This window comes from Manis pentadactyla, chromosome 1 (assembly GCF_030020395.1).
Source record: "Manis pentadactyla isolate mManPen7 chromosome 1, mManPen7.hap1, whole genome shotgun sequence".
NCBI classification, from domain to species: Eukaryota; Metazoa; Chordata; class Mammalia; order Pholidota; family Manidae; genus Manis; species Manis pentadactyla.
Window position 1 is genome coordinate 168,572,573 of NC_080019.1, and position 72,089 is coordinate 168,644,661.

The following is a 72,089-nucleotide window of genomic DNA, read 5'->3' on the forward strand; positions in this document are numbered from 1 at the left end:
TGTGCAGAAGTTAAAGCACTTTTTTTTTTCAGGGCCTGGGGACCAAAATTGCTCCCAGTTCCTCAGAATGCATGCCAGAGGCATGTCTGGCTTTAACCTTGATGAGGATGCTCCCATCTGATAGAGAAAGACAGGTGTCCAGCACCTGGTCAGCCTCTCTCTCTGTGAGGGCGTCCCCTCACCTTGGAGCTTAGATGATAGTGGTCAATCACCCCCTGTGCCAGGCCTACTGGATTTAACCACTCCTTACCAGTGTGGCCTGCACCTTGCCTTGATTCCCCTCTTGCCTTCCCACTAAGCAAGAGTCGCCTCGGAGCTCTGGATTTAGTGGGACCTTACCAGTGTGCTCCTACTTACGCCTTTTGGGAGTTTCCCTAGTTTTCTCTGCACGAGCTTTCTTTGAGAGCCCCTGCCTGTCTGATAAGTGCAGGGCCTGTGTGACTTCTGGCTGCCAGAGCCCTGATCTAAGTCACAAGCCTGTCTTGCTTTCCTGGGGTTGCAGAAAAGGAAATGCCTAGCCCCAGGACGACTGCCTCTAAGGAAAGGAGATCAACAGAATAGAGCCATTTACATGTTGGTCTGCGATTTCAGCTTACTTACTTTACAGACATCATTTACATTACACAGGAGAAAGTGGCACAGGTCTAAGAGGACTGCTTTGAATGGGGAGCAAGGGAGCTTTTTGCTAAGGCTAGAAATAAAATTCAGGGGCTACCATGGACATTTATGGTGGGGGGGAGGCCCTATACTCTCAAACACCAGTTTCTGCCACTGCCTGGAAATTATCCCGCTAGTCACCCACTGTAAGAAATCTGATCACTGAGACAAGAGGTCAGGTGTCATCTGCGACTCTCGCATAGGCAGCAGCCTAGCTGGAGGTTCACTCAGCGCCGTCGGATCTATCAGCCAGAGCCGAGATCCAAGGACCACTGTCTTCTAGTCCGGTCTGCCCTCAGAGTCCGCAGATTAGGATAGGAAAGTAGGAAATCGGCTCAGCCACTCCCCGACATTCCCGTCCATCTGGAGGCCAGAGATCAAGGAGCAGCAGACACCGAGAAACCTTTCACCTGAGACTCAAGACTGGTAGCCGACGCTAATCATCTTTTAAGTGGCTAACGGGTGCCCAGAACACATTTTTATGAGATAAAAAGTATAGCATTTAGTTAGGAATAAGAGCGGAGCATGGATCTCCTACCTTGCGGTGGTGAGCATTAGGTTCCATGAGATTGATGAAGTTAGAAGGGAGTTAGGGACACCCCCTGCCTCACTGAGGCCAGGGCGGCCTGAAGAAGCAGGCTGGAAGTCAGAGGTAGAGACAGAGAGGAGCTCCTCACGGATACCCAGTTGGGCTGTCAGGGTCTGATTCCCGACACGCGGGCCTTTGAGAAGCCGCTGAAGTGTAACCTCAGCCTAAACTCTCGCAGTTGCCCGTGGCTTTCCTCAGTCCCTCGCATCCAAGGAGATGCCTCTGAAAGGGAATCCTGGCCTTCACTCAGGTGACATTCCCGGCTCCCAAGGGAGACAGGGGATCCACTGAGGGAGATGCAGGGGAACCTGTCGCTTGAGACTTTGAGATAGGCAGCCAGGCTAGTCCCATTTAAGTGGCTGACAAGCGCCCAATTTTGTGTGCCACAGACGGCTTCCTTCTATAAGGACAGTGAAAGAAAAGGCAGGCTTGGATGCCGATACTCACCTCAGAAGTTATCCCAGACGAGCCCCCAAAGATGATGCCGGGGTTCTTGTTTGCGGAGCCAAAGAATGAGCTTCACAAACAGACAAGGTAGGAGAGCCAGGTACAGGCTTTTATTTAGAGATAAAGTGAAAGGACAGAGCTCCCAGCTCACACCAGGAGGGGTCAAGAGAGTCCATAGTGGTGCGTTGTCTAGGGGGTTTTATAGGCAGTTGAGGATTTTTCGAGAACATGAAAAAACTTAGGCGTGTGGACTTGTTAAGTGGTCCCTGAATATTAAAAATTAACTTAACATAAGGAATTTCTTGCCTTGCTTTCTCTCCGGGACATGGGCGCCTGGGTCCGGGAGCACATCAAAAGGCTGCCTGCCCAGCGCCCAAGGTGGGCCGAGATATCGTCTATTTGCTAAAGAATCCTGCCTCTTGAACTTCCTGAGTGTTAAAATGCAATCTTATCTTTAAGATGGAATTCTTCCTGCCTTTTACCATGCCGTCTAAAGCTGGGTCTGCATGCTAAGTTAGTTGCTCAGTTTGCAAAATCACCTTGTCAGATCTGAAGGAGGAAAGACCGCACAGAGGCCTGGGCCTTTTAGCATGCTAAAGTGAATCTTACACATGGTTACAAATGATTAGCATAATAAAACATGTGCTACTCTTCTTTATCTGGGGAACAGTAACTGATTTCACTGAAGAATGATTCTAGAGCTCAATGTTTAACATAGAGTTTTAGCAGGGGGGATTTCCTTGCATGTAGTTACTTTGCTCTGACTACAGATATTCTGCCCTGCCCCCTCCGGAGCCCCTCACCCTACTCTGACTACATCCACAGTCCCTGTCTCAGAAGGACAAGAAGAAGGGAAGGAAGAAGAAAAAAGGGCATGTGTTCAGCTTTATCAACTGAAAATCCACATTAAATTAATTCTATGAAGTTGGTGCTGTCAAAGATAAACAATGCCAGATAATAATTAAAGTGGTAAAGATAAATTTTATTCAATAACTATTAGAATATCGAAAAGGGTCTAATGTGAACTGAACTCAGTCTCAAAGAAACAAAAGATTGAATACTTTTTAAAGGCTGAGATACACTAAGTAAAAGAGTCTGAAGGATATTAAGGAAGGTTGGTCCCTGTGACTAGGTGCTTATTAGGAGGAGAAAGAAACTTCTATCTTCATGGCATAAGGAAGAGCTGCAATTCCAGCAAGGTCCCCACCAAAGTTTGGCCCTTACTTTTCCACAGGGACTAGGAGTGAGATCAGTGATCTCCCTGAATGTTGCATTTCAAAGAGATGGCCCTCAGATTATTGAGGAAACAATTTTAGGTAGTAAATTTGCATTTCTAAGTGCAGAGGAGGGATTTATAATTGCAAGTTTTCTAAAGTTACTGCTCTCAGAGGAGGTTCCAGGGCCTATCTGCTTATCACCAGGTTTTGCCTGGAACACACAATAAATTCTCCTGGCAATGCTGAATTTTCTCAGGCAGGCATTTTAAGAGGAGGTGGTGTCATGCCCAGCATTCTGCAGTTCTCAGTGCAGACAAAAGGAATGGTTTAAAGTATGTATGTAGTTAGAGTAGCTTCTCAGAAAGATACTTCACCCTTTTAATGTTCTTTTAATGTTATTTCTATTACTGTGATTAGTGAAGTTACTCTTGTTTTTCATTCTGCATATATGCATGATTCAAAGTATAAAACCATCCAACAGTTCATTGTGGACAAACAGGTAAAATACAGTGACATCTTGTGAGTGTAATCAATCAGGGCCCTGTGACTAGGTGCAAATAAAATTGGGGCTACTGATGATGCTCCTAGCCCTCAGCTTTATTGAGGCATAATTAACAAATAAAATTTTATATATTTAAGGTGTACAATGTGTTGATTTGATATATGCATAATTTATGAAACAGTTACCACAATTGAGTAAATTAAAACAACCATCCCCTCTTATGCAGTTACCTCTGTGTGCATGTGTGTTAGTGTGTGTGGTGAAAATAGTTAAGATTCATTCGCTTAGCAAATTTCAAGTACACAATACAGTATTATAAATTCTAGTGACCATGCTGTACATCAGATTCCCAGAACTTACTCACCTTATAACTGAAAATTTGTACCCTTTGACCAACATCTTTCCAGTTCCCATAACCCTTAGTCCCCAGCAACCACCATTCCATTCACTTTTTCTATGAGTTCTACTTTTTTAGATTTCACATCCAAGTGAGATCATACAGTATTTATCTTTCTTTGTCTGGCTGCTTTCATTTAGCACAATGCCTTCTAGTTTCATCCATGTTGTTGCAAAGGGAAGGGTTTCCTTCCTTTTATGGCTAAGTAATATTTCATATATATATTTGTCTATCCATGGACACTTAGATTATATCTTTGCTGTTATGAATAATATTGCTGTGAACATGGGAGTGAAGATATCTCTTCAAGACAGTGATTTTATCAGACAAGGTCACCAGCAGGGATGTGGCACTATTGCCAAGCCCCATCTCCCTTCTTTATTCCTGGCTGACCAGGTTGTCTATGCCTGCCAATTTCCCCAGTGCTGCCCATGAGGCAAGACAGAGGTGGATCTCCTAGAGAGTTCTGCGGGACCCAGGGGAGGTGGCCACATCTGCCTCAGGCTCCCTTCTTCACAGGCCCAGGGGATCCCACTGGGTGTGGCACTGTGCCGGCCTGGGGAAGGGGCTGCGGGGTCAGACTGAAACTGTTCCTCTTCCCTGCTTTTCTGGGGTTTTGTGCTCCAGGTAGGGGCTTAGCCTCACCTCCTGGGAGGCTGGGATATTCACAAAAGCATTCTTGTCAGTGAAGATTTGCTAATTGGTATTTCTGTGAAGGAAAAGAGAGCCAAAGACCTCCTCTTCTGCTGTCTTGCTGATGTCACTCTGAGGATTCTTTTTTGTTTCTGTAAGAACATGTAGCTGGCCAGAATCCTGTAAGATTTATTATAATAAGTCTCCTCCTGGCAGACTGTGTCATTGGACTAACATTTTACACAGGGCACGGGAGTCAGTGAGGGAGCAGTCAATGATTCAGAAATAGGGACAACTTCTTAAGATTTAGTCACTATTAGCAACAGAGTTACTATTTTTGTCATGATTAATTTTTGAAGAACAACCATAGTTTTTCATATTAGCTACTGTTAAATTCCAGGAACTATCTCATGTTTTTATTTATTGTTCTTGGTATTAGTTTTTCCCTTCAAAGCCCTGCATATGAATTTTATGTGTATATATATATATATATATATATATACACACACACATATATTTTTTAAATTATAATTTAATTATCCTTAATTATTTAAGGGTATGTTAGAAATGTAGTTCCTATTATATATAAACCAAAAAATCCTATCTCAAAAAATGTTGAGCTATACATACCATTAGAAATGGTAGAATGGTGGAATGGAGTATTCATAGAATTCTAGCAATATTAAACACACTTCTGCAGAAGCAATGGCAATAATTAATGTTGCTTCCTTATTCATATATTGTAGAGATATTGGTTGATATTCTTCCTATTAGTAGATCTGATTGATTTATTAAAAATTAGCATACATTTCTGGTGGTTGGCCTGACACCAATAACGCCACGTAATCCTTATGTGGTATAACTTGGTCAAATTTTCATCTATTTCCTAATTTCTATCCTGTAGTACCCCATGGGGATGTGGTTGAGCAAGATGTGGTGAACCACTTCAAAGAGGGTATGAGGCCAGCTCTGTTTGGTTTTTTGTAAACCCAAGAGTAATTATAAAGGTGACAGACACTGACAAGTTGTAACATTATTAATAAAAGGGCCAAGACCAGGCTATATTTATGGGCATAGAACAGCATTGCAGCACCTAGATTCAGGTGAAGCTATATTAACTCATTTTTATTAAATTATGCAAAATCCCTCTGATGAGAGAGATCTGTCTCTTATGAGGGATTTTAAGACTTTAGGTGATATGGCAACATTGACAGAATAAGAATAAAATAAGTTTATATACATTCAAAAGTGTTATTGAAAGTAAAACCCAACCTATTGAATTAGAAAAAAATTTTAATGTTGAAATTTGAATACTTGTCATAGAAAAGAAGTATTAGATTAAATACTTATATAACTTCCTAAGATTCTAAAGTACTAGTAAGTAGCTGTCATATTTGGGATGTATATTTTAATATTAACGTGTCAGAAAAATATGTCTTACCTTTATTCAATTTGTAAATACTACCTTAAAGATCTGGCAAGATGAAAAAACCCAGGTAAAGGTAATTAAATTTTAAATGTTAATCATATTTAAAACACACTGATATTTCAAATTGCAATCATCTACTTGTTCTTTATTATCTGAGTATGTATATAAGTGTGTCACATGTATATTTGAGGATATATGTGCATTACATGTGTACCTGTAAGCATGCCTTTCAGTAAAATAGTACCTACTTATAAGGTCTACCTCTTTAAAGATCTTCCTCAACTTACAATGGGTTACATTCTGATAAGCCCATCAGAAGTTGAAAATATCGGAAGTAAAAATGTCTTTATACAACTAACCTACTGAACACCATAGCTTAGCCTACCTTAAACGTGCTCAGAACACGTACAATATTAGCCTACAATAGGGCAAAATCATCTAATACAAACCTGATTTTATAATAAAGTGTTGAATAATTCATGTAATTTATTAATTACTGTAGTGGAAGTGGAAAACAGAATGGTCGTGTGGGTTCAGAATGGTTGTAAGTGTGTAGGTTGTTCACCCTCATGATCCCGGGGCTGACTGGGAGCTACAGCTCGCTACCCACCATCAAGAGGGAGGATTATACACACACTGCTAGTTTGGGAAAAGATCCAGATTCAAAATTCAATGTATGGTTTTACTGAATATATATCGCTTTCACACCATCATGCAACTGAAAAATTTAAGTTAGAGACCATCTGTACTCCATGTGCCCTACCACCATGCCAAGATACAGAATATTCCCATTTATCCAGAAAATTCCCTTGTGACCCTTCCAAGTCATTTTCTCCGTACACCAACCACAAGGCAAATGACTTTTTTCAAAAACTCATTTTCTAGCACTGTTTATTAAAAACATTCTTTTCTGTGTTGCACAGATTTAGCATCTTTTAAAAAAGTATTTTTCATAAATGCTTAGGTCTATGTCTGGGCTTTTCTTCTGTTCCATTGATCTCTGGTCTGTTCCAGGAGTGCTCAACTGCAGTTTCAATTGTGGGTTTGTTTATTGCTCCCCTTACATTTCTGTTTTTAGAAATAAACAGGCATTTCATGCCCTGTATTCTGAAGCTCTATCATTTAAGCCACACACATTTAGAATAGTCATTTTTCTGGAGAAATTGACTCTTATACTGCTATGGAATGTCCTTTATCTCTGACAAATTCCTTGTCTTGACTTCTATGTTTAAAGGTATTAATATAGCCTTTTCAGCTTTCTTATGATTGATTTTTTGTGTCATGTATCTTTTCCTACCCTTTTGCTGTTAACCTGTGTATTTATATTTAAAGGGTATCTCTTATAAACTGTATATAGTAGTCTTGCTTTTTTTCAGTCTGACAATTTCAGACTATTGATTGGAATCTATAGCTCATTTATGCTTAAAGAAATTATTTTTGTTGTTGGATTTACTATCTTAGTAATTTTTTTATTCACCCCATATGTTTTCTGTCCATTTTCCCTTCTTTCCTGAATTCTATTGAGTATTTAATATTCAATTTTTGTCTCCTTTATTGGCTCTTTAGCTATAATTCTTTAAAAACAGCATTTAGTGAATACTATAAGGATTTAATTTGCATCCTTAACTTACCCGTCTACTATGATGCATTAAAATACTTCCATACCACCCTCCATTCTTTGGCCTATTATTGTCATTTATTTTGCTTCAACACAGTCTATAAAATCCGCATTACATTATTATTTTTCTTTAAACAGTCAATTATATTACAAAGGAATTAAAAAATAGGATTTCAATGTATTTTATATTTATCCACATATCTCCCATTTCCGACACTTTTTATTCTATTGTAGGGAATTAAGTTTCCATCTGGTATCATTTTCCTTTAGCCCAAGAAATGTTCTTAAACATTTTGATGGTTCCTTTCCTTCGATGACAAATCTTTCAGCTTTTGTATATCTGTATCTTTATTTTATTTTTATTTTTGAAAAATGTTTTCTCTGGACATAGAATTCTGAGTCAACTTTTTATTTTCTTCTAGCATTTCAAATACTGCATTCCATTATTTTTGACAAATGCTCAGTAACCATTTTTTTGGATGCCCTGCATATAATATGACTTTTTTTTTCACTGCTTTCAAGATTTTCTCTTCATATTTGGTTTTCAGCAATTTGACTATGATATGCCTAAATGTAGTTTTCTTTTTGTTTGTCCCTCTTGAGATTTGAGAAATTAGTAGACATATGGCTAATATTTTTCAATGAAGTTAGAGAAAGCTGATGATCTTTTTTTTAATATATCTTTTCTGCCCCAGTCTCACAGTCTCACTCTCTTCTTCTTCTGAGCCTCCCACTACACCTATGTTAGACCACTTGATATCGTCCCAGAGATCAGAGACTCTCATCTTTATTTTCAACCTTTCTGCCTGTATACATTTGTTTGAATAGTTTCTACTATCCTGTTTTTAAGTACACCTCTCCTCTCCCACAGTGTTCAAACAGCTGTTAACCCTGTCCAGTAAATTTCTCATTTCTGAATCATTGTTTTTAAGGTTTAGAATTTCAGGTTGGTTCTTTCTTATCAGTTTTTATTTCTCTACTGATATCTCCATTTATTCACTATTGTGCCATCTTTTCCCTTAAATCCTTAAGCATATTTATAACATATTGATAAATACACACACACACAGTTTTAAAGACCATGGCTGCTAAATTCAGTGACTTTGGATCTATATTGTGATTTATTTTCCCCTCCTGTTGTTGTTCACATTTTCTTGCTTCTTTACATGTTTAGTAATTTTTTATTGTATGTCAAATATTGTCAATGTTACACTTTGAGTCATTAATTTGTTTTGCTTCAGTTGGAAGAATATTTATTTTTGTTCTGTCAGGCAGCTAACTTACTGGCAGATCAGCTTGTTACTTTTGAAGCTGGTTTTAAAGTTTTGTTGGGATAGAACTAGAATAGTCCTTCCTTAGCACTAGTGTAGTCCTATCCCTAATGTCTGGCCTTCCTGGGATCTCAGTTGAATATCTGGGATATTCCAAAAGCTATTCCTATTCTGGCTAGTCAGAATTACTGTGCCCCAGAAGTGCATGCTTTCTAGAATCTCCATTCAGCTCATAGCTCCCCATGACATGTCTTTGGCTTCACCTCATGGAGTCTCATGCTGCATGTGTTCACCTTAATATTCAACCATAAAGCTAAGGTAAACCTTTTTTGGATTTCTGGAGCTCCTTTTCTACACAACTTCTACTTCCTCCATACCTTGCCTAACAAATCCCAGACTTAAGATGCCACAAACTCCAATACCTACCACCATAGCTCAGTGACACAGCCATGCTCTGAACAGGCTCCATCTCCTTATATTGTAGACTGAAGACCGTCTTCAGACAGAAAGCCTGGGAAATGATGGGCTCACTTGTTTTTCCCTCCTTTTAGGAATCCTAGACCTATAATTCTATTGGCTAACATCTGGAAAGAGTTACTTCGTATCTTGTATCCAATTTGAATTTTTTACTGTGTAAGGCTATTACAGTAGTACTTCATCATGCCTCAAGGCAGAGCTAAGATTTTATATAAACTAAGATTATGTGTGTATATGCATACCTATATGTCTCAGAGTTTTTAGCTTGTTTGTAATGGTTCTTCCTACACACTTCTTTATATACCTAGTCATTTTACTTATATATTCACTACTAAAAGGTGTATATATTTTACATATTATTTTCTAACAGTTTTATTTGTTCATAAGAGAGATAGAAACTGGCCAACTATAGAGCAAATCTCTTCTGCTGAAGTGGTCTCATTGGCTTGCACAACTCAAAAAATAACTTATTTTTTGTCTTTAGACACTAGGTGATTCCATATGGAAACTGGGTTCATTTCCTATCTTGAGGACTTGGAAAAAGAGACAATAAGCAATACCTATCAATACATGGCAATAATCACCTAGAGGTACGAGGTGTCTGACTGAGGCAAAGCCAGGGCAAGCCAGTCTGCAGCGGTGTCGACCTGGTCTGCACCACTAATGTTTGTGATCCACTAGGCCCTTTTGGAATTTGGAAGCTACTATTTAATCTTCATGGTTCCTATAATGCACAAATGAAGTTATTTTTTTGTGTATTTTATAACCAACCACTTTCATTTTTTGAATAAATTTTCAGGTGATTTCTATGGTTTATCAGGCTTATAATTATATATGAATAATTATAATTTTGATTTTTTTAATTTGTTTTGCTTCAGTAGTCAGACTTAGAGTTTTGAATAGAAAAAATCATGAATTGATGCTTATACTTCCAACTCAAAACTTGGGATTTCAGGATTCTTGACATCTTTAATTGTGTACTTGTGTTAAGTTTTGTTATTCCAGAAATCTTTATTTTTAAATATGTTAACTTCATTTTTTATTTGCTTTATCCTATATAATTCACATTTATATTTAAAATAACAATAACAACATTAATAACCATGAAACATACCAAATGCAGATTAAAATAGCTTTGTCGTTCTTTTTGTTCTTATACTATATCTCTGCAGGGATGTATAGTTAAAGTATGGATTAAAGTCCCTTAATTATTCTATCTGCTTGGTTATCAACCTGATGTATAGTAAAGCTTGTTTCAGAGCACTTTCAGCTTCAGGGAATTACATTTTTTACGATTTATTACTATTTAATTTATGCAGATAATTTTCAGGATTCCAAAGTTAACACTCTGTGCCAAGAGACAGTCACTGAAGGCTTATTTCCAGCCTTGCCTGTTCCACACTGTTCTTTCCTCCCAGCAAGGGGTAGCCATTTTGGTTAAATTAATAAATAATAAAATTTGGCAGGTTAACTTTAGCTCTCATTTTTAAACTAAGATTATATGTGTAATGTATACTTATATGTCTGTGTGTATATATATGTGTGTCTGTGTGTGAGAATATATATCCATGTATACATATATATATTAGTATATATATATAGATGTGGTTTATCTACTACTAATATCATATTTGAGGCTTTTGAAATGCTCTAAGACACTGAAGATACTTACAATGCAGAATAGAGCAGTATATTTTATTAAAAAAACAACAGATTGTTTGAAATTGGAAATTGCTCTGGCCACCTGTAGAATCATATGTCATGAGGTCAGCATATATTAAAGAGTTGTCAGCTAAAAGAAGTTAAAACTATGACATTTTGTCTAGTTAAAACTACATTTTGTCTAATACATGGGTTTTAGCAAGTGGTATATTTCCATGGCCACTACTGTGCTTTTTTAACTCACATGTGATGGAACTTACCCTTACCTAAAACTTTGGTCCAGTGATTTTACTTCTTAGTCTCTGGGCCTCTCTTTTTTTTGGCTTTATCACTATTTGTCTTACTGGCTTTTCCAACACACTGATGCTTCTCAAGGGGAAGGGAGATGGAGCTGGGATGAGAAATGTTTGGTTTGCATGAGCCCCATATCTCCTCCCATCAGTGTCACTAGCAACCTCTAGATTCTCTAATACCTCAATTCCCTTCCCCAGGCAAGTCTGTGTATCTGTTTTTATCTTCAGTTTTAAGCCCACCCCACTCTGGGGCCAGGCCTGGGTAAGACTTTTGGTAGAGATGCCTGCATCCAAATGCAATTGGCTCAAAACCCAGTTCTACCCTTGCTGCTGGGCCCTGTGCCAGTCTCCTGCCTCAGGCTGAATCTCTGGTCACTGTTCTGTGGCTTACTGACCTCCTAATTATAGCCTTCCCATTTTTGCATCCTCCTATACATACTTACCCTGACGACCATTTTATGCTCTGTCCTTGACATCAGCACGTGCACTACCTTCTCCAGTGTAGTTTCAGACCTTTGCCTAGTACCAATCCTTTTCCTGCTGATGGCCCAGAACTGAAAACTGAGAACTGAAAGCATTTGACCACTATTACTCAGGGACTAATCTAATATTGCTGAGTCAGCTCCAGCTGACAGATCCAGGGCATCATAGAGCCTTCTTGTAAGACCAGCACAGCCCAAATCCTTCTCCATTGCTCCTCAAGTTGATGTTGTAGTTATAACATGGGTTCTGGAATCAGACTGCTAAGCTTAAACTCAGATTCTACCACTTACTAGCCATGTGAATTTGCACAAAAGTTACTTGACCACTGTTTTGGCCTGTTTTCTGATCTCTAGAAGGAGCACAACAGCTGCCTACTTCATAAGGTGATTGTGAGACTTAAACAAGTCATACATTTAAAGCTTAAAATAATGCTTGACACACGAACAAGCACTCAATAAATGGTAGCTGTCTATCATTGCAAACATAATTATTGTTAAGAGGTTATCAAGAGTCATAAGAGGTAAAATATTATGGAGTGATTATTAATGATTGGTTATGAACCATAGAAAGCCCTAGACCATAGGAACCAAATTAATAAAGCAGTCAGCTTATGGGCCATCTCCATGGTTACTTAGACTACTTTCTTGGAAGAGATCCACTATAATATTTAATTAGTACTTCTTAACTTGAGAGACATACTAAACATTAATATCACTCAAATAAGCTTTGACATCCTCTGTCATCTATTGACATATTGACATCCTTTGCCAGTCTTTTCATTGAGTACCATTCAAAGAAAACACAAATTACCAAAAGTTTGAAAAACAATGCAATGTGTGGTGGTTCAGTTTGGAGCTATGATTTTAACTATTTTAAGGTAGCTTAAGAAAATTGAAGGTTTTAATCTGGTGAAATTCTAGCCAATCCTGAATACAATTACTTATCAACTGTTTAAACCTTTACTAAGAATTGGATAAGTTTATAATGACATCGTCTAAAATAAAAACAAAACATATGGTTATATCAGCATGTTAATTATGTACATCTTAGACAGCCAAGAAGCTTAAAGGGAAAATAGTTGCAATAGATCTCTCACAAAGTATCAAATATTTTGCATAATCTTCACAAAAGCACTTTGTAACAACCCACATGCTATTTCAATGACAATTACAATTAATACTGGACTCATATTCTGTCACTCCTTCTGTGAAAATTATGCTACAGCTGCCGAATTTCCAGCCATTCTCTGAAGGCGCCATGCTCTCTCAAAATGGCTCTCCTCTCCACTTAGATTCTCTCTTACCCTTTGCCCAGCTCTAAGAGAAAATGCACATGACATTTCATTGGAATCCCTGAAAGAAGTAACTGCTCCCTCTTTGTAACTTGTTTAATTCTGTAATTTAACATTCATGAATACTTACCAAATTAGGAAGAAATTATTCTTTTGCTTTCCTCACATTCTTTAGCCTCTGAAGTAGGGTCTTCTAGCCTCCTGAAGGCTTCTCCTTACAGAAGGAGATTCCCTTCACTGACTGGTGCGATAGGCAGAGCCTCTCACCCTTTCAACCACAGTAGCCTCGGGAAGGAGCCCTTGCATACAGACACAGAAGATGTCATCACGCGGGTGGCTCTAATTCATTTGCAGTTAAGAAGGTTTGAGGCAGACTGACATCTCCCATATGGCTGGCTGTGTATATCTAGAAATAACTCTTCCTATAAAGAGGTCTCAAAATCCAGCTGCATTTAGGTGGAGGAATGGTTGGAAACTTATTTTGTCTTTGGACCCAGGCCATACTTGTGAGTTCAGCTCTCCTATTAATATTCCCTCCAATCTGACTTCTTTATTTTTCAAATGGTTAAGGACCTATAGAGACAGAGGACTGTGATTAATTAGGTTTCTTCAAAAACACCAGTGTCTCAGGATCACGGATTCTACTAAAGTGAATAAGACATGGTCCTTAACACAAGAAATTTAACAGTTATGGTGCTTCCAGAGCACTTTGCCCATATCTCCACAATACAATTCAACTGTCAAATTGTAATTTTTTGCTTACTTTCTACCTCTTCATCTGTACTTAAGCTGTGACAGGCAGGAATGGAATTTTTCTCAATGAGCCACGTCAACTCAGAACCTAGCAAACTAGTCGGCGCCTAGTATGTAGTCACAGATTGTTTGCAAATAAAGGTATTCACATGGAATGTTCACCCTGACTAACTGCACAAGAGAGGCTGATTTTGAAAATCAATCCTCAGAAACTTGCTTTTGAACCTGAAACTTGATTTCTAGCACAGGGTTTTCAATTCCTGTGTTCTCAAGTTCAGCACAAACATTCTATAAAAAACGATGTTTTCTTTCTCACTCACCATTTTTACTTTCTGAGCTGGGTGGTAAGGCCCTTCCTGTTCCTGCCTAAAATAGAAATTTTCAAATGAGTATCTTATGAATGTGAATTTGCTTCCTGCCACACCTAACTCCTGGTCAGGAGATGTGGGTTCTTAAAGGCTACGTGGACCACAAACTTCACAAATCACCTGAGCCATTTTGTGAAAATGCAGATTCTTATTTCGTAGGTGAAGGCTGAGATTCCACATTTCTAACAATTACCAGGGGGTGCCCATGGGTTTGAGGGCCATCCTTTGAGTGCAAGGGGTTAGATAACTGACTTAACAAACACAGTCATTCCTTAAACATTATTTTCTTATACTGTGTATCAAGTACTGCACTAAAAAACTAAAGAGGAATGTGACATGATCCTCACCCATAAGTAACCCACAGTCTAGTGTGGCAGCAAGCATAATAACAAATAAGTGCTCTAAATGATATGACTATTAACAGAATGAGAGGACAAGCCACAGATTGGGAGAAAATATTTTCAAAGGCCTATTTGATAAAAGACTGTTATCCAAACTATACAAAGAACTCTTAAAACAATAAAAAAAAGACAATCCAATTGAAACAAGGGTAAAAGGTCTGAACATACACCTCGTTAAGAAGATACACAGGTGGCAAATAAGCATATGGAAAGATGATCAACATATGTCATTTAGGAAGCTGCAAATACAGACAATGAGATAACACTACACACCTGTTAGAATTAGGACAAAATCTAGAAAACTGACAACACCTAATGCTGGTGATGATGTGGAGCAACTCTCATTCATTGTAGATGGGAATGAAAAATGGCATATTTACTTGCAAGACACTTCAGCAGATTCTTACAAAGCTAAATGTACCCTTATCATGTGATTCAGCAGTCACTTTCTTCAGTATTTACTCAAATGAGTTGAAAACTGATATCTACACAAAAACCTGCACACCTATGATTGTAACAGCTCTATTCATACTTGCCAATATTTGGAAACAAACAAGATGCCTTTCAGTAGGTGAATGGATAAATGAACTGTGTTCTATACAGACAATGAAATATTATTCAGTGCTAAAAAAGAACCTGTGAGTTAGCAAGCCACAGAAAGACAGGGAAGAACCTTAAATGCATATTAAGTGAAAGAAGCCAATCTGGAAAGGCTACATACTGTGCTGTTTCAATTAAATAACATTCTGAAAAGGCAAAACTATGGAGAAAGAAAAGAATCAATGGTTGCCAGGAGTCGGGGGACAGAAGGGTGAATAGCTGGACTATAGGAAATGTTTAGGGCACTGAAGCTATTCTGTACATTACTATAATAAAGGTACACATTGCTATATACTTGTCAAAACCCATAGAATTATACCACCAAAAGTACACCTTACATGAACTATGGACTTTGTTTGATAATGATGTGTCAGTAGGTACCTTAGTTGTAATAAAAATGTGTGTACCACCCTAGTGCAGGATGCTGATACAGGAGAGGCTGTGTGTTTGGGGAGTAGGGTGTATGTAAAAATTCTCTGTATTTTCTGTTCAACTTTGTTGAAACTAAAACTGCTCTTTAAAAAAGTATATATAGATTGATACAGAAATAGAGAAAAAGAGAGAGAGGGAGAGATGATATACAGATATGATCAGGCTATAGAATCAATTCTGGAGCCTAGAAAATCTTGTTTGGTAGGCAAAACTGATCAAATAAATCACATATACCAATCTGGCCTCTACACCGGGAAACCTGTATCAAAATTACCTGGGGTGTCTTTTAACAGTGGAGAGTATATAGAGCTATATCCTGTATCTACTGAATTAGAATTTCCTATCACTGGGAGTTGGTAATTCTTAGTTCAGTTAAGTTTTTCAGGCTATTTTTAAGTGCCATACAATTTGAAAATCACTCTTCTGTTTCATGTCCGTGCATTTTTCTGGTACAAAAGCCAGGACCAGGTTGATTGCAAATAAAGTTTAATAACTTTACCTTCTTATTAGGCATAATCAACAAGCTTAAAATTCATGGAAATCATACTTTTTCTCATTTGTCATTAATGAAATAAGTCATTTAAACACTACTGAAATAAATTTATGTGGGAAATACACATAAAACTCTGACACCTTTTTTTAAGAAGGAATAAAATATACATGATTTGTGGTTTTGGCAGCATGGCACAAATATAAGTAGAAATCATTTATAAGAGTGAAATTATTATCAATATTATCTTTACTATAAAGTATGTTGAGAATATGCTAAACAATAGACAAAAATACTTGTTTTTTAAATTCAAAAGAGTTATGAAGAAACTGTTCAGCTTTGTGTGTTTATCCAATAAGAATAGCTAAATATACCTTCCCCATACTTCCTGTTTCTATTTTTAAGAAGACCACAAGCAGCTATCTAATATATCTTTTGCGCATACATACAGCTTGGTTGAAAGTGCCTACCTAGAACGGGTTGCTCAAAATTCTAGGTGTCATGATATTATACCGGCTAGATAATGGTGAATCTAAAACCATACCCACAACCTCAATCCAAGGGTTGAAATCTTAATGCTAGTGTTACATAAGGAAAGCTCTCCCACAAATCTCAGTTTTGTCTTTTGGGGCCAAAAAATTTGATGGGGGTGTCATACTCCCATCCTCATTGTCATACACTGTTTTCACACATTTCCTTTAATGACTCATTTATTCTAGTATTTTGAACTTCCTTAGCAAACTGAAATGGAATGAATGTTGTCAGTTTCTCTATCATTTTAAGTCACCTACGTTTCCTTCTATACACTGATGATACAGATGCACACCACTCCTCCACATTCATATGAGCAGCTCACATATTTGCTTAAATGGATTCTAGCCTTTGTTATTCATTTTTATGAGGTATACTGCATTTAGTAGCAGCACCTGAGACTTCTAATCCTCAAGCTGTTGAATAAGTTGTAGACTATTTTTCAATAATTAGACTCAAGTACTATGGAAATTCAGAAATCTAAAACCATCTCTTCTTGCTATACTCTTAACTGGCTGCAACCTCAATATTTTAACACAAATTGTGAAACTGCACGACTTCACTACATATGATTTGCCCTGATTCCTTAGTAAGAAGAACAGCAAGATACAGATATGGTGAAGGAAAGTATGTTGATCTGTACTGCCCAACTAAATATTATGGACTTTTCTTCATTCCATTAATTATGCTTTTAATTTGCTATCAGGTCAATCTGTTTAAGCAAAGCAGTTTAAGCCGTCAATCTGCACTTGCCTGATGATACTTATTCTCACTGATTTTGACATTTATTCAGACACTCACAAGTATATTAATTTAGCAGCATTATGGCATATTCATATATACACTGGTCTCTGTGACCTGAACACAGAGTCATCACTTTATTTATAAATGCACTATGCATCTATCACTCGATTACCACTTACATTTGCCTAGCAGTCTAACAGAAAAGATAGAAGCATCTGTTCTTCAGGCATGGGGAGCATCTACCCCACATTCAGGCGGTGTATTCCTTGTCTTTATTGCACCATTTACTTTCCATTATTTTCTTATATCATCAAGTCTAAAGTGATTTCTCCTTTACATTTAAGAAACCCTGGTATTAGATTGACAGGGGAAAATGCCCTATTATGGAAGATTGATCAGAAGTAAACATACTATCATTACTGTATTCGTGGTTAGAGAGGTGAACTGAGACATTCTTCTTCAAGACACTGTAGTGAAACTGATCCAGATGAGACAAACTTCTCTTCCCTACAAGAGTCTAGTACCCAAAGTAAATAATGAATTTGTATATTGGGTAAAATGTAGCTAGGTTTAAATGTTCTACTACTCTTCAACTCATGATAGCACTCAGTTTAGGAGAGTTTTTGTTGTTGTTGTTCAAGTCTATAATATAAAAGACTCTCATAGAAGTTTCGGGGAGAAATATTAGTCATTTGACCTATAGGTCCTTAAGACCCAAGCAACAACATGAGCCTTTTTAAAGTGAAATTTCTCAGGTCGAGGAATATTATTTGACATCTTGCTGGACCTTAGATGATGGTGTGGACACACTGACCATTCGATGGCCACTGGTTGGAGATCAGGACCAGATTTAACTCCGCACACATATGGCTGCATATTCCGTAGGAGCTTCCTTCACATTTCTTGCCTGTCTTGGGTTCATTTCAATGATGGAATGGTTCAGGGAAGCATAAACAATGCCCTGTTTGTTTTCCTCCAGAAGTAGGTTAGAATAAACCCCAGACTCTTCCTGGACCCTGAACCAGGGGTCATTATCATAAATTCCAGTTTCTGATGGCAGTGTTTGGGAATTTTGCATGATGCCCACTTCACTTTGTTCATGCCTAAAGGGCTGGGGAAAATCAACCTATAAAGGAAAAATGATTGTTTTAAGTATCACGTAAGAATGTGACAATGCATATCCATTAGCAGAATGTATGACTGTATGCTTAATTGAGTCATTACATATCAAAAGAAATAATCAGCTCTTCCTCACATATGCTCCTGACATCTACTATTTTTTTTAGCATATTATAGTTGTTAGAAGATGAAAGGTTTAGGACCACCATGTTGCTTCCAAGTGTGGTTATTTTGTGCTTTTTTATTGGTTACTTCTGAGGTCCCAGAACACATTTCAACCCCTCTTCAAGATGAAAGCACACTCCAAATTAGTACGAAAAGCATAAATACCCACAAGAATTTCAGGCTGCTTACAATAAAAAGGATAGTATTAACAAAGTTTAGAATAAAACAATTATAGATAAAGCAGAACAGATACCCTCTAAAGAGGCAGAAAGAATAAATATTATGAGTTATCCAAGATATATTATTATAGTTTGAAATCTGGAATTGGAAAATTGCTGTCAGTTTTGGGGAGAGGGCAGCCAAAGCTTGGAATAAGTTCTAAAATATTTGGATTATTATTTCTATCACAAGAATATTCTTTTATTTCCAAATAGTCAAATATATTAAAGGCTTCTGAGAAAGAGGCAACCTTATGGAAACTAAAAATAAAATGAGTCCTGATGTTTTTCCCTCTTCTCAGTTGTTAGGCATTCCTAGCTATGCAAGTGATCCACTTGGTAAAAACAAAGATAGTGTGTCAATGCTAAGCATTGTTATTTCAATTTTTTTAAGCCCAATTTTGCTAGTAATTTATGTTCTTGGAGTTTGGCCTAACTCCTTTAAGGTGCCAAGTCCACAGTCTTTGAACATCTACATGATTTATCTGGTCCTTTTCATCCTCATTGTAATATGTATGTTTGTATGTCTACTACACATCTTTGGCAGAGTTCTACCCCACATGCTTGTCTGGCCTTATCCTGAGACACTGAATATTAACTCTTGAGTACGCCACTTCCCTTCAATGAGGTGGCTGCCCAGGAAATAACACTAAGGCTGAAAGACAGGCATTGCTTTAACCTTCCCAGTCCCCTGGCTTAAATGGAAAGTGCACCAACTTCCCTTTGAAGGAGCCTGATTAAAGTCTCTGGGGAGAACTGAAGAACCATCATGTGAACTGGTAAGTAGCCACAAATCCTTAATAAGTCAACAGAGTCCCTGGTATACATTTCCATGTTCTAAATCTGTTAACTTAGTTAGCTAGCTCCCTTCCCAAAAGATGGCTGGTTTCCATGAGAACTTTGTTAGAATGAATGGCGTAAAAGAAAACTTGGTGCTCTGTGGATGAACCTCTCCTGCAGCACCTCATCAAAATAGGGGGTGCTACAAGGCTGGTGCACTATACTGGCGGGAGAGATGACAAGCACGGAAGCAACTATCCTACTCTATATTTGCATGACGCTCACAGTTTACAAAGCACTTAAAAAAAATACAGGCATTTTGGTGGTTTTTAGTATACAAGTGAGATAGAGCAAGGAAATGGGACAAGGGTCATGCCAATGTAAAATCTACTTAGCGTGCAGAAAAAGGCCCAGCTTATTTTTTAACTTAATCTATATGCTGTTCTTTCTCTTATTCTAGCCTCTGAATCAATTAAATAACTTTCTAACTAGAATGACAGATAGATCTCTGAAGTATAAACGAGCCTATCTGGATAAATAATGCCATGATCCAGGTCAACACAGTCACCTAAATAACTCTATTGTTAAGACAAAACTTCAAAAGAATTATGAGTCACCTGTATACATCATGCCTTATGCTGACCCCTACCCAAAAGGCCCTTTAAAACCCTAAATCCTAAATCCTTAAGTGCACCTCCTCCTTGAGGTCATCTGCTAAGTGTGTACTGTCCTATAGCAAATAAACTTTCTAGTTGCATAAGCCATTTGCACTTGTCTCTGAAATCTTTTCCATGATAAAGACAAGAACTCCCCAACCTCCCCAGTGGTAAAAGTCTTTGTCACTCTGCTATTTCATTCAGCTTTCTAGCCTTAACACAATCTTTTTCTCTCTCCCTGTTTTATTTCAGACCAGGAGGGAAGAGGAAGTTCTCAGAACATAACTTCATGCCATCCAGTGCTCTGTGGCTCCCCCAAATCCTTGCGTGATAGGGGCTTAGCTCCCACACTGTGCAGATTCAAGCAGTCACTGGACAACAGGTGACTCTGGCCTCAGGAGTTGGCAAGGGATCTGTGCTATGCCAAGGAGGAGTTCAGTGAACTTCCCTTTCCTCCCTCTGTTCTTCCTTGAGCTCTGCTGCCTGCATGCCTGCTGACATTTGCTTCTACTCTTGCTTTAATGAATTCCTTGCCTACACTCATCCAACCTGATAGAGAATTCTTTCTTTATCAAGACAAGAATCCTCCCCTGTCAGGGTTGCGGTTTCATCTAGTGCACAGGGAGAAACCTCTCCAGACACAGCTGCCCAGCAACACAAGCACTTTTATATTGTCAACAGGCCATTCTGGAATAACATGGGATCTTTGACTTTTCTATGTAACGGCCTTGTTTTTAGCAATTTCATTCCCTACGTTAAAGTCTATTCCACTTGTTCCCATACAAGTTCCTTCTTAAGGTAGTTTTAGTGTCAAAGATCTAATATGGCTTCTCTGATTATTTTCTGAATTGTTTGACAACTCAAATGGAGCAAATTGTAAATTTCTGGGAAAGACCAGAGTACCTTAAAACAAAATTCCCAAATTATTGAAATGAATAATGTGAATTCAACTTCATATTGTAAATAATTTGTTCAGCCTATGCAGGAAGAAATATAACTACATTTTAACTGGGCTTTGCTTGCACAGTAAATTATTTAGATTAATGTTTAAATAGTTTCCAAGCTCTCAGTCCTGGTTGTAACAGAATGTAGTTTGCTGTGGCTGTTCACTATGGGGGGAAGGGAAATAATATTTAAGAAAATCTCCCTATCTGAGCAAACAAACCTTAGCACCCAACACAATGATGCCTACTGATGTTCACTAAAAACTTAACATAACATTATCAAGTTAAACTATTTGGACTACTTTAAAATTAGGCAACCTGATTAATACTGTCATTTAATATGACATGAATTATTGGCTATATCTGCCTCTGGCATTTCTGGAACTTTAAAGAAGGTTACTACATCTTTATCTCTATTCTTCCTAACACACACACACACACATTTACCAAGTCCCTTTGCCGTACCTCATTATGACTATTTGTTTTTAATTAAAGAGCTTCATAAATTAAACAAAAATAGATTCCCTCGTTGTGCATTCTTTTGAGTTTCAACAGTGAACCCCAAAGAAAAGCCTAAGTTTATATTCCAAAAACTTGTAGGAAATCTTGGCACTGCCTTGGAAAGGCCATTCCCTTTTTCTGGGAGGCCTCTCCCTTGACAGGCCCACACACATTACAAGGGACTTTGACATAACAACTAGACTTATAATCATGCTTCTCTATCTGCTGGAGGAAGAAATCTTTCCTCATTTTATGAGGTTATTTATGATTCATCCTTTGATTAACTCTCAACTCCCTTCCAGAAAGACTTTTCAGGTGTTTTTGTGAGAATAAATGAACAGACTGAAGTCACATAGCTGGTCAAAAGCAGATCTAAGATTATGAAAATCTTTACTTTTTTGTTTGGTACCTGTACCACCACCCATTTTTTCCAAAAAAATTATAAGACTTGTTAATCTTGAAGAATCTTTGCTGCAGATGGAGGTAAATGTAAAACAAACACAATTTTAAAGTAAGTCAATATACCTAGCATTTAGAACAAGACCTGGCACATGGTATTACACAGGCTCATTAAGTTAAAAATAACATACATTGCATTTGTTTTAAAGATGCATTGAACATACCAGATTAATTTCCCTTCCTGCTGAATCAGAAGGTTTCTTTTGTTCAGCTGGAATTCAAAAAGAAAATTTTTTTAATAAAAAAAAAAGGATCAAAGAACTAAACAAAATTCTTCCCCAATTTCCTATTTGTTAGAGCTATGGTAAAAAAAATGGATTCTGGAATCAGATTGCTAGGTCAAAACTCAGTCCCTAGAGTAGAGGTGGGAAGCCTCCCCACCCGTGTCCACCCACATGCTTGCCAGAGACAGCACTGTTATTAGTTTGGGCTTGTTTATTTGCTGTGATTAGCACGGCACACACCTCAGTTTGTGAGTATTCATGCTGCCCATTTTTGTTCACTGATTCTTCAACAGCACATCTAAGAGGAAGGGACAGAATCCAGTGTATCACTTTAAAAAAACTGGAAATCCTTGGTCTGGGGACATTCTATACTCAGTGCCAGGCACGTTAATGTCCTGTCACCTGTGTAGCAAGGATATCTCCTTCTACCAAGGTTCACTGTGAGTGTGGTAAATTGAAGGATTTTTCCCTGCCTCTTTCCTGAAGTCCCAGCAGCCTCAGGAAAGATGGGGAAGCTTGGAGAGGGGCTGTGGAAAGAGCCTTGGAGCTGCAGGTGTGGAGCTGGGGTTCCAAAGGATTCCCTCCATATTCTGAGAAGGTTCTGGGCTTTGAAAGTCCTCACCACAGACCACCAGAAACACTTCTTCTTCTTCTTTTTTTTTTTTTTTTCCAGAAAAACCTTTCTCTTGTGGCAGAAATAAGGCTTGCTTTGTCTGTCTAGCTTAATTTCTATAGCTATGCTATGGCTGCTGTTGTGGGGAAGGAATGGGAGGAGATGACAGAAAGGAAAAAGGGAAGAGAGAACTGGGGTGTTCAGACCAGAGCTGGAAGAGAATTCTCCATACATCTCTTGCTTACTGTGTTTAATAAGGGTTTTGCTCATGACCTTGAGGGAATTCTTACAAAAGCAGAAAGAAATTATTTTCAAAATATCACACCTCTCCTTTCATAGCCAAATGCACATTAAGTGCATTATTGTTGTGTGAGGGTTCAGATGGCCACCGAAATATGAATTTCCCCAATGACACTGGGTCTGCATTTAGACAAGGATGAGTATGACTGGCATGATGTCATACGGATGTGAAAAAGAGGAATATCCAGGAGATTCTTCCAACCTCGTTTTCAACACTCTTGAACTTTAGAAGAGCTCCTTCTCACACAAACCTAAGGCTGACAAACTGTTAAGTCCCAGCCTTGTGCCCTCCTTACCATAACCCTCAGCTGGAGCACTGGGTTGTAGTGAGCATGCCTCACCATGCCTAGTGGTGAGCTGAATTAATCCATTTGGCTTTTGGTGGAAGATGAATTGTCCCCCAGGAAATCACTATCCATGGTTGATCGTCAAATTTTGGGAAAGATAAAACCAGGAATCAATTAAAAATCTATCAGCCCTAGTAATCGAGCCCTAAAGGAGTAGCACAGAGCAGCAGAGGGAAGATGGAACTCACCTTGGTGCCTTCTAAGGCAACAGAATAGGCAGACACAGGTACTGAGCAGAGGTAATGCACTCAGAGGAAGCAAACTGTAAAGGATCCATCGTCTGTCCACCATCTCTTCCTTGGAGGGTGCTTCCGTAGCCCTGGTTGTATCTGGAATGTTAGTCAATGCCAAAGACAGAAAATCTGAGATCTATTAGGACCAGCAATGCCCTCTGCATAGCCAGAACCTGAATGAAGGAAATTTCCAGCTGATGCCTCCACTTCCAGAAGGCCTTCTTCACGAACCCCAGGCCTCAATATGTTCACCTACCTCTTGCTTTATTGCCAGTATATGTGGGTGGCTCTGGGTTACAATTTATCATTTCCAAGAATACTTTATTCTGCTAGGGTTAATCCTCTGTAAAACAATGTCCATAACAGCTTTCAGAAAGCACATTACCAGGCCCTTTCATCTGCATTGTCTCATTCAACTCTCATATTTGCCACATAAGAAAAATAAGGAAGTGATACTTTCTTCTCAGTGCCATGCCTTGAGAAGAATATTATTGTTCCAAGGCTTGCCCAAGGTCAGACAGCTAGCGAGTGGCAGTTGGAACTCCAGACAGCATGGCAGTTGGAACTCCAGACAGCATGTTTCTGATACTAAGTTCAAGTTCCTTTAACACAACACCTTTTTCTTGTCTCACAACTCTTTGGTATCTCCAAATACCAAATACTTTTGTTATCTCCAGACCCCTTTGTTATTTCCAGCTATGCTTTGCTGGGCATATAGCTGGTGCTCGTTGCTATTGCTCAAGGTTAATGTGCATTAAGACCCTGCTTATCCATGATAAATGCAACTTATCAGTGGGTCGTAAGAAAATATAATGGATGACAAATAACATTTAAAAACTGAAATGTAACAATAGAAAATATCCAAATGCATCACATATCTTTAATTTTGTACTTCTGTTCATCTTTTTTATTCAGGAAAGCTTTACTTCTAAACATATTAATGTGGTTATATAGTCACTTCCCCATGTGCTTGGTTTTGAGGTAAAGGTGGTCAGGAGATACTGGAACTAGGCACAAAAGGGTTTGGTAGTTCAGAGTGGGAACAAGTGCTATATTGTTCATGCTGCAGCTGCTGGTCAGGTTGGGCAAACAGCCAAGTCATTCTGACCAAGAATGACAGACACAGCCATCTGGGAGAGGAGCATAGACAGAAATAGGAACTAATGTTCCTCCAACAGATAACCTAATACAAACACATGCACTCTGTTTTAAAAAATCCAACTTTTATTATTTCTCTAACCACCAAACAATATAGTTTCCTTAGTTTTATTTGAAAAGATTGATACTTACTTATTACAGGGTGTTCTGAATTATTTTGAATCCGTTCTAAATCAGAAAAACAAAAATTTTAAATTGGTTGTGAAAATAATGATGGTGTACACTTGGGTATACCCAAAATCAGAGCTAGCCTCTGAGAGGACTCCTGCATTGGCCCCACTACTAGAGAATCCAATGGTTCACCTCAAGGCAGTTCGTGTAATTTGTAGGTCATCACTTCAAGATCACAGACACAAAGTAAGTCCCTGGGTTCATGCTGAGGCTGGAAGAAAGACTATAAATACAATGTGATCTTCACTGTCTGCTTTGGTTCCCTCTTTTCCAGTCCTAAAGTATAAGGACACTTGACAGCCTATATGACACCAACTGGCAATTGGAATAACAAAGTGCACACTCAGCAGGTGCTCCCAGTGAGTGTGGGAGGCCACACGGAAAGGATGCTTTGGATGACATGCTGGTTACTCATGCTGAAATGAAGATGGTGCCCACCACTTCCTGCCCACTCATACCACCTCCAGTATCCTGCAACAGTGGGGACCACCTGCCTCTCCGAAGCTCCTCATCAGGGATGACCAAGGGCAGGTCAGGGAGGACGGAGCTGCAGGCCACCGCATATCCCAGGACTGTTCCCCAGCTTTGTCAGTGTCTCCCCTGGGACTTGGCATTGCTTTGCAACGTGCTTTTCTCATCTGGGAGAATATGCTTTTGCAACAGCATCCAAGTCCCAACGTTATCACAGGCCTATTCTTACATGGACCCATTCTTAACTTGAACACAAAAAAAGCAGAGTCATATCAAAACAGAAAAATTCCCAATACCCTCTAAAAAGGGGAGAAAATGAAAAGTTTTTAAAAATCGTACCTCCAAAATGTACTTACAAAAGCAGGGTTTTTAATATAATTTCAGAGTATATTTTTCTCCTCTCCTCCTACTCAGTTTACTGAGTACTCCCAGGTACAGAAGGAGAAGGAATTTTTCTTTGACCCTTTTCCTATTATGTCTATTCTTATCACTTCGCAAAAGGAAAATCCACACCCAGGTCAAAGCCAATTCCTAAATACTTCATTTAACTTTTGTGAAGGGAGCAGGGATGACCCAGAGAAACAGGACACAGTTCCTGCTTCCTAGGACATTTAACCCTTCATGGGATAAAGAACACATTCTACAGTGCACTTAAATGTGTGATAAATGAGATGCACAGGCCTTAAATGCCATAAAAACTGCTAGAAAAGAGAAGTCACTTCCCTTAGGGGAAACGTGAAAGGCTTCATTAAGAACCAGGAAGTGAGTTGGGCTTGACTGGAGGAGTAGAATTCTGATGGGTGGATGCAGATGAACAGGTGCCCTATGAGCAGTGACGGCAGCTTAAGAAGGACCAGGTGAAGGCATGGCGATGGCAAGGAAAGAATCCAGAAACAACCCAGAAAGGCAGGTGAGGCTGGACTGCGGAAGCCCTTGAATGCTGGTTAATAAGTGGGCATGCAGTGTTATGAGCACTGGGGATGCTCTGCTGGGTCTGAATATAAAGAGTGGCATTATGAAAGAATGGGAAGATTGACTAGGCAGATTGTGTATTAGGGAGATTTTTGTCTGAAATGGGCCCAAACAGAAAAACAGTAAAGGCAGGGAGCCCATACAGCTAACTGAATGAAAGTATGAGATGTTCATGAAGATACAAGAGGGAACCGATCACAGAGCGGAGCGTCGTTGACAGGACTACACCAAAGCAAAGCGCTGGGGAATTTCCAGTGAGGTCAGGAACGTTGATTAAGAAAGTGATGAGAAAGGGAGTGACAAGAAAGGTAGGAGAGTAGGAATCAGGAGAGCAGAAATCTTAAAAGAGAAACTAAAGGCTCTTGTGTCTCCTACTTAGCTTGTAGACTTTCCTTCTCCCCTCTTCCACATGCCCGCAGGGCACAGGGTTTAAGAGCTGCCTGCCTTCCCCCTGAGGTTAGGCCACCTCTTCCCCACGGGAGACAAATTATTGATCCTAATTTCAGCCTGGCTTGATCTTTAGAGCAGGTACCTTTACACACTTTACAAACAGTACAGCCATCTGTAGTGCTCATGGAATGACCCAAATATAGAACAGAGGAGAGACAGTAACGCCCCTGGGGAATTCCAGTTCATAAGTAATTATTAGCTTGCCTCCAACCCTGGCTAAGCGCCTCCCTCTTGGACAGAAGTGACTGATTCTCATGAGGAAAGAATGAACCACACAAGACAACTTCTCTTCAAAGAAAAGTGGATTCACTGCCACTACATTTGATTTTATTATACATTATATTAATATATGTTATATAAATGATCTCATAGCACTTAATTGTTTTACATTTAACAGTATAATTACTATCATCCTGGAAGTAATGTTTTGCAAGTTTTGCTTATTTTTATCATTTGTTTTGCCAGTTAAAATAGTAATACTTCTTATAAAATTCAGTGTGTTACCTCATTATGTGAATTAATAGTGAGATTAGTTAACTCCAGAAAACATAATTCCATGTATCTTCAATATAGGCTTCTCCAGGTTGTTAAAGGCAATTGCCTCACTTTGCATAGATAATATCATTTAACTCATTTACAAAGAAACATTTATTGAACATCTATTACGTGCCATACACTGTACCATCTATTTGTACAGAAGAAAAGATATTTAAGACACAGCCTCCATGCTAAGGCCATTTATGTGTCTCCATTTATGATCCAGTGCATAGATGGCCACAGGCAATTAGCACTGAGTTTGATCCCCAAATCTGCAAAATCAGAGTCTCTGACTCTGCCATAAATCCTTTCTATACTTCTATGCATTGTAGTAGAGGGTTGCAGCCAGCGCTAGAGTACTGTGCTTTCCTCACTGGGCTACTTTTGGAGAGTTTTAAATGATTTAAAGGATTCTAAAAGGATTTAAATGGATTCCTTCACCGGGTTACTTTAAGGGAATTTAAAGACTGACTCCAGAATGTGTGTATAAGCTAAAAAATTAATTTTTAATTAATGATGCAGTCAGAGGTATCCATAGAAGTAGCTATATAGATTTCAGACATGCTACCACTGCACCAAATCTCTTTGACATTTCTCTTTTGCAATAAAGAAGGTCAAGTTTATGGGCCACAAGGTCAGTTTATGGGCCACTAAAGAAACTGCATCTCATTTCTTATAATTAAAGGGTAGTCTTTTTTGATTCAAAAATATTTTTATGTGGTAAAAAAACAGAAAAATTACTATTCCAATTGTTTAAAGTGTACAATTCAGAAGGCATTCACTACTATCACCACTATCTAGTTTCAGGACATTTTCTCATTCCCAAAAGGAAATCCCATGCACATTAAATAGTCACTCCCCATTCTCCTTCTCCCCATTCTCCTTCTCTCCTAGCCCTTAGCAACCATTAACCATTTTCTATCTCTGTGGATTTTCCTATTCTGGGTATTTCATATAAACAGAATCATACAATATGTGATCTTTTGTGTCTGGCTTTTTAAATTTAGCACGTATTTGAGGTTCGGCTGTGAGGTTCAGCTTATATTCTTATTTCATCCACTTTTATGCCTGAATAATATTCCATTGCATGGACACACCACTTTTCATTTATCCATTTATCAGTTGATGAACATTTGGGTTGTTTCCACATTTTGGCCTTTGTGAATAGTGCTGCTATAAACATTTATGTACAAATTTTTCTGTGGACATATGTTTTCATTTCACTGGGATATTTACCTAGCATTGGAATTGCTGAGTCTTGTGGCAATGTTTAATCTTTTGAAGAATTGTCAGACTACTTTCCAAAGAAGCTGCACCATTTTACATTCCCATCAGCGAGGTATAAGGGTTCTGATTTTGTCAAAAACTTTCTAACACTTGTTATTTTTCATTTAAGAAAAAATTCTAGTTATTCTAGTTGGTGGGAAGTAGCATCTCATTGTGATTTTGATTTGCATTCTCCTAATGACCAAAGACATCGAACATTTTTTCATGTGATCATTGGCCAGTTATATGTATCTTCTTTGAAGAATTGTCTGTCTAGTCCTTTGCCTGTTTTTTAATCGGATTGCTTGTGTTTGTTGTTTATTTGTAAGGATTCTTTATATATTCTGGGTACTAATTCCATATCAGATATAAGATTTGCAAATATTTTCTCATATTCTCTAGGTTATCGTTTCACTTTCTTGATAATGTCTTTGATGTGCAAAAGCTTTCAATTTTTGTGTAGTACAATTTATCTATTTATTCTTTTTGTTGCTTATGCTCTTGATAGCATATCAAAAAGGTATTGACAAATCCAATATCATGAAAATTTACTCCTATGGAAACATGAAGATTTTCCTCTAACGAAACATAGTATTGCAGTTTTATGTAAACATAGGTTTTATTGTTTTAGTTCTTATATTTAAATATCTAATTCATTTTTACTTATTTTTGTATATTGTGTAAGGTAGAGGTCCAAATTCATTATTTTTCATCTCCAGTTGTCCCAGTACCATTTATCAAAGAAACTGTCCTTTTCCCATTGAATGGGTCTGGCAGCCTTTTTAAAAATCAATTGACCAAGACATATGGATTTATGATATACTCTATCCTTATGCTGGTACTACTCTGTTTTGATTACTATAGGTCTTAGTAAGTTTTGAAATAGAGAAGGGTTAGTCCTCTGACTTGGTTCTTATTTTTCAAGATTATTTTTTGATATTCTGAGTTCATTGCAATTCCATGTGAATTTTAAGATCAGCTTTTTTATATCTTTTTTTTTTAAGTTAGGATTTTGATAGGGATTGCATTGAATCTGTAGATCACTTTGGGAAACATTGTCATCTTAACAACATTAAATGTTCCAGTTCATGAACACAGGATATCTTTCCATTTATTTACACTTTCTTTAATTTTTTTTGGCTGTGTTTTGTTCAGTGTACAAGTGTTGAACCCCTTAGGTTAAATTTATTCCTAAGTATTTTATTTTTTTTGATGTATTATAAAAGGAATGGTTTTCTTAATTTCCTTTTCAGATTGCTCATTGCTAGTGTATAGAAATACCACTGATTTTTTTTTTAGTTGATCATACAACTTTGTTGAATTTACCTATTAGCTCTAGTAATTTTTGTGGATTTTTAAAGATTTTCTATATATAAGATCATGTCATATGTGAAAGGAGATGATTTCATTTCTTTCTGTCCAATTTGGATGGCTTTTCTTTTTTCTTTCTTTTTTTTTTGTCTAAGTGCTCTGGCTAGAACTTCTAGTTTGATGTTGAATAGAAGTGGTAAAAGCAGACATCCTTGTGCTTTTCCTGTTCCTAGGGGGAAAGCTTTCAGTTTTTCACCATTGAGTATGACATTAGTTGTGGGATTTTCATAAATCAGATTTTTTTCTACTCTCCTGTACTCCTATTTGTTTTTCATGTTTTGTTCAGGTTGGTTTTGTCCAGCTTAACCTCAGCCTGTCCTTCCTCTGCTGTTTGAACCTCTTGAGGGCCTTTGTGGAGGCAGCTAAAGCTAGGATTATTCTCAAAATTCATCAGGAAGTCCAGTTATTTGTATGCTGTTTCCCCTCTGTGCAAACTGTGAACCATTAATGTGAGTTTAATTGTCTTAGCACCACAAATATAACTTGAAGATTTTTTATCAATAAAAGTCCAGAACTGATAAGGAGAACTAAAAATACAAGAAGAAAAAAAGCCAAAGAATAGAAAGCTGTCTGCTACTATTGGTGTTCACTTTGTACTTTTTTCCCATATTTTAATGATATACTTCTGGATTTATCAAATAAATGTTATGCCCTTTAAAGGCAAGAACAGTATCTTTCATTATACTTTTTTTCACTCTTCTCCATCTCATTCATCCAAAATTACACACAGTACCACACAAATGTATGTGCATACACATAACAATCTGTGCAATTTGTGAGGCACGGCAGCCTTCCAATTTGTATGAGCTCAGGGTCTAACATGATCACTTGAGAATCTTTGTCCTCTTTTTCTTTGAAATATGATGAGAAAAACATGATACAGAGAAAGCCCTAAAGACTCAACCAAAAATTACTAGAACTAATAACTGAATTCAGCAAAGTTGGATATAAAGTTAATACACAGAAATTTGTTTTGTTCCTGTATACTAACATTGACATAGCTGAAAGAGAAATCAGGAAAACAACTCCATTTAAAATTGCATCACAAAGAATAAAATATCTAGGAATAAACCTAACTATGGAGGTGAAAGACCCATACTGTGAAACTATTAGACACTCATGAGACAAATTAAAGAAGACACCAATAAACAGAAATCTATCTTATGCTCATGGGTAGGAAGAATTAATGTTGTCAAAACATTAAAACATTTGTTGGCCATCCTGCACAAAGCAATTTACAGATTCAGTGCAATCCCTCTCAAAATTCCAACAACATTTTTCAATGAACTAGAACAAATGATCCAAAATTCATATGGAACCACAAAATACCCTGAATAGCCAAAGCAATTCTGAGAAAGAACAAAGCTGGGGGTATTATGTTCCCTGATTTCAAGCTATACTACAAAGCTACAGAAATCAAAACAGTATGACACTGGTATAAGAACAGACCCATAGATCAACAGAACAGAATAGAGAGACCAGATATAAACCCACACATACATGGTCAAATAATATATGATAAACGAGCTTGAATATACAGTGGGGAAAAGAGAGCCTCTTCCATAACTGGTTTTGGGAAAACTAGACAGCTACATGCAAGAGAATGAAACTGGATTACTAACTCCATACATAAAAGTAAACTCAAAATGGGTCAAAGAACTAAATGTAAGACATGAAATGAAACCATAAATCTTAAAAGAAAACATAGGCAAAAATCTCTTTAACATCAGCATGAGCAATTTTTCCTTGGACATATATTCTCAGGCAAGGGAAACAAAATAAAAAATGAACAAGTGGGACTACATCAAATTTAAAAGCTTCTGTACAGCAAAGCACACCATCAGCAGAACAAAAAAGCAACTTACAGTGTGGGAGAACATATTTGTAAATAGTTTATCTGATAAGGGGTTAAGAGCCAAAATATATAAATAACTCATATGCCTCAACACCAAAAAAACAAATAACCAAATTAAAAAATGGGCGGAGGACATGAACAGTCATTTCTCTAAAGAAGAAATACAAATGGTCAACAGACACAAGAAAAGATGATCCACATCACCAATTATCAGGGAAACGCACATCAAAATCACAATGACATATCACTTCACACCAGTTAGAATGGCCACTATCCAAAAGACAAGAAATAACAAGTGTTGGCAAGGATGTGGAATAAAGGGAACCCTCCTACACTGTTGGTGGGAATCTAAATTGGTGCAGCTCTTGTGGAAAGCAGTATGGAGGTTTTGCAAAAAATTAAAAGTAGAAATACCGTATGACCAGTAATTCCACTTCTAGAAATTTACCTGAAGAAAACAAAATCCCTGCTTCAAAAAGATATATATACATCCCTATGTTTATCACTGCATTATGTACAATAGCCAAGATATGGAAGCAATTTCAGTATCCATCAATAGATGAATAGATAAAGAAGAGGTGGTATATATACACAAGGGAATATTAATCAGGCATAAAAAAAAGAAGTCCTGCCATTTGCAACAGCATGGATGTATCTAGAAGGAATTATGCTAAGTGAAATTAGCCAGGCAGAGAAAAACAAGTACCACATGATTTCCCTTATTTGTGGAATATAAAAACAAAGCGAAACTGAATGAACAAAATAACAGTAGACTTACAGAAACTGAGAAGTGACTAGAGGTGACCATGGGGGGATGGGTTAGGGTAGGAAGGGTGAGGGGGATACAGGGGCACAAAAAATCTCAAACTTAATATAAGTTGGTTATGGGAATAGTAGCACAGCATGGAGAATATAGTCAATGATTCTGTAACATCTTTCTATGCTGACAGATAGTAGCTGACCTAGAGCGGGTGAGGTATGGATAACCTTTGAACCACTGTGTTGTATATTTGAAACCAATATAAGATTGTATATCAACGATGTTTCAATTAAAAAAAAAGAAAGAAGAAAAACATTAGATGGTGTTGGTGTCTAGAACTCACCTGTCACACTAATGGTAATTGAGTGGCTTTCCATGAGTCCAGATGAAAAATTCGCAGAACAGCGGTATGACCCATTGTCACTAGCAAGCACTTGATTGAAATGCAGAATAAAAGTTGAAGTATTCTTCTCTTCTTCCCAATGGGTGTGTCCCTGAAGTCTATCCCCAGGAGATAAACAGCTTTTTCCTTCAAACTTGCACCAGGTCACATTCGGTCTGTAAGTACAATATATCACAGGGCATCGCAGTTCAAATGGCTCCCCTACTGAGACACTGTATTTGGAATATCTTCTTACATAAAGTTGTTCATTACATGGTTTTTCCCCTGAAAGATGAAAACAAAATTAAAATTAAATCTGTTCTGGAAGGACTGGATGTGTGCCACTTCAACAGTTTCTGCCAAAGATTCCTCAAGTATGATTCTGTAATTTTCCCAGGTAACTTTTTCCAGTGCATTAGCCCTCACTAGCAGAGTGTCTGGCACATAATAAATACTTGTTGAAAAAAATCAAATAAATAATGTCCTTGATTATTCAACAATTTCCTCAATTTCTGAGAAATTACTGTTATTTTTATAATGAAATTTTATTATGCTTTATTTTAATTATAGCTACTCCAATAATAGAAAATAATAAAACAATTTCTTGTCAATTATATTTCAGGGGCTGTTCAAAATACATTAAATACTTTAATTTATTTAATTCTCACAACAAAAATACTGTATATTATCATAAACCCTATTTTACAGATAAGGAAACTGAGGTAATAAAAATCTTCCCTGAAGTGATATGCTGATTAGGAGAATCCATATTTAAACTCCTACCAGAGTCATTGCTCTATAATTCATTAACCATGACTCCCTCTTTGTTTCTTGAGTAGTAATAACATTTTCTATTATTAGCTTTGGTATATCACAATGAGTGGGAGAGAGGAATTTTTGTAGACAACTATTTCCTTACAATGCTTGGCACTTGAAAATTTTCTTACTTGTTTTTCAAAGGCTTTAATTTTTTCCATGATTTTTTCTGTGTAGGAGACATACAACTCAAGACAATTGTCTGAAAATAGGATGTTCTGAGATAACCTGAATGTTTATGTTTTGCCAATTAGGAATAAGAGCAGTAATCCACTTTTTTTTTAAAATTCTGCTTTCTGACCTGACATGCAGGAAATATGTCTTCCTTTGTTTTGGTGGAGAGAGTTTTTCTTGGAAACAGATTTTTCTATTATCTTCAATGAACCTTCTGTTAGTAACTGTCAACTGCATATAACTTGCAGCTGAGAAAATCATTTTTTAAAATTCTCTGTATTATTGAATAAGTTCTGTTACCCTTAACTCAAGCATGAAAATATTTACCTGGTAACCTCAACATCTGGGTTATAACTGAGGACCAAAATACACAAAAAAGAAATGTTCTCAAAGCAAGCAAAGTAGCTATTGCAAGATCCAAAATTTATCCCATTTTATTCATAATTCTTATGATTCTACTATCATTTCCTAATTATCCCAGAGGGAATAATAGTGTTATATAATACACAGAACAGGCATACCTCATTTTCTTGTGCTAAACTTTATTGCACTCCACTGATACTGCATTTTTTACCAATTGAAGGTTTGTGGCAACCCTGCATCAAGCCAGTCTATTGGCGTTATTTCTCCAACAGCCTTTGCTCACCCTGTGTCTCTGTTACATTTTGGTAATTCTTGCAGTATTTCAAACTTTTTCATTATTATTATACTTGTTATGGTGACCTGTGATCAGTGATTATGACTTGCAGAAAATCCAGATGATGGTCAGTATAGCAATAAAGTGTTTTCAAATTAAGGTATATACATTATTTTTTTTTAGACATACTGTTGCACACTTAATAGACTACAGTATAGCTGTAAACATAATTTTATATGCGCTGGGAAACGAAAAATTCATTTGACTCACTTTATTGTGAAAGTTGCTTTGCTGTGGTGCTCTGGAACTGAACCCATGATATCTCCAAGGTATGACTATAATAACTATGTTCACAAGTATAAGATTGAATCAGTAATAAAACTTAAAAGTTTGTTTAGTACATTCATTTTTTTGAGACAAAAAATTTTTAATCTGTCTTACAAGTATTTTAATAGGAAATGATTACTTCAAAAAAAATTTCGGCCTTAAAGGAGCAAACTTCAATTACTTAGAATGTACGTTTATGGGGAAGTATTCATTCTCTGATAATTGCTGGCCTACATTGTCCCTTTTGAAACTCACGCACATGAGCATGAGAAATGGTGCCCATCTGTGACAACATTTTTGCATCTGTTGCATCATGATTGTGTTTATATTACAGACTATTCTGTTACTGAACTGATTCCATGTGCTGGTAAAGTATCTAAACTAAACCAGATTCCCTTTCGTTAAGAACTTTGTAGTGGTTAATATCTTTCTCTTTTCCCAGTAGAGTTAAGGTTAAGGTTTTCTCTTTAAGTTTCCTTCCTAACATCTTACAGTTCTTTCTTGACTTTGCCTTTCCCTGTTTTGAACTACCCTCTTAGCAAAATATCTAATCCATCTCCTTCATTAATTCTTTCATTCATCTTCAAGCATTCTTCTAAATGGATTTGGATTTGCAATATCATAGGTTATAATGACATAAGCATAATTGAGATTATAGCCAAAATACTCTTTAAAAGACAAAGAGGGCTAAAGGCTAGTCAAATGGTGGATAGGGGGACAATTTTACTTGGCATTATGTAAAATAAAATTCCACTTTATTTCTATGCCTTGTCAGCATGAATATTCTCATTTTTAGCTATTTCCTAACAACCAATAGACCTCTCACAACAGACATGAATAATTTCTGCTTACATCTCACCAACCCCTGCTCAGAAAACCTGATTGAGTTTCCAGGCATCAGATAGACACAATGGACTTGCAGAGAACTTTTAGAGACCTCTGAATATTATGTATATATAACTGCTTTGAGACCTCAAACAAGTTTATATTAAGACTTCCTAATTCAGTTGCTTCCAAAAATTTAGAAAGAAATTGAAAGTAAACTAACAGCCTATTTATGAGGATGAGGCTTTCAGAAAAGTGAAGAGAAAGGATAAGATATTTACCAAAAGGAACTGCCTAACAATTTAACACTTGGATGCGGTTAAACTTATGACAAAAAAACCAAGAGGCCAGAGGCAGAAAGGCCAAGTGAAACCCTTGTTTCCAGAAGTCCATCCTCTCCCTAAAGTAAAAAGACACTCTCAGCCTCTTAACTTCCGTCTTCATTTACTTGGATAAGTCAGTCATATTTTTTGGAGCCTATAGCTCTGAGCCAGCACTGTGAAAAAGCAACAGGACAGTTATGACCTTCTTGCCCTCAAGGAGCTTAGCATTTAATTGGTGAGACAGATTAACAAGGCCACTTTTCTGGAATAAATTTACTATCCACCACTCTTTGTCTTCAAGTTTCTCTGAGCTGAAAGCAAGGCTCAGAGGGACCTTGTATGCTAGTTGTGAGCGGGTATAGGAATAGATACAACAAGGTGCCTCCCTTCAAGGGTCTGGTCTTCTAGTGGGAAATAAAGATGCTTGAAAATGAGAGATGATATAACTAATACTATTAAGAGGTGCAAACTTTGCTTGGGTATGCAGAGGTTTAACTTCAGCTGGGACTCTTGCAGCAAGGCTTAACGGAAAGATTATATCTGAGCTGAATCTTGGTGAATGAGTAGCTCTTTGATAATTAGAGCAGTGAATGGGGAGTTATTTTAAGTCTGAGGAAATAGAAGGGCAAGTGCAGAGAGGCCAGCAATCTCATGGCAGATTCAGGGAATTGATACACAACTTGGATCACTGTTTTCTGAAATAGTGACATTGAGACCACCAGCCATTTCAGAGTAACTGGAATAAGAATTACGTGGGAGAGGTTTAAACTTAGCTCACTCACTATAAGAAAACACAGAACCTGATTCTTTCAGAACATTTATAAGGGTCATGTAAATTGCTAAAAATGAGAATACTCATTTGAACTTGGTTGTTCAAAGGCTAATACCTTGTGTGATGTTCAGATTGCCACCCTGTGTCACTGTCTGTCAATGTCTTTAAACTAGGGTGAAAGGATTGGACTACAAAAATAGGAAAATTCTTAACCAACACCCTTGCCTGCACACAGGCACATATACAATTTCATTTCCATCAGTATGCAGTTGACACTATAAAACCACAATATATTACCTTTCCCTTTAGCGTCAGGCTATCACCCAATGTTAGGAGCACATTTGAACATCCCTTCTAGTTCCAGCATATGACTATGTGCCTGGGAGGAGGGCACAAAGTGGGTTAAACGTGGAAGCTAGCTGTCAGTCCTGACTGTCACTGATTTGCAATGGGATTAGAGAAACATCACTGTGGTTTCTGCATGTTCTTAAGGGCAGAATGAGGATCATTGACTGTTGCATTGTTTAGGAACTTTTCTTCAACGGAGGAGTGAATACATGAATGCAGGCTTGCCAACAGGCACTGAAGGTCATCAAGAGTACTCCTCTTTGTACAAAGAAGATATCAACACTTCTTATCTCCTTGAGACTCAGACTGATGGGTGCAGAGCAGGAATAATGCACAGAGTTAAAGGGCATGACTCTAACTTTCCACTCGGCACTTCCTTGCTTCTGTTTTTGAAGTATGTATATCCATCTTATGACCCTCAGGACAGCCAAAGCTGTCCCCAAGGGGCTTGTCTTGTCAAACAAACATTTTCTGAAGAGGGATGAAGATCACAGCTGCTGTTTTTCTCAAACATTCATTTCTAATGGTAGGGAATTTTCAATAAATACATTCAGTAAAAGGATGAAACCTACCAGTCCCAGGCTTTCATGAGGAAGCACACCTTTTTAAAATAACTGTAGGCCTCTCATTTTAAAAATTCTTATGAAAATCACTACTTTATTATTACAGCATGAGTATTCCATGACTAGGGTGTACCTGGCATCTCCAGTGCCCAGAGTGTATCACTTTTAACAACCGCCCCTATAGCCAAAAATATTTTCTGAAATAATCATGAATTAAAACAAACAGTTAAGTGGCCAGAAAGGAAACATAGACAGTAAATATTTTCTTCATTGAACTTCCTATACAAAACCATGCAAGTAAAAAATATTTTAAATATATTAGAATACAAAAAAAAGAAAAATGTACAGCATTTATTTAATAATTTTATATCTACCTAAGCAGGGTGAACTTTGATCTTTAATTAGTCTGATATAATAGTTTATATCAATAATTTTTCAGAAACTATTAAGTGAATTTTATTAAAACTGAAATTCTACAAAAGGTACAATTTAGGCGATTACTAAATTGTACCATTAATGTAATGTTTCATTTTCTTGATTCATTCTTAGTTTCAAAATAGCACTTTAAAGAAAATAACTGTAAGGATACTCATCAATAAAAAATTTCATGTAAAAAAAAGCATTTCATTTCCATACATGAAAAAATTATACTTCACAGTTTGTACTGTTTCACTGTTTGAAATTTCAAACAATATTCAAAATGGTTGCATAGAATGAAAGAAGTGCTCATATTCTGTTTCTTTGTATTATAATCACTGCAGTGATATTATTAATTTTAGATCTACTGTTTAAACGCAAAAAAATATGTATTGTGACAAGGACTGGAGACACAAACTATGCCTGGAGCAAGCTCACGTGATCCTGAGCATTATGAATTTACGCTTGAAATGAACACGTGTAGATTAATTTGTGTGTGTCCAGAGCCAACCCTGAAACTGAGAAGTTTTCTGAGCTAACTTTCATGCAGAATGCAAAGTTTATCAAAGGGGAAGTACTAAAAATGTGCTAATTTGAAGCTTACAGACATATTATTAAAACAGCAGTAATCATGGTAATCATTTGGAACTTAGACCAAAAATATTTTCCGGGGGAGGAGTATTTAATCACTGATATTGTTCAGAATTACTGGTACATGTTGCTAATTAAAAGTAAGCCAGCTGTTACTTGTTTTTAAATTCTATACAGACAATGTACCCCTTTATTGCCTACACCCAAGGGAATGGGCATCCCATTGTCCACAACTACTTAGTAATGTGACATTTTTCCAGTGCAAAGAGGATGCAGAAAGAGGCTTCTGTTGCTCTTCAATTTTCCCATCAGATTTTTCTTTGATTATCTTGAACAAAATACAGTCTCTCAGAGCTTTCCAATTTCCAAGAGAGAGAAAGCCCTTTAGCCTGGGTTGATCAAGAAAGGCTTCAAAGAGGAAGTTGAATCCCTCTGTCCCAAACCCCACACTGGGGTAAATTCTGGTCTCCCTCCCATTATCACAGTATAATGCCATCATCTACCTAACCACAAGGGCCAGAACCTGGGAGCCCTCTTGGTCCTTTCCCCTTCACTGTCCCATTCCATTTGTCTTCAAGTTAAGTTGATTTCCCATTCCAAAATATCTTTCAAATTTGTTTCCATGCTACTGCCTTAATTTGGGTCTAATTTAATTTCATGTGGATTACTGTCACAGCCTACCAATTAGTCTTCTACATTCCAAACTTGGCCTTGCTCCCCTCTCCGACTCCAATCCATTCTCCGCATCATCTTCAAACTGCCACAGCTTGCATTCTTATAATGCAAATCCAATTGCAAGATTTTTTTTTGCCTATTCAGAGACTCCTCAATGCCTGCAGGAAAATGTCCAGACTTCATCAAATGTCACTTAGCCCCAGTCTCTTATGCAAACTCACCCCACCCCTATACTCCAAGCAACCCAAGTCCACTTGATGTGCCCCCTGGTGAACGTTCCATGCTATTTTGTGTGACATGTATCATCACATTACATTTAAATGAATGATTGTTATTAACTATGAAAATTAAATATGTGTTTATGCATCTCCCTATCTGGTGTTCAACCTTCTTGATGGGAAGGCACCTCTCTCTGCAGGTGGAGATGGCCTTAGAAAAGGTGTGAAAGTAAGAAGTTTTGATATAGCCTGACACAGAACAGAAAGAACTTCATGAAGAGAAAAGTTTCCTGTTCACAACTCAGACCAGTGATCTCTGTGCACTATGGGTGCAAAGAAAACAGCAGAGCCCTTAGAGAGGTGGACTGAAAAGTTGAAGAATGCCTGCATCTCAGTATACCATGTAGTGGTTAAATCACAACCACTAAAGAAAAACTAGACCTTATAAGTATGCAATGTGGGAAGGCCTGATTTAACTCAACACAGGGATGATATTCAAAATATTTAACAAATGACATTTCATAGTCATCCAGACACCCAGGTCAACCATGCCCAGAAAGGCATGCCCAGCCACAAACAACTGCCTGGTCTAGTACCTTCGGGCTGAGCAAGTGTAGCTGCAACTATAAATACCATCAGGAGTAGAAGAGGGTAGATAATTTGTGAAAGCTATTCGCTTTAATAAAAAACAAAGAGGTTCATGATTGTGAATCTTACATGAAATACAATTACCTCTTATTTTCAGAGACCATATGCCTTGATTGTAACTATTACCATGAGGAAAATCCCAACTGAGCTTCACTATCTTGCCATTGAAAAAGTCTTACATATTTAAGTCAAGTTCAAAATGGTTGCATTCACTGAAAGAAATAACCAGCTGTAATGAAGGAAGACTGCCTTAATTGGAACAAAGACTTTGTTAGAGTTGAATATAAAGGTGTAAACAACTGATTTTTACAAACTAAAATGATTATTAAAGGTACAATATACTAATAATTTTCTGTGATATGAACCAGGATTTTACAGAAGGCATTATGATAGACAAACAGCAAAAGCTTTAAGAACTTCAGACACATGGCGAGGAAGCTATAACGGGGAGAAATCTTCAGACTCAGGATGAAGAAATCCAGAGGATGCTGTTGGTGGATATGCCTTTCTTTAGAGGGCTAGAGTAGAGGGCAGGGGATGACTAGCAAACAAGTGTCTCTTCCCTTGCAAATTGGTGTGGCTTTAGGGGTCCCATGACACAGCGGCCTGAGCATGGCCAAGGGTAATCCACACACAGCAGCAGCAGCCAGGCAATCACACATCAAAGACCCTGGGGGGACATGGACAGCCTTCAGGATTCATATGGACAGCATCATAAAGCTGACATGACATACTTCCATCATAACCAAGCTGGCATAGACCATAAAATCAGAAATTCAGTGACATGAGATGATAGGGGTGGGAGTTCCACTTCATACAGACACAACCAACTTAAAGCTGTGTTATGTAGTATTGGTTAAACTTTTTCCTTTAACTTTGTGGTAAACAAACCCACCATATAAGTCAGATATTCCCAGAAGTGCTAGAAATACCTGCAGAAACTTGATGCACATGTACAATGTTACAGTCAGAGCCTCTGTAGTGAAGGGTGATCATTGCTGGTTTAAGGAAAACCCTGACTTATCTCATGGATGCAATGAAGTGGTTGAGCCTCAGTCCCTACTGTGAAATGAGAGATGTTCATACACATCTACCTGACAAACAACACATGCTGTAGTACATATCACAGACACAGAAGTAGTGTGAAGTAACAATAATTTAAGTATTTCTTCTTCTCTGTGGATGCAGTCTGATAATGGTATGTGGACAAGGATAGGCATCTCCTTCCTGTTTAAACACACACACACACACACACACACACACACAGAGTGAGAGAGAGAAATGATCACAAAATGTAAAGTTCTTTTAGCAAAATGGAACTGGAAAGGACTAACTTCACAGGAATACACATAGTATGAATCTATATTTATTTCCTTCACTTAAAAAACAAAGACCTTGAAATGAAAAAATTGAGAGCTCATTTTCACAATTATCTATTACTATTTCCTCCTTAAAAAATATCTCTTTATAATGACATGTAAAACCTTTCTTTAAACTTGCTTTTACACAATACTGGTTTAGCACACTTTGAAGAAATTCCTTCGAAGGCTAGAATATCTCACAGTGTGGTAAGACAACGGGGGGGGGAAATTTAGGGACTCGTCAATTTAGCTGTATTGAGCAATTAAGGCTCTATGACATATATTTCTTGGTTTCATCTAGGGTGGGATAATTCTGAAATTGTTTTGTCTTGTAACAGTCATTCTAGTATTTTCCACAGCTTATCTAACAGTTAGCAAAGGTACAAAGTACCTGTGCCATTTCCTCTCCTTGGGCTATTAAAGAACAGGACAAGCAGAGAGCTTTAGTGATGATCAAATCAGACAGCACAAGGGTGGTGTAAGACACACCGGGAAGATACTTCCAGATTCACAGCAGTGTGGTTTTTGCCCCCTGTCCCTCACACACTCTGTACCTCACATTTCAGTGCACTGTAGACCCATTCTAGATCCTTCTGGAAGGAGGAAAATAGGAATGTGACTAATATTTTTTGAGATCTTACTATGTGCTATTCACTTGTAGGCACCGTACATTAATGGTTTCATTTGATCCTTACAATTTTATGAGGTAGTTGTGATTATTATCTTATTTTTAAGTTGGGGAAGCCAAGTATTAGAGAAGATAAGTCATTTGCTCAAGAGCATCAGCAGGTAGGAGGCAGAGCCAGAACCAGGACTGGAACCCGGGCCTGGCTGACTCCCAAGCACAAGCTCTTATCTGGCAGGGTACTGACTGACCAAAGTAAGTGGAGACACACAGAAGAGTTCTTAGCACCATGCGTGGCTCATAATAAACCCCCAGGGAATGTCGGGTATTACTGCTTAGGTAGGATAAATTTAGGGAAATGACACAGCAGTTGAGCAAAGCCTGTAGGTGGCAGAGACAAGATGGGAACCTGGGAGGTCTGCCCCCGAGTGCCTCTGCTCTGAACAATTATTCCCAACTGCATTCAGGGATCAGCAGTGATGCGTAATGACTGGTATATTCATCAGGCAAACAAATGTGATAGAGATAGAAATGGCAGTATAACTCGTAGAAAAATGTCCTTTTATATAAGAGATGAAATCCTACAGAATTATACTAACCAGCAAGGCCAGCACGCTGGGAAGTTAACACCTTTGTCTTTGGATACCTTCCCAAGATTTCTCTCAGCAGCTCTTCATTACATCTCTATCAGGCGACAAACATTCCCTTGCAGTCCTACCCTATTGCTGACTGCTTTTGCCTCCCCAGGCCAGAGGATTCACATGTATCCCATTCCTTCAGAGTCCTGCTTATCCTATGTGATAAGGGTGAGTATCTGGTGGAGTGTTCATTGGCCAATGTCCACTTATCTCTCCGGAGTAACAAAAGTTTTCAGCCGGTTTAATGAGCCTTAAAGAACAATTATTCATGTTGACAATTTAGAGAATAGCTCTAGCCAGGGAAGCTTTTGACTGCCTGCTACAGGCAGGTCCTGTCCTTCAGCGATGCTAGACCCTACACACCTTGGTCACAGTGCCTTCTGGAAAGAAAGCAAGGAAGAAAAAGCCTAGAGCACACCTTAGAAGCTGTGGACAGTAGCTTCAAAGAGAGCCTTTGGATTTTATCAGAAACCAACATGAGCATTTCTAAACATTGCCTCAGTTAAAAAACGTTTACTTGTGATGTTCAGAGTAAGTGTGGGATTTGGGGAACTGGAAGGACTCAGAGAAAGCCCATCTCCACTTCTTTCCCAGATGCTGCTCCACCCTCATAAACACTCTACTACAGAGATCACACTGAGATTCATTGACATTTTCAAAGCCCTAGAAAATAGTTAACAACATCTGTGCCAGTTGTTCCCCAGTGTTAATTTTCCTCTACTAATATTGCAGAATAAAATGAAATCGGGTCATGACTACCCAGCTAGAACCTAAATGCCCCAGAATTTCTTATAGCCACTTCTGAGCAATGAGCTGTTCCTGTGTATGAGTGTTCCGGGTTGTGCTCATAACATAAACATGGCTATCAGGAAGGAGAAATGGAGGAGTCAGGAAGCCTACTAGCAAAGCCTGATGTGCCCCTAGGACTGGCCAAGGCAACCCTTCTGATGCTCTCCTAGACTCTATTCAAAGTGAACCTCAAATTATATGTATTTAAATTCTGAACATATTAAAATGATACCTCTGCATGAGTACACACAGACACATGCACGTAAGTAATTTCTTCCATAGAGATAAGCATGTACATCAGAGTCCATAACCATGAGAGGATACTGGAAAAGTAGATAATATTGAGCTTATTTTGTGGTTAGTAAATAGAGAATATTAGAAAAGTAAAGCAAATTGCATACAATATAATTTCCTGACACAATATAACTCAAGACACATGACTCCCAACTCTTATAATGATTTCTTGGTGACTACAGATAATAGATAATGATATCATGAGTTATTTATATATGAGTTTTCTCAACCCCAAATGAGAGATAGTCTTTCAATATTACTTTAAGGGAACTATCAAGTGAATTAAATTTTGGACTATAAGGGGAAAAAAACATTATTAGTTAAACTTACACAGCTACTTAGTGATGTTCTAAGTATTTTAAAGAATTAATTCACTTAATACAACAACCCTATAAGGTCAGTATCATTATTGTCCCTATTATTTAGAAGAGAAAACAAAAACAGAGAGGTTTAGTCAAAGAATCAGCAAAGGGCAGATCTGGGGTGGTATTCCAGGCAGTCTGGTCTGGGGTCCCTGATCCTAACCACTCCACCACTGACTCTCCAGGGAACAAAGGGGAAGGCTGATTTCATCTTGGAACCTGATTACAAATGTCTGTGAATATTTTTTCTTGTAACAATTCTGAATGTTAAGTAAAGTAGAAACTCACAAATAATGAAAATTAAGCAGGAAAGTCCCAGTGAAGTAAGATAAATAGCATTTGACTTCAACATTACAAAAGAGACATTTTGATAGTAGGACACACAAGCAACATTTACCTAGAGTTTCTCCATTTTAGGAAGGTCTACTCAAGGCAGTTACCAGCACAGGGTTAATCTTTTCATGCCTTAATCCAGGAAATCCTGTAGCGGACACTTCTCTTACTTCATCAGGACAGAAATCATAGCCAGATAGCAAAAAGCAGATCCCCTCTAGTTTTTTTGAGAAATAGCAAAAGCAAGCTGGCATAGTTTTATTAGAAAGAATGACCTTAAACAAGATACTTCTAGAGAAGAAAACATTTTTTTCTAACCTTATTATAGATGCAGCCTCATTCCTGGGAAGAGGCACATAGATCTCATATTGCTTTGAAGTAGAGGAGAAAAAAAATGTTTAAAAATATATTTTTTTTACTGTGCCAGGATAAAGTATTTATTAATTAAGTAAATCACAGGAAATCCCCAAGATAGAAAGGTTAAAATTAACATGACTTAAGGAACAGAACCATCAGCTCTGTCTGAGAGAACAAAGCTCATCAAATATTCCTCTTCTCAACCTGTATCCTCAATTTAATGGAAGTAATGCTGCAGTTTATCAGCTGCCAAATAAGATACCTAGTCAGTACTTTGTCCAAGGCTTTCCATTATTTAATTTTCCAAATAATTTGATTCACTATGGTTTGGGCTAAATATAGTGCACAATATATTTTATTTATTCATTTTATCTTTAAAAACTCAACTATTTTAAAGGATAATGTTAACACTTAATTGAATTTTGTGGGGATTGGTTGGTGAAAAGAATATTAGCAAAAGTACCATCTAACATTTCTTTTTTTCATCTAACATTTAACATTAGAAAATACCATTAACATGTATCGAGCTTTTATTATGTGCACTTACTTTGCCAGGCATTTTACCCATATCACTGTATTTATAGTCTTCACAATGGCCCATAGTTTAGGTATGACATTACCTCTATCTTACAGATGAGGAAACTAAGGATAAGAAGCTTAACCAAGGTCCACAGTAATGAACCCAATCCTAACACCCAGCTCCATTTTATAAGCACACTGGGAGGAACAGTTGTACCCCATGCCCACGGTGATAGAACACTGATTTTTTTTTTACTTCATTTCACATAGAATAGTTTTTATATTCTTCAAATTGGTATGAATTTTGTTTAATAGTATTTGACTCCAGTTGTAGCTATGTGAATTTAGGCATCTGATAGAAAGTGAAAAATCTAGTAAGCCATCTGAGCACCTCATTAACATAATAACAAATTCTTACAAACATAAAAATGCTCATTTGGCTGGAAGGAATTTTTATTTTGTGCCTAATTATGTGCCATCCTGACATCATGGAGAAAAATCAAAAACCATACAGTTGTAGAATTTGAGAGAGCATTCCATAAGATCTATAAAGTGGCCATACATTCCAATTTAACACCACAGCACACAAACTAATAAGACTATGTGTGATGGTAGGGATAATAAAGCAGAGTATTTGAAACCAGATCTGAGAAAAATCAGAAATTCTGCTAGCTATTTGTATCCCTTCCTCCTTCACTGTATTTGGGGCCCTGTGTCAAAGTAAGGTGGCAAGTGAACTCACCAGAAGGAGGAAATTGCTTTTTTGTCTACATAAAATCTTTGCAGAGATAGCCAAACATCATCTCTGCAGAACTCAAGCTGTTTTTTTTTCAAATGACACCCTAGTAGGAGCCATTCTCTTTCAACAAAATAAGAGCAATGAGGACCCTGTATTTCTCAGCATGTTCTCATTCAGTATTCTTAAGGCATACACTCCACTGAAGCAAATAACGGGATTCTATTTAGCGACATAATTCAAGAATAATGATGGAGTCAGGTAAAACCCCAGTTATCCAACAACTATCCTACCTAATGGAGCACTACAACACTGCTAGCTTTAGTTTGGGGGAAAAAAACAAGCTATTTATTCACATCATATGGCATCCAGAGCACTTTTACTAGTAGTGGTGATAAATTTGTATCTAACTGCTTGTAATATCTATCTAAATCTTTTTTATTACCATCAGAATATATTTTTAAGAAAATCAGCCAGGCTATACTTTAACACCATGTTTTAATTTGGTTTATGTCCTAGAATATTCTTGGCAAGTAAATCGAACTACTTGGTTTCATCTACCATTATCCACTCAACATAAACACCACCTTGGCATGCTAATATCAGTGAGGGAAAACACTGCTTCCAACACTCACTAAGAAATAAAACAAGAAATAATCTTAGTAGGTGACTTACCTTTAATACTCCAAATGGCCAGATGTGGGATGAGGACAAAGCCCCAAAACAATTTCCTGATTCCAAGTATGGCAGGCATTGTCTTCATCTCCTGGGCATATCACAGATGAAAAAACTTCTCAGGTAGAATGCTTCCCTTCTTCCCCTGAATTCAACAAGTTTGGATCAGATTACCTACCTCACCAACATCTGTGAAATAAATAAAGAAGAAAGAGGAGGTGGGAGAAGACAGTAGGAAGAACCTGAATAGTGTGTGAAACAAAGTGAACAGAAAGACTACGTGAAACTCAGTTCTGTGGTTTTTGCTTCTTGTCAAATTGGCTGTTCACTTTCAAATGTTCTGATCTGCAAAGCAGCTTGGTCCTTAACTTCTCCTTCCACTTACCACTCTTTGCCCCACGTTGAGGTTTTTCTCATTCAAAGTTCAGGGAAATGAACAATTAAGAACTAAATAAATTAATATCATTGCAATCCTAGGTTGAGATTTTTAATCAAATCAAAGTCAGGAAATTTACGGTAAAAAGTACCTATTTTAAGTACACATTCCCCCCTTTTCAAAGCTTGAGATTGTGAAACTTCTCTTATGTAAAACTTTAGATTTTTCTTCCCAAACACCATGTTGTGGTAAGATGAACATGCTTATTGTCATTAAATTAGTAGAGATTTCTTTGAGGTTATGGAGAAAATGAGTGACAGGAAGCACTTCCTCAACAGATGAGGGAAGGGCAACTGTCTTTAATCTGTAGATAAATATCAGTGAAACAAGATCATTGTTCATATTGTCTATGTGTCCCCTCTAAATAATGAAGTTCAGAGCTAAATGACATCTTGAATATCAGTTAAAGGAAACTTCCATTTTCAACATTCTTCATGTGATTATTGTCTGAATTAAACAGAACTGAAACAATAAAGGAAGAAATGGAAATTCAAGATCAGATAATTCAGGGTGACATGGGACTGTTTTCTCCAAAGTCATTTGTTATAATGAGCTTAGCTTCTAATACAGAAACTAATTAAATTCACCCACTTGAGATTCCAAATGAGAAATCTACATTTGTAACGTCTGTGGTCATTGAGGGAAGTTGATTTTGTTAAGTCTTTCTCTCAGAGTCTGGTAATTTTCTTCCAAGGCCAAACTTCAACAGTTTTAAGTACATAAGGTTAAAAACCAGTTATTGAATATTCATTGATTCAAATAGACATCACTCGATGCTTGGAGGCACAAAGATGAATGAGTCACTCTTCCTGATATTAAGGAGCTCAGTGAACCATACTAAAAGTTTCCTCATATCAACCTTCAGTGTTGGAACCTAAATATTCATGCATTTCAACTAACACAGTGTAACATAGAGCAACTATACTTTTCTTCTTAGAACTTCCATTACTTATCAAGTAAACATCCTGCAAAATATTTATGCAGCATTTACACAACTTTCTTTCCTGTGTTCAAGGTGGAGTGCAAACTTCCTGTGGCAACTGAGGCAAGGCTCATGGTACCTTTAAAATGGTCCCAAAGGTCAAAAGCCATAAACCACAAGCCAAAAATCTCAGGATATTGTCCCAAACTAGGAAGAAGTCATATAAACTTTATCTCAGAATAAAACTTCCGATTTATTCTTTTAAAGATTTTTTTTCATATAAAAAAAACATGATAATTAGATAAAGTTGGAAAAAACCTTATGTATATCTGATGTATTTTTAAAAGATATATATTCTGTTACTTTTATCAGCATGACTGGCCCTTTATCCCTCCACAGCTGGAGTCCTGAGAGCCCCACTGTACACAGAGCCTTCCCACAGAGTCTGACTCCCATCTTCATTCTAGTAACAAGAATTGCAAGAAGCCTGGCTCAGAAGTTTGTTAGCTCAGCAACAAGTCAATTTTGCTGTAAATTTATACCTCATCTAGTAATTAAGCATCTCTCTTGACCCTTGTCCCATTATAATCATGTATTATTTGATCAGGAAATTATGCTTTTTACTTAAGTGTGCAAATCTAAAGAACTTACTAAATTTTTTATTGCATTAGCATTGTATGTGAGAAATAATTTTAAAAGCATGAACCTACCTCCAATTTTGTGGTGAAAGACACAAAGCAAAATGGAATTTGGCATCTTCAAATTCCTTTTGCAAACATCATAGGAGCTACTTAGAGGGCAAATTCTTCAGTTCACTTACAGACTCAGTTGCTTATATGAGTCATGAAGCCCTGTACTCTCTCCAAGATTTTTGCCCCAGGGTGATCAGAGAAACAGCAATCACAGAACAAGATACAGGGTCCTGTACAGGGCTTGTCATTGGACATTAGACATGAGCCCAGTGGGATAAATCTTGGTTCTAAATTTTTTAACACCCACAAAACTATTGCATAGATTCTACCACAAATGTAGTCCAGCATTTAAAACCTTCTCTGTTCTACTTGGTGTCCTCTCCCCATCAATGTTATTGATAGGCAATGGTTTCTGTATATGATTGTGCTTTAGAATCAGCCAGGAACTTTTTATAAACTGGGTGTGACTCCTGGATCCCATGCACACCCAATTAATGAAAATCTTACAGAATTGAGGCCAAATATCCCTGTTATAAAGAGGGTGATTCTGATATAGCTGGAGCAAATGGATAGTTGGAAACCATTTTATGAATTAGGAAGGGCATGGACTTTGGGGTCACAAAAGGCTTGGGATCAAATCTTTGCCACTTACTACCTGTAGAATCTTTCATAGATTCTCAGAGTCTGTGATAGACACAGAGATGCACGACTCAGGTCCCTCTGCAAGGAAAGATTTGCTCACAGTTGTGGGTAATGCAGTCAGCAGGTGGCTTCCAGGCATAAACTCCTTCAGGGTCTGCTCAGTTGAGACTCACCTCGTTCAAGGTCCCGTGACAGACTGCATCAGTAATGGAGCAAAGAAAGTGTGTAAAGGGCTGGACATTCGGCTTTGCAGAGGATGCTGACGGCCAATCCTTGACTCAGACCTCCCAGCTGAGTCAGCCAAGGTTATGTCAGGCCTATATCAGAGTTTGACTTCTTCCGCTGCCCAATCTTGCTACCTTTTACAGGTAAAGATCCTTAAACGACCTCAGATGCTTTGAATCCAGAAAAACCAGATCTGCTCCACATCTCAATTTCCTACTCTGTAGGACACAGATAATAATGACACCTATCTGTTATGTCAGTTAACTGAAGTAATGTATGCAAAGTGACCAGTAAATTGCACCTATAATTATTCCTGAACCGATGGGCTTACATTTGGACAAAATCGATTCCAGAAAGTTCCATATCAATAAGCCAAAAAATAATGATGGTGGAACAAATTGAAAATGTTTATTTGCTAACAGAAGTCATTGTTGTATAGGGATTGAGACTAAGATTGAACTAAGTGTCATGAAAAAGCTTTGATTAGCAGAGTAATGTAGCAGACTAAAGATGACATGAATTCCAAAAAAATTCACAAAAATAGATCGGCCATGCAGGGAGGCCTCAGAAGTAAAGGGCAGGAAGAACTGATTCTGAGGACAGGAGCTCTAAAAAAAGGTCCAGCCATTCAGACCATCCCTCAGGGAAAGGGTTCTAACTTTCCAAATGACTGAAGGGGCTCAAAGCAGACATGCAGTCACAGCAAGACTGGAGGGCTGGTGTCTTGCCAGTGAGTGTCAGCCCTGGACAAGTTCACTCTTGATTTGGTGAGACTGAAAAACATGGCAGAGGAACATTCTTGGGGTGAAAGGGTTTGTACCCAACTTTATTCCCATGGTGGCAGGTCAAGCACTAGAATTCCATCCACCTCTGAGCAAGTCTGCATGCAGCAAGCAGGTCCCTGCCTCTGGGCATCTCTGCCCCGGCAGCCGTCTCAGTCTCTGTCCTTGGCGCTGCCACCTCTCCAGCCTCTGCTCTCCTGCGGCTGTGCAGCCCAGAGCACTGGGCAGAGCTCCTTATGTGGAATCAGTAATAACGTATCACCCACACGTGTGCAGTAAGCCAACCAACCAGGGGCAGTCGAGAATCCTGGCCATGGAAACTCATTTTCTCTACAGCTGGACAGGTAACCAAGGTAGGGCCACTTACTGAAACTGGAATACAAAAAGGATCACAGTCCTGGGCCCCACAGCTGTGATGGGCAGGATGCTGACTTGATAGTGGACTTCTCCGCTTAGCTCCTTTAAGGTCCCTTTGATGAGAGGATTGGTCTCATACTCTGAGGTGGATAGGATTGGTCAATCCAAAAAGATGGTATAATATTTCAGTTGCAAAAGTTAGAAGAGTAAAAATGCTCTGGGGAAAAAAAAAATTCTTGCAATAAAAAATGTATACACAGAGAACACCCTTCTCCCCTGCTTGCCAATGGGTTTTAGCCCCAGACAAGTTCACTGTGGATTCAGTGTGACCAAACAAATGACAGTAGGATGTTCTTGGGGTGAAAGGGTTATACCCAACTTTATTTCCATGGTGGCAGGTCAATCACTAGACTCCCACCTACTTAGAGTGAGTCTGCATACAGCAAGCCGGTCTCTGCCTCTGGGCCTCTCTACCTGCACAGCCGTCTCAGTCTCTGTCCTCGGCGCAGCCGCCACTCCAGTCTCATCTCTGCTCTCCTGCCGCTTTGCAGCCATGCCACCATGTTGCCCAGAGCACTGGAGTCAGTAACGACGTATTGCCCACACATGTGTAGTAAGCAAGCCAACCAGGACCAGGTGAGAATCCTGGACACAGGAACCTCACTTTCTCCACATCCCTTTATTTCCCTATTGGCAGACTTGAAGCATATTCTGGGTCTATCATTTATCAGATGTATGACCTTAGCCAAGTCAGTTAACTTTGAATGTATTATCTCTTTGAATTCCGTTACTTCATCTGTAAAGCAGGCATAACAACACCTACCTGGAAGGTTGTTTAGGATTATACAATAAGGGATGTAATAATACTATATATTTTAAGTTACCTGAAACTACCTCCCATAGCACCTGGCACAAGACCAGGATCTGACAAATGCATTTCCTTTCTTTCCTCACAGACAGAAAAGTATTGATTTCCTATGTCTTGCTTATTTATATCTTTGAAGCTTGGGCAGAAAGTTCACTTCTCTTATAGCCTATGCACCTGTGTGTACTATATTTATATGTGTTTGTGTTTTTGTGCCATTGTGAGTGTTTACCTCATTGTTTCCCTCATGAAACCAAGTTATGGATTCATGACTGCTTTGCAAATTGTTTCATCTTTCACTTTTTGTGGATATGTACATGCTCTGGTGTGCCTGCAGCTTCAGATCTCAGCAGTGTTAGGGTCTGAGGCCATGAACCTGTTCTTCCAGGAGGGACTAGAGAGGTTACCAGGAAAATAAGGGTGACATACCTTGCAGATTCCCAACTATCAGAGATATAATTGATCAGCAACACCAAGTTCTGCACTCTGAAATTCATCACCCTATTTGTGCCATGAGGACATGCTTCCTAGCCAGTGACTGAGCGCAACAGAATTTCCAAGGTAGGTCCATTTCCGGGAGACACAGGATTCCTCTAATGACTGATTTTGGCTTAAGGACCACCCTACAGCTTTGCCAAACCTGTAGAATACAGAGCAGTTTAAAATGCTTCCAACTCAACCTGCTTCCTGCTCTCCATTACCTAGGATCAAGCTTTGTGGTCTTAGAGTTCTCCCAGAATTCCTACCTCCCCATTTTTTTTCTCACAGGCATTTTTCTAATTGAATCCTTGTATATTCCATCCTGTTTTGGAGTCTAACACATTAATTTTGCATAGTTGTGACAATATTAAATACACAACTTTTAATTTTGCTTGCCCTTACCACTTGGGTAATATTCTTTATAGGGGGAATGGATGTCATAGGAGGCAGTAAGGCTTGAAAGCTAGTGAGTAGAAATAGCATGATTAAACTAGTCAATTTGGGAGAAATTGTGAGGACCAGCCAAATCGATGGGAAAAATAATAAAAAGATAGGTATAAAAAACAGGCAACAACATGGAAATTTCACATTCTTTTAGCTGTAAAAGTGAAAGTAGTTAAGAACACAGTGGGAAGCAGACCAAATGAAGTCATAGGTTTTTCAGAGCTACACTGCACATGTTCTGCTCACATGTGTCTTACCAGTAGAATCCTCTCCTTATTGATATGGCTTTATGAGAAAAAGAACATGCAAATTAAGTGCATAGTGATTTAATGCAAAAAAAATGGAATAAGCTCTATTTTGAAGTAAGGTCAAAGAAAGAATTTTGGAGTTTTTCCTGAAATTTTGGAGAAGTTTTCCTTAGTAACCTGGATAGTACCAGTCAGATCATAACCTGGCCACAGCGTTAGAACAGCTTCCTGGAGGCCAGTGTGCCGGTCATTTTACTTGTTCAGTAAGGAAGAGATCCAAAATGAGACATCCCAAGGGAAAGCCCCCAGAGGCCAGGCAAGCAGGGAGTAACTGAGGGCTCAGGGCATCAACTAGTTGCCACTCACCAACCAGTTCAGAGGTGCAGTACTTCATATTTTAACATCTGGTTAAACCTCGTATGAGGAAGACACAGAAGGAGTCAGAGTGAGAGGAGAAGGCAATGTGAGAACAGAAGCAGGATTGAGGTGACGTGTCCATGAGCCAAGGAATGCCAGCATCCTCTAGAAGCCAGAAGAGACAAGGAAGGGATTCTCTCCCTGGAGCCACAGGAGGGAAGCAGCTTTGCTCACATCTCGATTTTAGCCTTGTAAGACTCATTTGGGACTTCCGATCTCCAAAACTTTAAGATAACAAATTTGTGTTGTTTTAAGCCACTGATTTTCTGGTAATTTGTTATAGTGACAATAGAAAACTAATGAGTGATGTTATTTTGCTATTATACAAAGTCCCAGTAAATGTCAATGTGTTTAATGTCTGATAAATATTCTTATACTAATACAAAAGGATACTTGCAATACTACAGCATTTTCATGGAATTTCTTTGAGAAATAGTGTGCATGAGACTGGACCACCAAAAAGCTATGACGTTTCGGGGCCTAGTTAATCACTTGTGAAGCTGAGTGTACCTATAAGTATGAAGGTCAGCACATCCCTGACCTTCCCTTGGGAGAGTGATGACAGGTCAAGAGACTGTTTTAGGATTATATCCCTTGAATTCTGTATCAGTTTGGATTAAGTAGAGCTGTGTACAGTGGAAAAATCCAAAAGAGTAATTGCTTAAATAAAATAGAAAATTGTTTCTTTCACATGCAAAAGAGGATAAGAGGCAGACAGGACAGGGCTGATATTGTGGCTCCTCATTTATCAGCAACACTCTCTCCTGCTGTCTTTTTGCTTCACTGCCTTAACTCTAACATCCATTCTGTGGGTCCTTGGTCCAAGAGGGATGGTCTCAGCTTAAGTCATCCTGTCTGAGTTGTAGGCTCAAAGAGAGGCAGAATTGCACTAGGGGCAGACCTTGGGGATGAGAGAGACCCTCTAAGGTGACTTTCTTGGTATCCAACACAAAACTTTCACTTCCAGCACAATGACCATGACTTAATCTTATGACCACACCTTTCTGAAGGGAAAATTTGGGACTAAAATCTTCTATCCAGGCAGGAAAAAAATGCCCAAATTTCTAGGTCTATTGCTAAAAAAGAAAAGTCAAAGCTGTCTTACCACAACCACCAGTTTGCCACCTAAATATCCATGAATAACACACTGTCCTCTTTAAAAGGGGCAATACCAATATCTTACCTTGCTAACTTGTCTAAAGTCAAGATATTTGGAGGACACATAACTCCCCTACAAAATTTGTATGTAGCTTCTCATAGTTTCATGACCTATGAATTGAAAGGCAAGTTACATATTCTGACCTTTCCATGACGTTTAAATATTTTTTCATAAGCAGTTTTTGAGTGAAGTCTAGTGAAGTGTTACTTGCAATGACATAAGGGAGTCCCACTTTTAGAAAAACTGGTCTTCTAAAATAAAGAAAGAATATAGTATTCATAGTTCATATTATATGACAGCAATCAATTCTAATCGGATAGTATATAGTCCATTTTTATAAAAATAAGTTTCTGCATATCTTTTCTAGGTCATGGTGCATCTGTGCTCTGTATCATACAAAATGCTACTTAAGCCAATGGAAAATTTAAGTGATTTATTTTCAGTTTTTAGGAAAAATATACACATACATGCAAAATACAGGTCAAGAGTGAGACTGTCCCACTGCAACAGTGGACAAGTTCCTTAGTGCTTCCAACGACCCCAGTCTTTGCTTTCTTGCAGGCTCTGCCTAGTTTATGAAAATTAAGTTCTCTGGGAAGCAGACTCAGGCAGAGATTGGCATGCAAGTAATTCATTAGAAAGTGCTCCAGGGACCACTGAGCGTAGGGGCAGACAGGGGAGCAGGACTGATCAGCGGGAGATGCCAGGCTGTGAGGCCGTCTCAGCAAGGGCCTCAGCCAACCATGGGGAGGTCTGAAACGGGGTTGGCCCCTTAAGGTATCGAGTTTGGCTAAGAAGACAGGGACTGCTGTGTACCTTTATCTAAGTCATTAGATGTAGGCTATCTCCAGGAAAAGTGCTATGTTCTTTGATGAAATATTTCTCTTCAACAAATTCCCAGACAAGAAGGACAGCTGAAGACTCTCAGTCAGGAACACTCCCAGTGGCTGGAGGAGTAAGTCCCTCTGTCCAGGAGGGGATCTGCATGGTGATCAGAGCCTCCACTATACTCGTCTTTTCCCTTCATGAGCCAGAGTGGGGGTAGGAAAGGATGACTCTGGGAAATGCACAGCTTCATGATTCTACTTCCTGACTGTGCAGGTGGAGTCCATGTAGAGTTGGTGTTTAAGTCACAGGCTATTTAGAAGGTAGTCTTGTGATTCCCCCAAATATCTAGTTGGAATTCTTTCTATGATTTTTCACTCAGTTTCATTCACAAATAACCACAGACAAGGAGCTTGTAATGTGGATTTTCAAACCAGAAGACAGGCCTTGATGCTCTATCCGTCTTCCAGTTCCCATTTAATGATAGCACTCCTGAGACTGAGAGGATTGGGTGGGAAGGCAGTTCTTAAGGTGGCTTTATCAGTGAGCTAGCGCCTCTTAACAGGCAAAGAACTCTCAAGGAGCTTCTGTGAAAAACATTTGAGATCAGAACCCTATCTCCTTCTAAAGCTATAATTTTAATGCTCATTTGGTAATTTCAACTCATTTGGGTAAATGCCACCTTACCTGCCAGGCTAAGGAAGCAGTTAATTTTTTAAAATCAACTTTACTTTTTTTTTTAGCATTTTTGGGGTTCACAGCAAAACTAAAAAGTACAAAGATTTCCCATCTACTCCCTTCCCCCACACAAGGACAGCCTCTCCTGTCAACATCCTACATCAGAGTAGACGACCCAGCACTGACACATCATCATCACAGAAAGTGCATTGTTCACATTAGGTGTCACTCTTAGTGTTGTGCCTTCTACAGGTTTTGACAAACATGTGATGACATTAATCCATCACTGGAGTACCATGCAGAGTATGTTCATTCTACTCATCACTCTCCCTCTGTCCCCTCTAATCCCTGCGAGGACTGTGGCCATCGTTTTAGTTTTTCCTGAATGTTGTGTAGGTGGAACCATACAGCACGCAGTCTTCTCGATTGGCTTCTTTCACTTAGTGTAATATGCATTTAGGATTCCTCTATGTTTCACCATGGCTTGATAGCTCATTTCTCTTTAATGCTGAATAAAACTCCATTGTCTGGATTGCCCCAGTTTATTTATCCATTCACCTACTGAATGACATCTTGGCTATTTCCAAGTTTTCACAATTATGAATAAAATTGCTATAAACACCTATGCGCATGTTTTCAACTCATTTGAGTAAATGCCAACTGTTGAATTTTTTAACTTTGCAAGATTCCAAATTCGTGACGGCTGATTATACTTAGGTTGCCAGCCACACGCACATGGCCTCCCTAAGCCAAGTGCTATTTCCTTCCTCCTCTAGTCTGAGTTGATCTATATCTTGCAGGACTTTGTTGAAAGCCACAAGAATCATTACATGTACACACTAATATTTTGAATTTTTCTAACGTTTTGGTTGATATTACAGACTTATCCAGCATGGGTTCTGACATCCAGGGATTGCTTATCTTACAACTAGGTTCACAAGCTTTCTAGTCTACAAAATCTGAATCTGTAGTGTCTTTCTCCCTACTTCTTTTATAAAGTCAAAGCCTCAATTTAGGTTGTGATGTTGTACACAGTCCTGGTAAAAATGACTGTATTTCAATTAATAGAATCATCTGTAATCAGTTTAATCAGAAAAGGGTTCATTTCAGGAAACCAATGTAGTCACTACATAGTGAGAAGAAATAGAGCAATATCCAGTTATCCAGTATGCTTGTTCTAACAAAATCACATCGCTGTCCCTCCACCCAGTATCTGTTAAGGCAAAGACTAGACCTTCATCACTACTGTTTATGTCCAGGACAGTCAGTCAGAAAAGTCATGTATCTGCTGCTTCATGATGTCCAGCTTTCATGTTCAAAGCCTCACATGCAGAATCCTAACAACAAAGGAGTCTGGGGAATACGGTCTTAAGCTTGCCTGTCTCCAGAGCACCGGAAAGCAGGATGAAAGAGAACTGGAGTTATGCCGAGGGGCGACTCTCACCAAGGGGTGATTTGTCCCTTAGGGATATTCCACAATGTCTGGAGATATTTGTAGTTGTCACACCTTGGGTGGAGGTGATAGTGGCATCTAGTGGGTAGGGATGCTGCTGAAAATCATACAATGCACAGGACGGAACTCACAGAATTATCTAGGCCAAACATCAATGGTGCCAAGGTTGAGTTGCTCTGGTGCAAAGTAAGCCAATTGGTGGTATCTGCCTTAATCTTCCTCTTCAGGTTCATAGTCTGTGGCACCCGTGGATGCCCGAGGAGTCATTTCGTAGACTCAACGATGCTGTCTTACCCTAAGTACTGAAGAACCACACAATAAACATGCACACACAAAAAGGCTCTGTAACAAAGACAGGCACTCTGTTTGTGACCACCTGGGTATTAGGCTTCTATCCCACTTCCCAGGGGCCCTGCATCACTGTATCTCTGAACTGACAGGCATTTATGATAAATGTAAAGCTCTCTTTTCTTTCAATCCAAGCTTCAAGTTTGAACAAGTACCTACATCTGTCTCTCGCCAAAGCCATCTCAAGTTTTGTTCTGGATTGGGTTCCCCTAAAGCAATTCTCAATTCAATGACTTTTAAATGGAAGCAGTTTATTTGGAGGTCTTCCCAACTCAGAAGGGGAGTGAAAGAGTTAGGGAAGGGAAGGAAGCTAATAAATGGTATAAATGGTTTGTTTTCTAACAAGTCACTACTGTGGACAAGGCACTTGAGCCCCACCTCCGGGAACTGTCCGAGCAACACTGAACAGATGCCTCAGTCATCCCACTTGAAGACTGAAGAAGCTGGAGCATTTAAACATTTCATTAGTTTCCTAGTGCTCCTGTACAAATTGACAAAAACATGCTGGCTTAAAATAACATGAATCTGTTATTTTAAGTTCTGAAGGTCATAAGTCCCAAATGAGTCATACTGAGCTAAAATGACGGTGAGAGCAGGTCTGTACCCGAAGATCTAGGGCAGAGTCCGTCTCCTTGCCTCCTCAGCTACTGGAGGCCACCTGCACTCCTTGGCTGGTGTCCCCTTCCTCTACCTTCAGAGCCAGCAGCACAGCATCTTCAAATTTCTCTCCATGACCTCCTTCATCCATTTTTTAGGACTGCACCCACCTGGATAATCCATTATAGTCTTCCATCTCAAGATCATTAACTTAGCCACATCTGCAGAATAGTTTTTGCCATGTGAGGTGACATATTTGTAGATTTGGGAGATTAGGAAGTGAACATCTCTGAGTGGGCCGTTTTTGTCTTATATTATATCTACTCTCAGTCATTAGTTGAGAACTGCTCCAAAAAGGGGCATCAACACATCTAGCCTGCTGCTCAGGTAAACCAGGCAGTCTCTGGGAGCCAGGGAAAGACCATAAGCACTTAAGTGTAGGTGCCAGCAACTGGCAGTTGGGCGACGGGCACCGAAGTGGTGAGAGTGAGGGATACAGGTGGGGTTTGGACACCAACTGTTGCAATTCCTCTTGGATGTAAGTCAATAATTGGAAAGCACAGAAAAGCTTTTATTAGTTTTTGTTTTTGTTTAAGAGAAGAAGGAATGAAGGGAGGGAGGCAGAGAGGATAAAAACCATAGGAAGTCTATGTTTATACATAAGATGTTTTTATGTATAAGAAAGGTTTATATGTATATATAAAGGTGGAAGAGGATCCATATTTTTTAACACTTTAAAATAAGAGAAGGACAACTCTGAAGAATCAAAGGAATCTCCTCCCTTTAAAGACAATTATTAAGAGAAACAATAAATTTTAGAAAATTTTATGTTCTTAACATGTTCCAGAGTTCATTATTAATTTTGGGAAGTTGAGGGTGGCAATGGCATGGTTTTTGAATCTTCCCAAATTCTCACATAAGAAAAAAACAAAGTAACTATATAGCAAGACCCAAACCCATAAATAACATTTACCAAAAGAACCAACCAAACAAACAAACAGACTGCAGGTAACAAACAGCACCCCAGACTGCAGATGAGGACAAACCACTAGGAGGCAGAGGTCCGCACGGAATCGGCTCTGGGCAGGAAGGAAGCCAAGGGCCAGAAGGACAGCTCACAGGCCTGGGGAGAGAACCCCAAGCAGCCAAGGGGACTCCTGGAGCACACAGCCAGCCAAACGGAGAACAGCCACTGAAAGTCCACCAGCCGGTGATCACAGGAGCCTGCTGTAAGGGGCTGGAGAAGGCTGGGCGTGGAAAGGAAGGGAGAGGTGCCAGAGATACTATGAAGGAAAAATCAGAATGGATTTTTGATAAATGATGATGATGAATCATCAGACAGGGAGTTGAGAAACTGGAAGGGGGTAAAGAGAGCTGAGGGCCTCAGCCTGCATGACTGGAAGGAGCTATGACTGAGGAGGGAGACAGTTATGTTGAGCAGGAGGACAGAGGAAATGAGAGACTGTGGAATTAGAGGACCAGAGCCGGAAATGCTGTGTTGCAAGACCGATTCATAATTGTGACCCTGAGGGTAAATGGGACCTCAGGAGTGTAGAGAAAGAAAAGAAGGAAAATGGTGACAGGCCCCTGGGAGAGGCTGACATTTGGTGCAGGGGAGGCATTTGGAGAGTGGGGCAGAGGCCTGGCACGTTGTTCTCCAGAGTATACCAGACTCTCCTGGTGCTTAGGCTGCCCACAGGTGTATACTAAAACAACCCGATCACTGTGCCAGGTACTACTTGAGAGACAGCACGCTAAAGCAGTGCTTCACGACCTAACTGTGGTCAAAGACTGGTTTTTCCTTTCTGATTTGTCATGATCCAGTACATTTGTAAAATAATGTAGAAGTTAATTACTAGAAAAATGACCAAGTGCTTGGATGTTGCAGCAATGTCAAATTGCTTAACATTTTCTGCAAGTATACTTTTAATTGCTGTACCCACGCTGTGGTAAATATAAAATAAACACCAACACACTTGAGTAGCACTAAGAGGAACTGACACCCGGCCAGGATACTAAGCCTGGCTCTGTCATTAGCGCTCTGTGTGACTGTAGGCAAGTCTTTCAACTTCTCTGGATTTACACAACCTTGTTTGAAAAGTAAGGTCACCACTCCTAGGAATTTACCCAAAGAAAACAAGATCCCTGATTCAAAAAGACATATGCACCCTCATGTTTATCTCCACACTATTTGCAATAGCCAAGATATGGAAGCAACCTAAGTGTTCATCAATAGATGAATGGATAAAGATGTGGTATATATACACAGTGGAATATTATTCAGCTGTAAAAAGAAAACAAATCTTCCCATTTGCAACAACATGGATGGAGCTAGAGGGTATTATGCTCAGTGAAATAAGCCAGGCACAGAAAGACAAATACCAAATGATTTCACTTATTTGCAGAGTATAAAAACAAAGCAAAACAGAAGGAACAAAATAGCAGTAGCCTCATAGACACTAAAAAGGTACTACTGGTTACTAAGGGGAAGAGGCTGGGAGGGCAGGTGGCAGGGGGAAGGGAACTGAGGGGCACAGTAATTCACAATCACAGTATAAGTTGATCGTGGGGATGGCAGTACAGTGTGGAGAATACAGTCAATGATTCTGTAACATCTTACTATATTGATACACAGTGACAGCTCTGGACGGGGTAAGGACTTGATATTATGGGTAAATGTCGAACCACTGTACTGTATATTTGAAACCAATATAATATATATCAATGATACATTAATAAAAAAAGAAAGAGAATGTATATTTTTTCTGTTGCATATGTTTATTTTTTTTATTTTGGTATCATTAATCTACAATTACATGAGGAACATTATGTTTACTAGCCTCCCCCCATCACCAAGTCCCCCTGACATACCCCATTATAGTCACTGTCCATCAGCGTAGTAAGATGCTGTAGAATCACTACTTGTCTTCTCTGTGTTGTACAGCCCTCCCCATGCCCCCCCATTATACACGCTAATCATAATGCACCCTTTCTCCCCCCTGCTAATCCCTCCCTTCCCACCCATCCTCTCTTGTCCCTTTCCCTTTGGTAACTGTTAGTCCATTCTTGGGTTCTGTGCTTCTGCTGCTGTTTTGCTCTTTCAGTTTTTTTCTTTGTTCTTATACTCCACAGATGAGTGAAATCATTTCATACTTGTCTTTCTCTGCCTGGCTTATTTCACTGAGCATAATACCCTCTAGCCCCAGCCATGTTGTTGCAAATGGTAGGATTTGTTTTCTTCTTATGGCTGAATAATATTCCACTGTGTATATGTGCCACATCTTCTTTATCCATTCATCTACTGATGGACACTTAGGTTGCTTCCATTTCTTGGCTATTGTAAATAGTCCTGCAATAAACATAGGGGTGCATCTGTCTTTTTCAAACTGGGCTGCTGCATTCTTAGGGTAAATTCCTAGGAGTGGAATTCCTGGGTCAAATGGTATTTTTATTTTGAGTTTTTGAGGAACCTCCATACTGCTTTCCACAATGGTTGAACTAGTTTACATTCCCACCAGCAGTACAGGAGAGTTCCCCTTTCTCCACAACCTTGCCAGCATTTGTTGTTGTTTGTCTTTTGGATGGTGGCGATCCTTACTGGTGTAAGGTGATATCTCATTGTGGTTTTAATTTGCATTTCTCTAATTATTGGTGATGTGGAGCATCTTTTCATTTGCCTGTTGGCCATTTGAATTTCTTCTTTGGAGAAGTGTCTGTTCAGATCCTCTGCCCATTTTTTACTTGGATTATTTGCTTTTTGTTTGTTGAGGTACATGAGCTCTTTATATATTTTGGATGCGAACCCTTTATCGGATATGTCATTTATGAATATATTCTCCCATACTGTAGGATGCCTTTTGTTCTATTGATAGTGTCCTTTGCTGTACAGAAGCTTTCAGTGTGATACAGTCCCACTTGTTCATTTTTGCTTTTGTTTTCCTTGTCTGGGAGATATGTTCATGAAGAAGTTGCTCATGTTTATGTCCAAGAGATTTTTTTTGTCTATGTTTTTTTCCTAAGAGTTTTATGGTTTCATGACTTACATTCAGGTCTTTGATCCATTTCAAATTTACTTTTGTGTATGGGGTTAGACAATGATCCAGTTTCATTCTCTTACATGTAGCTGTCTAGTTTTACCAACAGCAGCTGTAGAAGAGGCTGTCATTTTCCCATTGTATATCCATGGTTCCTTTATCATATATTAATTGACCATATATGTTTGGGTTAATATCTGGACTCTCTATTCTGTTCCACTGGTCTGTGGCTCTGTTCTTGTGCCAGTACCAAATTGTCTTAATTACTGTGGCTTTGTAGTAGAGCTTGAAGTTGGGAAGCAAGATCCCCCCGTTTTATTCTTCCTTCTCAGGATTGCTTTGGCTATTCGGGGTCTTTCATGGTTCCATATGAATTTTAGAACGATTTTCTCTAGCTCGCTGAAAACTGCTGTTTGTATTTTGATAGGGATTGCATTGAATCTGTAGATTGCTCTGGCAGGATGGCCATTTTGACAATATTAATTCTTCCTAGCCAAGAGCATGAGATGAGTTTCCATTGTTAGTGTCATCTTTAATTTTTCTTAAGAGTGTCTTGAAGTTTTCAGGGTATAGGTCTTTGATGTCCTTGGTTAGGTTTATTCCTAGGTATTTTAGTCTTTTTGATGCAATTGTGAATGAAATTGTTTTCCTGATTTCTCCTTCTGCGAGTTCATTGTTAGTGTATAGGAAAGCAACAGATTTCTGTGTGTTAATTTTGTATCCTGCAACTTTGCTGAATTCAGATATTTGGTCTAGTAGTTTTGGAATGGAGTCTTTAGGGTTTTTTATGTACAATATCATGTTATATGCAAATAATGACAGTTTGACTTCTTCTTTACCAATCTGGATTCCTTGTATTTCTTTGTTTTGTCTGATTGCCGTGGCTAGGACCTCCAGTACTATGTTGAATAACAGTGGGGAGATTGGGCATCCCTGTCTTGTTTCCGAGCTTAGAGAAAAGCTTTCAGCTTCCCACTCTTTTTTTTTTTTAATTGAAGGGTAGTTGACACACAGTATTGCATTACATTAGTTTCAGGTGTACAACACAGTGATTCAACATTTATATACATGATAATTCTAGGTACCAGCTATCACCATACCAAGTTGTTACAATATTTTGACTATATTCCTTATGCTATATATTACATCCCAGTTACTTATTTATTTTGCAATTGGAAGTGTGTACTTTTGTTGTTGTAGTTGTTGTTGTTGTGAGGGCATCTCTCATATTTATTGATCAAAAGGTTGTTAACAACAATAAAATTCTGTATAGGGGAGTTAATGCTCAATGCACAATCATTAATCCACCCCAAGCCTAATTTTCATCAGTCTCCAATCTTCTGAAGCATAACAAACAAGTTCTTACATGGAGAACAAATTCTTACATAGTGAATAAGTTACATGGTGAACAGTACAAGGGCAGTCATCACAGAAACTTTTGGTTTTGCTCATGCATTATGAACTATAAACAGTGAGTTCAAATATGAATACTCATTTGATTTTTATACTTGATTTATATGTGGATACCACATTTCTCTCTTTATTATTATTATTTTTAATAAAATGCTGAAGTGGTAGGTAGATACAAGATAAAGGTAGAAAACATAGTTTAGTGTTGTAAGAGAGCAAATGTAGATGATCAGGTGTGTGCCTGTAGACTATGTGTTAATCCAAGCTAGACATGGGCAATAAAACATCCACGTATGCAGAAGATTTCTCTCAGAACAGGGGGCGTGAGGTTCTAAGCCTCACCTCTGTTGATCCCCAATTTCTCACCTGATGGTCCCCCTGCGACTGTGCCTGTCTTAGGTTGTTCCTCCCCTGAAGAATCTTACCCGTCTCTGGCTAACCAGTCATCTTCTGGGGCCATACAGGGAAATGTAAAGTTGGTAAGTCAGAGAGAAGCCTTATTGTTTGTAGCTTTTTACTTCTTTGCATATTTATGCCCTGTGGCTTCTATGCCCAGTATTTGTCTTGAGGTGTCTTTCCCACTTGGAAGAATTATGATACTCGGTAAATTTGATATGAAGCTATTTAAGGGTTGTAATTAAGATGGAAGAAGAAAAGCTATAGAAGTAGCAGGCAGCAGAAAACATGGGAAGATTGATTATTTCTTTGACATATCTTCTTATAGAGTAACTTCAGCATGTATAGGTTTTAAACTACTAATTAAATTGTGCACACACATTAACATAATAGGAGTATAGTTACATAACTAAAGCCTACCTGTAATTACCAGCCATCTCCAGTGAAACCAAGAAAACCAGTTAGGCACCTTAGGCATTTGTGAAAACTTATCTATGATATGGTGGATATTGTCCAACTGAACTTGAACAGTCTGAGAGAAATCAGACAAATTAAAGCAACCCATTCTTGGGGACTGTTCACATCCCATATGTTCTTTTAACAGTAAATAGTCTGTAGTTGTAAGATTTTGGAGCACTACAATTTGCACTTCTCCTAATTCTTGGTTGAGTTCCAACAGTGTAGATTCAGTCAAATTTGTTGTTTTACTGTATGCACAGGCCAGCTTAGATATCTCCTTCTTCATTCCCATGGCAAGTCCAGGAACTGGTGGGACGAGTGCATCTACAGCTGTAGCAGTGTGTGGATCTTTGTTGGGGTTTTTTGATGATCATCTTCTGGCATGAGTCTTCCAGAGAGTGCTGATGTTGGAAGTTCTTTTTCATATCATATCTTAGTTCATAATTAGGCTTTGATCCTCTGTATAAACACAAACAGACCCTTTGCCTACACTTTTATATGCCCTTTATACCCTTGTGTAGAACTCATTGGAGGTCACCGCACAGGAAATGCTGTTTTGTTTTTTTTTTTGGTATCATTAATCTACACTTACATGATGAATATTATGTTTACTAGGCTCTCCCCTATACCAGGTACCCCCTTATAAACCCCTTTACAGTCACTGTCCATCAGCATAGCAAAATGTTGTAGAATCACTACTTGCCTTCTCTGTGTTGTACAGCCCTCCCCTTTCTCCCACTGCCCCCATACATGCTAATCTTAATACCCCCCTTCTTCTCCCCCCCCCTTATCCCTCCTTACCCACCCATCCTCCCCAGTCCCTTTCCCTTTGGTACCTGTTAGTCCATTCTTGAGTTCTGTGATTCTGCTGCTGTTTTGTTCCTTCAGGTTTTCCTTTGTTCTTATATTCCACAGATGAGTGAAATCATTTGGTATTTCTCTTTCTCCACTTGGCTTGTTTCGCTGAGCATAATACCCTCCAGCTCCATCCATGTTGCTGCAAATGGTAGGATTTGCCCTTTTCTTATGGCTGAGTAGTATTCCATTGTGTATATGTACCACCTCTTCTTTATCCATTCATCTATAGATGGACATTTAGGTTGCTTCCAATTCTTGGCTATTGTAAATAGTGCTGCAATAAACATAGGGGTGCACTGGTCTTTCTCATACTTGATTGCTGCGTTCTTAGGGTAAATTCCTAGGAGTGGAATTCCTGGGTCAAATGGTAAGTCTGTTTTGAGCATTTTGATGTACCTCCATACTGCTTTCCACAATGGTTGAACTAACTTACATTCCCACCAGCAGTGTAGGAGGGTTCCCCTTTCTCCACAGCCTCGCCAACATTTGTTGTTGTTTGTCTTTTGGATGGCAGCCATCCTTACTGGTGTGAGGTGATACCTCATTGTAGTTTTAATTTGCATTTCTCTGATAATTAGCGATGTGGAGCATCTTTTCATGTGTCTGTTGGCCATCTGTATTTCTGTTTTGGAGAACTGTCTGTTCAGTTCCTCTGCCCATTTTTTAATTGGGTTATTTGTTTTTTTGTTTGTTGAGGCATGTGAGCTCTTTATATAGTCTGGACGTCAAGCCTTTATCAGATCTGTCATTTTCAAATATATTCTCCCATACTGTAGGGTTCCTTTTTGTTCTATTGATGGTGTCTTTTGCTGTACAGAAGCTTTTCAGCTTAATATAGTCCCACATGTTCATTTTTGCTGTTGTTTTCCTTGCCCGGGGAGATATTTTCAAGAAGAGGTCACTCATGTTTATGTCTAAGAGGTTTTTGCCTATGTTTTCTTCTAAGAGTTTAATGGTTTCGTGACTTACATTCAGGTCTTTGATGCATTTTGAGTTTACTTTTGTATATGCGGTTAGACAATGGTCCAGTTTCATTCTCCTACATGTAGCTGTCCAGTTTTGCCAGCACCATCTGTTGAAGAGACTGTCATTTCACCATTGTATGTCCATGGCTCCTTTATCAAATATTAATTAACCATATATGTCTGGGTTAATGTCTGGATTCTGTAGTCTGTTCCATTGGTCTGTGGCTCTGTTCTTGTGCCAGTACCAAATTGTCTTGATTAGTATGGCTTTATAGTAGAGCTTGAAGTTGGGGAGTGAGATCCCCCCTACTTTATTCTTCTTTCTCAGGATTGCTTTGGCTATTTGGGGTCTTTGGTGTTTCCATATGAATTTTGAATTATTTGTCCCAGTTCATTGAAGAATGTTGCTGGTAGTTTCATAGGGATTGCATCAAATCTGTATATTGCTTTGGGCAGGATGGCCATTTTGACGATATTAATTCTTCCTAGCCATGAGCGTGGGATGAGTTTCCATCTGTTAGTGTCCCCTGTAATTTCTCTTAAGAGTGACTTGTAGTTTTCAGAGTATAAGTCTTTCACTTCTTTGGTTAGGTTTATTCCTAGGTATTTTATTTTTTTTGATGCAATTGTGAATGGAGTTGTTTTCCTGATTTCTCTTTCTATTGGTTCATTGTTAGTGTATAGGAAAGCCACAGATTTCTGTGTGTTGATTTTGTATCCGGCAACATTGCTGTATTCCGATATCAGTTCTAGTAGTTTTGGGGTGGAGTCTTTAGGGTATTTTATGTACAGTATCATGTCATCTGCAAATAGTGACAGTTTAACTTCTTCTTTACCAATCTGGATTCCTTGTATTTTTTTGTTTTGTCTGATTGCCATGGCTAGACCTCCAGTACTATGTTAAATAACAGTGGGGAGAGTGGGCATCCCTGTCTAGTTCCCGATCTCAGAGGAAATGCTTTCAGCTTCTTGCTGTTCAATATAATGTTGGCTGTGGGTTTATCATAGATGACCTTTATTATGTTGAGGTACTTGCCCTCTATTCCCATTTTGCTGAGAGTTTTTATCATGAATGGATGTTGAACTTTGTCAAATGCTTTTTCAGCATCTATGGAGATGATCATGTGGTTTTGTCTTTCTTTCTGTTGATGTGGTGGATGATGTTGATGGACTTTCAAATGTTGTACCATCCTTGCATCCCTGGGATGAATCCCACTTGGTCATGGTGTATGATCCTTTTGATGTATTTTTGAATTCGGTTTGCTAATATTTTGTTGAGTATTTTTGCGTCTACGTTCATCAGGCATATTGGTCTGTAGTTTTCTTTTTTGGTGGTGTCTTTGCCTGGTTTTGGCATTAGGGTGATGTTAGCTTCATAGAATGAGTTTGGGAGTATTCCCTCCTCCTCTATTTTTTTGGAAAACTTTAAGGAGGATGGGTATTATGTCTTCCCTGTATGTCTGATAAAATTCTGAGGTAAATCCATCTGGCCCGGGGGTTTTGTTCTTTGGTAGTTTTTTGATTACTGCTTCAATTTCGTTGCTGGTAATTGGTCTGTTTAGATTTTCTGTTTCTTTCGGGGTGAATCTTGGAAGGTTGTAGTTTTCTAGGAAGTTGTCCATTTCTCCTAGCATTCCCAACTTGTTAGCACATAGGTTTTCATAGTATTCCCTAATAATTCTTTGTATTTCTGTGGGGTCCGTCATGATTTTTCCTTTCTCGTTTCTGATACTGTTGATTTGTGTTGACTCTCTTTTCCTCTTAATAAGTCTGGCTAGAGGCTTATCTATTTTGTTTATTTTCTTGAATAACCAGCTCTTGGTTTCATTGGTTTTTGCTATTGTTTTATTCTTCTCAATTTTATTTATTTCTTCTCTGGTCTTTATTATGTCCCTCCTTCTGCTGACCTTAGGCCTCATTTGTTCTTCTTTTTCCAATTTCGATAGTTGTGATGTTAGACTATTCATTTGGGATTGTTCTTGCTTCTTCAAGTGTGCCGGGATCGCTATATACTTTCCTCTTAAGACTGGTTTCACTGCATCCCACAGAAGTTGGGGCTTTGTGTTATTGTTGTCATTTGTTTCTGTATATTCCTTGATCTCTATTTTAATTTGTTCATTGACCCATTGATTATTTAGAAGCATGTTGTTAAGCCTCCATGTGTTTGTGAGCCTTTTTGTTTTCTTTGTAGAATTTATTTCTCGTTTTATATCTTTGTGGTCTGAAAATTGCTTGATAGAATTTCAATATTTTAGATTTTGCTGAGGCTCTGTTTGTGGGCTAGTATGTGGTCTATTCTGGAGAATGTTCCATGTGCACTTGAGAAGAATGTATATCCTGTTGCTTTTGGATGTAGAGTTCTATAGATGTCTATTAGGTCCATCTGCTCTACTGTGTTGTTCAGTGCTTCTGTGTCCTTACTTATTTTCTGCCCAGTGGATCTATCCTTTGGGGTGAGTGGTGTGTTGAAGTCTCCTAGAATGAATGCATTGCAGTCTATTTCCCCCTTTAGTTCTTATTTGTTTCACATATGCTGGTGCTCCTGTGTTGGGTGCATATATATTTAGAATGGTTATATCCTCTTGTTGGACTGAGCCCTTTATCATTATGTAGTGTCCTTTATCTCTTGTTACTTTCTTCGTTTTGAAGTCTATTTTGTCTGATATTAGTACTGCAACCCCTGCTTTCTTCTCGCTGTTGTTTGCCTGAAATATGTTTTTCCATCCCTTGACTTTTAGTCTGTACATGTCTTTGGGTTTGAGGTGAGTTTCTTGTAAGCAGCATATAGATGGATCTTGCTTTTTTATCCATTCTATTACTCTGTGTCTTTTGATTGGTGCATTCAGTCCATTAACATTTAGGGTGACTATTGAAAGATATGTACTTATTGCCATTGCAGGCTTTAAATTCGTGGTTACCAAAGGTTCAAGGTTAGCCTCTTTAGTATCTTACCGCCTAACTTAGCTCGCTTATTGAGCTGTTATATACACTGTCTGGAGATTCTTTTCTTCTCTCCCTTCTTATTCCTCCTCCTCTATTCTTCATATGTTGGGTGTTTTGTTCTGTGCTCTTTCTAGGAGTGCTCACATCTAGAGCAGTCCCTGTAAGATGTCCTGTAGAGGTGGTTTGTGGGAACCAAATTCCCTCAGCTTTTGTTTGTCTGGGAATTGTTTAATCCCACCATCATATTTGAATGATAGTCGTGCTGGATTCAGTATCCTTGGTTCAAGGCCCTTCTGTTTCATTGCATTAAATATATCATGCCATTCTCTTCTGGCCTGTAGGGTTTCTTTTGAGAAGTCTGATGTTAGCCTGATGGGTTTTCCTTTATATGTGACCTTTTTCTCTCTAGCTGCCTTTAAAACTATTTCCTTGTCCTTGATCTTTGCCATTTTAATCATTATGTGTCTTGGCGTTGTCCTCCTTGGATCCTTTCTGTTGGGGGTTCTGTGTATTTCCTTGGTCTGTTCGATTATTTCCTTCCCCAGTTTGTGGAAGTTTTCAGCAATTATTTCTTCCAAGATACTTTCCATCCCTTTTCCTCTCTCTTCATCTTCTGGTACCCCTATAATATGGATATTGTTCCTTTTGGATTGGTCACACAGTTCTCTTAATATTGTTTCATTCCTGGAGATCCTTTTGTCTCTCTCTATGTCAGCTTCTATGCGTTCCTGTTCTCTGGTTTCAATTCCATCAATGGCCTCTTGCATTCTATCCATTCTGCTTATAAACCCTTCCAGAGTTTGTTTCATTTGTGTGATCTCCTTTCTGGCATCTGTGATCTCCCTCCAGACTTCATCCCATATCTCTTGCGTATTTCTCTGCATCTCTGTCAGCATGTTCATGATTTTTATTTTGAATTCTTTGTCAGGAAGACTCGTTAGGTCTGTCTGCTTCTCTGGTGTTGTCTCTGTGATCTTTGTCTGCCTGTAGTTTTGCCTTTTCATGGTGATAGGAATAGTTTGCAGAGCTGGGACGAGTGACGGCTGGAAGAACTTCCCTTCTTGTTGGTTTGTGGCCTTCCTCTCCTGGGAGAACAGCGACCTCTAGTGGCTTGTGCTGGGCAGCTGCGCGCAGACAGGGCTTCTGCTTCCTGCCCGGCTGCTATGGAGTTCATCTCCGCTGTTGCTGTGGGCGTGGCCTGGCTCGGGCCTCTGCTCCAAAGTGGTGGAGTCACGTTGGAGGGGGAGGGGCTGGGAGGCTATTTATTTCTGTAAGGGGCCTGCCTGCTCCCTGCAGCCCAGGGGATTAGGGTGCCCAGAGAGCCCCGGATTCCCTACCTCTGGATTAAGTGTCCCGCCCTGCCCCTTTAAGACTTCCAAAAAGCACCCGCCAAAACAAAACGACCAGAAAAAAAATTTTTTTTAATTAAATAAATAAATTAATTAATTAAAAATGGCGCTCGTTTTTCTTTATTCTCTGGCGTCAGCCTCAGGCTTCTGCTCACCGGTCTTGCTGCCCTGTTTCCCTACTATTGGGGTCCCTATCCCTTTAAGACTTCCAAAAAGCGCTCACCAAAACAAAAGAGAAAAAAAAAAAATGGCCGGTCGCTTTTCTTATGTCCTCTGGCGCCAGGCCTCTGGTACCCGCTCAGTATTCTTGCTGTCCTATTTCCCTATATCCATGGCCCTCCGCACATGCACTGTGTCTGCGCTCTGGCTGGGATGGCCGGGGCTGCGTGTTCAACAGTCCTGGGCTCCTTCTCCCTCCCGCTCTGCCTACTCTTCTCCCGCCGGGAGCTGGGGGGAATGGGCGCTCGGCTCCCGCCAGGCCGGGGCTTGTATCTTACCCCCTTTACGAAGCACTGGGTTCTCGCAGGTGTGGATGTGGTCTGGATGTTTTCCTGTGTCCTCTGGTCTTTATTCTAAGAAGAGTTGTCTTTGTTATATTTTCATAGATATATGTGCTTTAGGGAGGAGATTTCCGCTGCTCTACTCACGCCGCCATCTTGGCTCCCGTGACTCAGCTTCTCACTCTTAAGTATGATGTTGGTTTTGAGTTTGTCATATACGGCCTTATTATGTTGAGGTACTTGCCCTGTATCCCATTTTGTTGAGAGTTTTTATCACGAATGGATGTTGAATTTTGTCGAATGTGTTTTCAGCATCTATGGATATGTGGTTTTTGTCCTTTTTGT

General features: G+C 38.7%; 1 protein-coding gene across 1 annotated transcript; it reads right to left on the reverse strand.

Moving 5' to 3' along the window:
- Positions 1–15,979: 15,979 nt before the first annotated feature.
- On the reverse strand, positions 15,980–48,028 carry BTLA (B and T lymphocyte associated). The gene is made up of 6 exons (XM_036929608.2): positions 47,261–48,028; positions 33,199–33,522; positions 25,135–25,170; positions 23,800–23,940; positions 22,292–22,338; positions 15,980–18,411 (listed from the first exon to the last, which is right to left on the reverse strand). Exons 1-6 carry the CDS (start codon positions 47,346–47,348, stop codon positions 18,136–18,138), a joined length of 912 nt encoding a protein of 303 aa, XP_036785503.1. The 5' UTR covers positions 47,349–48,028; the 3' UTR covers positions 15,980–18,135.
- Between the last annotated feature and the right edge of the window lie 24,061 nt (positions 48,029–72,089).

Excerpts from the sequence above, each read along its gene's own strand:
- BTLA (XM_036929608.2), bottom strand. The coding sequence starts at position 47,348 with ATGAAGACAATGCCTGCCATACTTGGAATCAGGAAATTGTTTTGGGGC. Across the intron at positions 23,941-25,134 it reads TTCAGAACACCCTGTAATAA|ATACAACCAGGGCTACGGAA; the intron begins GTAAGTATCAAT and ends CTAACATTCCAG. Across the intron at positions 18,412-22,291 it reads CAGGAAGGGAAATTAATCTG|GTTGATTTTCCCCAGCCCTT; the intron begins GTATGTTCAATG and ends TTTCCTTTATAG.